The sequence below is a fragment of the Vigna unguiculata genome, chromosome 9 (assembly GCF_037176805.1).
Source record: "Vigna unguiculata cultivar grain cowpea cultivar isolate G323 ecotype 2 chromosome 9, ASM3717680v1, whole genome shotgun sequence".
Lineage (NCBI taxonomy): Eukaryota > Viridiplantae > Streptophyta > Magnoliopsida > Fabales > Fabaceae > Vigna > Vigna unguiculata.
Window position 1 is genome coordinate 8,036,937 of NC_140800.1, and position 71,339 is coordinate 8,108,275.

A 71,339-nucleotide genomic window follows, 5' to 3' on the forward strand; every position below is an offset into this window, starting at 1 on the left:
AAGTTTTTTTTTTCAAGTTTTAGCATTATCATCAACTTCATAATCTTGCTACAAGTGATCGTAGATCACAATCACTACCAGAAAAATGTAATTTAGCGACCACCAAATTCGGTCACTAAATAACATAAGTCAATCGCTAATACCATTTGCGATTGAATAAGCGATCGAATTTATGTGGTAATAAAAATCTTAGTGGCAAAAACAATAGCGATCGATTTTTATTTAGTAGCTAAATAGCTACCGAAATATCAGTCGCTATTTGGTCCCTAAAAGTTTGGTCACTTTCCCAGCATAAGAGATCAATTTAACAACCATAAGTGATACTAAATTCGGTTGCTAGTTTGGTCGCAGAAGGTGGGTAGTTAGCGACCAACTATTTCAGTCGTTGAAGTATGATTATTATATTTATGTACAATTTTTTTGTCGCTAAATTGGTGGCAAAATTATGAGACAAACAACGACCAATTAAATCGGTCCCTAAAGTATGATTATTCTCCTGATATACGATTTTTTTTGGTCGCTGAAATGGTGGCAAATTCTTTTATCAATAGGGACTAATATTGGTTGGTCGCTAAATTGGTGATAAAGTTTAGAGACTAACATCGACCCATAAAATTGGTTGCTGATTAGCAAAAGACAAAAAATATTTTTGGTATTATTTACAATTTTTACTTGCTTAAAAATAATATTTTTACTTGTTTATGAATGATAAAATTTAATCTAGCTAAGTAATAACAAACTACATTACATAATATAGTAAAGTGTAGTACATACATTACAAGTGGTAAATATATCACATGATCCAAAAGAACAAAACAAAAATAGTTTGAAAGTGTGCAACATTGAAACACACCAAATAACTAAACATGAAACTAATGATCTCCTGGTCTACTATCACTGGTATGGTTTACTTTATCATCTCCAATAGTAGTAGGATCACTAGGACCTGGCACAACATTCTTCAAATGAATATATTGCAAAATAAGTTTCATTTTTTCATCTTGTTGGCACATACGTTCATTTTGTTCATGCATACATTCACTTTGTTCGGCCTGATTTTTCATCAAGTGTTCAACCTTTTCTTCAAGTGTCTTCTCCTTGACATTCTTTGTCATAAGTTCAACATTCAACTTCTGAATATGTATCTGGATGTTTCTTGCTCTTGTATTGTGTTTGTAATTTTTTATGCATCTTATTTATAGGAGAAGGGTCTTAGGAATAAGTTGCAGACCGCTAACGGTATTATGCCAAAGGTGACTCCACTTGGAATGGAGAAGCATAATTCTCTACTTGCAAAGCTAAAAAGTGAAGTGGTTCAAGCTCATGAGGTGCTTAAGTGCACTTCCAAAAGGTATGATATGATGTTTGTGAATTAATATATTATGTTATGATGTCCAATGTTTTCACATAATACCAATAACATTCAGTTATGCGACATGCTATAAGGTTTTTAATTCCATTTGGTTTAAATTCACCGTTTTCTTATGGAAAATTGATTGTTTGCGGCAAAGCATTTATTTTTCAAAAAATCTAGATTGGGAATTGGATTCACAAATAAATTAATGCTCTTAATATGGAAAGTTTAGGTACATGTTGTTTTATATCTCGTAAGAATTTAATATTTTTGGTTATTGTAATGATTATCATTTGTTTTTCTAATGTTACAAAGAAACGTGGTTCTGATGCGACGAGAATAAAGCCCAAGTTTTTGGACAATGATGGAAAGGTGTTTTGGAAGCTGAAAAGTTATAATGATGAAAGTATTGTTCTTTTGCAAGGTACTTTCAAAATCCATTTGAAATGATGATACCATTGTGATTTGGGCTTTAGGAAGTTTTCTAAAATAAAGCAACATGCAGATGTCAAAATGCAAGATGAAACTGCTTATTCACTTGAAGAAAAATGGTTTGTTTATGGTTCTGAGAAGAAGGACAAGGTTGATAAGTATATTCACTTAAGGTGAATTATTTTCCTAAAGTTAAGTGGATTGTTTGAGTCTGTTGAATATGTTAGAGAAAAGTTATCACCCTAACAAGCATTTTATCTATCAATTAAGAAGTATTATGAATTTGAAACTGGATCCTAAGATATCATTTTAAGATACTTGCAGATTTATAAAATGATATTTTCTAATAACGTTGGTATACAATTACCTCACATCTATTTTTCGTAGTGGTATTGTAGTTTTCTGTTTTATAATTGATGGTCCATAAGTGCAAGCAATAACAATGTTTATTTTGCACTATTGTTTCAGAGATAAAAGACTCAAAAGACACAAGGTTTCTCCCATGATTTTAACTGAAGCAATGTAGGATGATGTTTGTGTTCTTTGTACAAAATGGAACTTCATTATTCACTACTAGAAATTAATGTTTTAGCAACCAAAATTAGCGACCGAAAAATATAGGTTGCTATATGCGACCAAATTAGCCGATTTGTGTTGCAATCTGTGACTAATATAGTGACAAAATACTATTGTACTTACATAAATTTAATCAGCGACTGAAATAGCGACCTAAACATATAGTTACTAAAATTTAGTCGCTAAATTGGTGGCTAAATTTGTACAAATAAACATAGACCTTTTAACAACCACATTAGTGATGAATAAAATTTTCCATTAGCAACCGAAATCATGGTGGTCGCTAAATATGTTTTTTTATGACGAGTAGCGACTGAAAAATATTTGGTCGCTAACTAAAATGTTTTTAGTGAATGAATCAATGACCGAAAGTATGGTGGTCGCTAAATATTTATATTTATTACATGGTAATTAGCGACGAAAAATTATTTGGTCGCTAAATTATTTATTCCTCCAAGTGTTTGAGCGGCCTTGGATCTTCATTGGAGTTCTACAAAATTCCAAGACAAGAGTGTCATAGCCAAGGTAAATCAGGTTGTTCAGAAAGGAGTCACAACCTACTGTGGTGATTCCATATCTACTGCAGCTCATTTTGAAAAACAGAAGGGATAGGGCTGGTATCGACGCAAAAGGCCATGATGGAAGCGAGTGAGGGAGCTACTTGCTTCATGATAGTATCTCATACTGAGAAGAAAGGCACAAAAGAGCAAATCAGAAGCATACCATTGGTGGATGAGTTTGCTGACATGTTTCCAGATGAAATACCCTAGTTACCACCAAGCAGGGATATAGATTTTGCAATTGATCTAATCCCTAGAGCGGGTCCAGTGTCGGCAGCTTCATATAGAATAGCACTAGCAAAGTTGGCAGAGTTGAAAAAGTAGATCGAGGATTTGCTAGAGAAGAAGTTTATCAAACCGAGTGCCTCACCATGGGGAGCTCATGTGTTACTGGTGAAAAAGAAGGATAGGAGTTCTCGGTTATGTGTAGACTACCGGCAGTTGAATAAACTAACGATAAAGAACAAGTACTCACTGTCGATGATCGATGATTTGCTTGATCAGCTAAGAGAGGCAGGTGTATTTTCCAAAATTGACTTGAGGTTTGGATATCATGAGATCTTAGTCAAACCAGAAGACGTCCAGAAGATAGCATTCAGATCGAGATATGAACATTACGAGTATGTAGTAATGCCATTTGGAGTGACTAATGCTCAAACGGTCTTTATGGATTACATGAATCAGATTTTTCGCCCCTATTTGGACAAGTTTGTGATGGTGTTCATAGATGACATCCTCATCTACTCCAAGAATAGGGAGGAACATGTGGATCATTTCAGAGTTGTATTAACAGTACTCAGAGAACATCAGCTTTATGGCAAGTTGTATAAGTGCGAGTTCTGGTTGGAAGAGGTACAATTTATGGGGCACGTTATTTCTGCACATGGTATTGCAGTGGATCCAAGTAAGATTGATACAGTGCTGAAATGGGAAAGACCATAAACTGTGACTGAGGTACAAAGCTTCTTGGAATTGGCCGGATATTACAGAAGATTTGTGGAAGGGTTCTCTAAAATGGTTAGTCCTTTGACCCAACTTAGTTGAAAAGACCAACCATTCTCCTGGACAGAGAAGTGTGATGAGTGCTTTGAGGAGATGAAGCAAAGTACCACAACTTCAGTACTTGCTATACCAGACACAAGTAAGAGGTTTAAGGTGTATTGCGACGCGTCTTATCAGGGCTTAGGGTGTGTACTGATGTAGGAGAAGAGGCCAGTAGCCTATGCCTCACGACAATTGAAAGTGCACGAGAAGAACTACCTTACCCATGATCTATAGTTGGTTGCAGTAGTGTTCGCTCTTAAGACTTGGAGGCATTACTTGATTGGCTCCCAGTTTCAGGTTTTCAACGATCACACAAGCCTGAAATACTTGTTTGATCATAAGGAGATGAATATGAGCCAGAGATGGTGGATGGAGTCTCTCAAGGATTATGACTTCGAGTTACTTTACCATCCAGATAAGGCAAATGTGGTGGCGGACGCTTTGAGTCGAAAAAGGATGCATATGTCAACAATGATTGTGAAAGAGCTAGAGTTGATTGAGAAGCTCATGGATATGAATCTGGGTATACAGTTGGGTTTGGATTCTATCCGGTGCAATGCACTGACTTTATCTAACGACATCTTAGGGATGATCTGAGATGGACAAAAGAGTGACGCTGAATTACAACAATTTGTGAGTTGGCTGGGTACTGAGAAGGGGAAAGATTATCGGATGGGGTCAGATGGCATTCTGCGATTCAGAGATAGAGTATGTGTACCTGAGAATTGGAGGTTGAGAAAACAGATTCTAGAAGAGGAGCATAAAAGTCGTCTTAGCATACATCCGAGTATGACTAAGATGTATAAGGATCTAAAACAATTCTTCTGGTGGAACGGAATGAAAATTGATGTTACTGACTTTGTGGCATCATGCTTGGTGTGTTAGAAGGCTAAGATTGAACACCAGAGGCCAGGTGGCACATTACAACCGCTGGATATTCCGTAGTGGAAATGGGACAATATCGTCATGAATTTCGTGACTCATTTGCCAAGAACAACTAAGGGGAATGATTCAATCTGGGTGATCGTAGATAGATTGACAAAGTGTGCTCATTTTTTGGCAATTAATCAAAAGATGTCAATGGACAAACTGGTTGAGTTATATGTTAGAGAAGTAGTCAGATTGCATGGGGTGCCGACTAGCATTGTATCTGACAGAGATTCGAGATTTACTTCTCATTTTTGGCAGTCGCTACAGGTAGGTTTGGGAACCCAACTGTGGATGAGTTCTGCGTATTACCCTTAGACGGATGGGCAGTTTGAGAGGACGATCCAGTCACTAGAGGATCTATTGTGAGCATGTGTATTGGATCACATGGGTAGTTGGAGTGACATGCTTCCTTAGGTGGAATTTACAAACAACAACTATCACTTTAGTATTGGTATGGCGCCATATGAGGCCTTGTATGAACGATGATGCAAAACACCACTTTGTTGGAATCAAGATGGCGAATCACTTGTATTGGGTCCAAAGTTCTTACAACAAACTTCTGAGAAAGTCAAAGTCATTCAAGAAAGAATGAAGGCAACTCAAAGCAGACAAAAGTCTTATGCAGATAATATGAGGAGGCCTTTGGAGTTTGAGGCAGAGGATCATGTGTTCCTTAGAGTAACACCGACGGCTAGCATTGGAAGGGCTATCAAATTAAGGAAGTTAACTCCGAGGATCCTAAGGAGAATAGGCATGATAGCGTATGAGCTTGCCTTCTCGCCGTATCTAGCAAACCTGCACAACGTATTTCATGTTTCACAATTAAAGAAATACGTAGTGGATCCCTCACATGTGCTGAAATCAGATGACATTTAGATTAGGGAGGATCTGACATGAACACCGGACCAGTGAGGATTTTGGACTCTCAGGTGAAGAAGCTGCGAGGAAAGGAGATTCGGACGGTGAAAGTTGTAACGTCCTGGTCTTACAAAAGTTCTCTGGGATGAGACTACTTAAGAGATGACTTGGGAGATGGAGGATCGCATGAGGTAATCCTACCCACACTTGTTTCCTAGTAAGTCCAATTTTTGAGGACGAAAATCTTTTGAGGTGGGGGGAATGTAAGACCTGAGAAAATTAAATAATTATTTAATGAATGCGGGTAATATGAGCCTTTATGGCATTTAATACAAATGTTTATGATGTGGAAAAGTACTAGCTTAAATGGTTGAAAGTACTTATTTATGGAAAAGGACTTGAGTTCGAGTTCTATGTATGCCAATTGTATGTTATGTAAATGGTGCATTTTTTATGTTATATATTGAATGAGAGTAGTGATAATGTAATCCTAAAATTATAGGGGTTATCATGAAACATGTATTGGTTGAATTGGTTGAGCACTTGTGCTGTGATTGAGGGGTTGTGTGTTCAAATCTTGTTGAGAACAAAATTGACTTCTTTATTTTTGCTAATATAATTGTAGTCTGAATGTGAAAGGGTGGGTAGACCCTAGAGACATGGTGCACTTTTGAATTTTCAAGAAATTTAAGTTCAGATCAATAACAAATTTAAGTTAAAGTAGTTGTTAAATATAAAATTAAAAAAATAAGATATGTAGAAAGAAAATTTAAATAATGGTTTAAGACAAAAAATATTTATAGAAATATGATTAAAAGTAAATTATTTATAAAATAATTAATTTTTTAAAATAACTGAGGGTTTAAGTTAAGATCAATAACAAATTTAAGTTAAAATAGTTGTTAAATATAAAATTAAAAAAAAAGATATGTAAACAGAAAATTTAAATAATGGTTTAAGACAAAAAAAGATTTCTAGAAAAATGATTAAAAGTAAATTATTTATAAAATAATTAATTTTTAAAATAACTAAGGGTAAAACGGGTATTATGAAATGTGGACACAAAAAAGAGAATCCTCTTTATATATTGTTATAGATTTATAAAATAATTAATTTTTAAAATAACTAAGGGTAAAACGGGTATAATGAAATGTGGACACAAAAAGAGGAATCCCCTTTATATATTTTAAAATAACTAAGGGTAAAACGGGTGTTATGAAATGTGAACACAAAAAGAGGAATCCCCTTTATATATTACTAGCTTAAACACAGGCATTATCGTGCCTGTATGTATATATTTTTTAAATATGCGTGATATTATAATATTGTAATGTTATTAAGTTAATATATAAACTAAAGTTATATTTATTAAAAATAAAGTGAAATATATCAAAACAAATAAAAGAATGATAAATAAATAAAAAGAGAAGAAGCAAAGATAATCGATTTTATAAAAAGCTTGTAAAAGTAACGGTCAATTTTTTAAAATTTAATAAATTATTATATTTAAAGGATAAAATTGGTATTTTGAAATGTGGACACAACAAGGAGAATTCCCTTTTATGTATTGTTATAGATTATAGATAGATTATTATAGATATAGATAGATAGATTATTATTATTATTATTATTATTATTATTATTATATAATATAAAATTATTAAAGTTTTCCAACATTTTATTGATAAGATATCTAAAAAATAATAATTTTCTTAACATCACGGTATACTTTGAACTAACAAATTTGACATATTCTAGAAAATAGGATCATGTTTAAGGTGTCACAATTGAAAATATTAGTTTCTATCTAATTATAAATTAATACGTATTAAAGAGTTGTTAAAATATTTCTTTTCATAAAAATACATCATATAATAATAATTTCCAAAGTGTTATTAAACGGAATTTTAATTATTTACAATACATACATTACTAAAATTATCTAAAGGTGTTTTTCATTTTTATTAGATGTTTTTACACTTAAAATGAAACCTTTTCTATTTAAAATACTTCGTTTATAAACTATTTGAGAATCGTTAAATAAAAAAATAACATATTCCTAAACTTAAAAATAAACTTTTAAAGTTATTTGTAATAATTTAAAGGCTTGATGATAAAATTAAATTTTTAATTGAGTTTCAATTAATTAAATTTCATTTTATTGAATATTTAATTTCTTTTTTTAATTTTTTCTAGGTGCATTTTGTTTCCAACAAGATAACATTGTCATTACTTTTCTTAAATTTAATAGTTATTTCGTTTTTTCCTTCCTTACAAGTGAGTTAGTTGATGAAAAACAAATTGGAAAATATTGAAGAGGGAAGGGACAAATTAAACATAGGGTTACAAATATAAACCCTTAAACTATATTTTGTCTTCACTCCAAACTAATATTTCGTCTTCCACCTCTTCTCTGAAAAACCCTTAAACCCCGACCTCAACTTTCATTTTCTTTTTCTATGAATTCATCTTAAGAGTTTCATCTTCACTTCAATTTGCAGCGCAGTGTGGTTACTTCTTCAGGTTTATTTTGTGCAGATTCTCTTTTTCTTTTGTTTTTCTCTTTTCTAATTTTCAATTTGTGGATCTGACTTCCCCAAGACCTAAGTATTATTACTTACCTGGTTCCCCTTTTTGTGAAGTTTTTTTTTTTTTTCTTTTCTGTCTCTCTATTTTCCTTCTGCACGCTTTTGTTTATTTGTTGTCTACAATGTTTCACTTTTTTTTCATTTTGCAATATATTTTATGTTGCTCACAAACTGTTCGATATTTGGTCTGAATCATAGAAAAGCATTTTGCCCTCAAAATGCTATTTAGTAGTCCAGTAATCCCAGCATTTTTCGGTTTCTTTGTCAGATTCGCTTGCCTATAAATATTTTTCGTCCAGTGTAACCTCAAATTGACCCGTACGCGTACATTGATATTGGTGCTGATATAGGTAAAGACAATGTTCGTGTGAAATATGAATCCAATTTAATGTTCAATATTTCTAAGTAGACTTTTTTTTCCTCCACCATCATGAATTTTGTCTATTACGAAGGTTCCATTTCACTGTCAACTAGCCAATTGAACATTTTGGCAGGGTGCCTCGCGATGAATATTTTCGACTCTCTGAATATTTATCGTGTTTCCGCCTTTTCTTTTGCCTCTTATCTGTGTGTTTTCTACTAGAATTGCTGCAATATATGAATATCGCCATTTTCTGGGAGGGTGCATTGTATCAGTTGATTCTCGAATCTTGGGATTATGTACTAATACAATATTGAACTTGTATGAAGTGGAAAACTTAGTTGATCAATATTTTCACTTTGTTTTAGGGTTGCCTGTGTACTCCGTTTATTAATTTTCAATTTTTCAGTGAGTTGACCTTAATCTGTTCTGTATGGTCACTTTGGGCGTTGGCCTTGGCCTAAGTGGGGATAGAGCTGAAGGGGGTGGCTGGCATAAATTGATAGCTCTGTATGACTGTAAACCAAACCCAACCCAACCCAATCCCTACATATGTGGGTATAAGGGAAGCTAAGATTGATTTTTTAATTTCGGAGTTGCACTTTCTTCGCACTGTTTACCTAAATGATGGAATTTTTCAACTGCTACTTGATCATACTCAATGATACATTGTGGGGAAACCATGTCAATGTGATTTAAGGCAATATTTTATTTGATTTTGATAGCATTGTATGGGCATTTTCTTGTCCTCTGGTTTCTTACATTATAAAATAAATATGGATTGGCAATGCAGCCATGTTTTTGTCTAGAACGCTTGGACGAACCCTCTTTGCTGCTGCTGCTAGATCGAAACATTATGCCACTACAGCTCCTGCTGGTGGCAGAGAAGTACGCAATCCCCTTCAGGAGTTCTTTGAGGCAGACAGGAGCCCAGACGATGACAAACCTGTTGTTTATGGTATGCATCATGCACCTCTTGTTTTAAAACGGATTTGGTGTAAAAATTTTACTGATTTTCATGCAAGAGCCACAATTGTTCATTACAACCAAAATTCTTGATTTTCTCTGTTGAGCTTTGAAGGTTGTGCTATTTTTGTTCTGATATAATAGCTGTCTCTTTTTATTGTCTTTTTTATTGTTTGTTGCTAGGTCGGGGTTGGAAGGCTTCTGAACTGCGCCTGAAATCTTGGGACGACCTTCATAAGTTGTGGTATGTGCTGTTAAAGGAGAAGAACATGTTGATGACTCAGCGTCAAATGCTTAATGCACAGAACCTGCGTTTTCCAAACCCAGAGCGCATACCTAAGGTATCACCTCACTTTTCACTTGTTCTGCCTTACACATGTGTTGCTCTTGTTGACCGAAGTTACATGGATTAATGGTATAGAACAATCACAGTGGTCTTGATCTTACCTTCTTTTCCTCAACAGTGAAATACAAATGTAACTGTGTATGGGGAACCAAGAAACACGTATACAATTTATTGATTTATTATGTGAAATCAGGTGAGGAAGTCAATGTGTCGTATCAAGCAAGTACTTACCGAGAGAGCGATTGAAGAACCAGATCCCAGGAGGTCTGCTGAGATGAAGAAAATGATAAATGCTCTTTAATAACTTGAAATGGACCTATTCCTGTGATGGCATTACTCCGTATGCTGTTACTATAGGACATCTACATTTGCAGATATAAGTTTGCTAACTTGAAGCATCGTCCAAAAGTATTATTTTGAAGGAGTTTACCTTTTAATGATGTTTGCTTTTGTTCTGTATTTTAGTCAGTCTGGAGGGAATCTAATCAAGCATTCATTGTTCCTACTGGTCTATAACATGATAAAGTGTTAAGTGAGTTACATCATAATATTTTGCTGCCAAATTTCTATTTTCCTACTTTTAGATGTCTCAAAAAAACAGGTGTTAGCATATTGTCATGTTCGAGGTTGTGCTGAAAGCTATTGAGGAAGGCTTCTTCCTGCTCTCAATAGAAGTGTTTTTTGTTGTTTTCCTTAGTTACTTTGAAGGGAACCTTTAAAGTAAATAATTGTCGATTAGAACATGGAGCAAATTACACAGGCCCCTCTTATGTTTTTCCGTTGAAGAGGATATTTTGGATGAAAAAACATTAAATTTCGTGTGCCAGGAACTAACTGTTGGAGTGAAGGGGGCTTAAGTTAAAATATGAATTTTACCGTCTAAATAAAGATACTAAAGTTTTGGACAAAACAAAAGTGAATCATCACATTGATTGTGAAAATATGTTAAATCTTCCAAATTTTGGATGAGACAATTGTTGCTTAAATTAGTAGCGGATTTAACATGTTTGAAAAAAATGGAAGCAAGGATAGTTTTTGTATGTCGAAATTTGGCATAACGTGGTAGGGATAACCCATTTCTACATGTTAAGCACGACCTGAGGAAATATGAGACTATACGTTAAGATTTCTTCAATTATAGCCTCGAACAAATCAAGTTTAATTTTTACAATCTGAATCTTGGAAATAGTCTTGGATTAGATAGACTGAATTAATAAAGAGATACATGTGATTAACTATCCAAAGTGAATTTCTAAAGTCAATTTGGATTCCATGCTAATTTTTGTGTTCCTTCTTTGAAACGTTTTAAAATTCTCTCCAATATTGATTGATATTTGTAATTATTTTATATATCATCCTATTTATTTATTTATCTTTAATTAGGACTGTAATTTATCGAATGCTAAGTTATGAAATCAATGCCACGACATGCACTGTCCCGAGCCATGTGGTTGATTTAACAACAATGGTGAATGTGCTGCCTCCTGCCGCTGTCTCTTCTTCTTCTTCTTCTTCATAGTTGTTGTTCTACCCTTGATCTTGGAAGTGAGATGCTCATTGATAGACATTTGATCTGAAGTTGATGTCTTTGAAGATAGGCATTACTTAGATCCATAGGGGGTGTGATTTTGAGGGTCAAGGCATGGCCACAATCACCTCCGTCTCTCCAAATGAAGTCTTCTCTTGACCAGGAGTGTCTTAGAACACTTCTGGAACATTAACGAAAGAGTTATCTCTTCTTTTAATACATTTCTTTATAAAAGTATAAATTGATACCAATGTCCTTCATGCTTCAAGCTTTTGGAAATTAAGCAAAGATTTGAGATTGCTGAAATGAGAAGCAAGAAAAAGGGTTAAGATGAAAGAGTTTGGATCTTTATGTCCATTGGTGTTAGTTGGAAATTTGTTTTTGGAGATTTCATATTGTAAGTAAATAAATAAGATTCATTGAGTTTCAGTTCTGAAAATTTTGCCTCACAGTTTTCTAAAAAATTCTAATTGATTAGTTGGTATTAGAATTTTAATTCGAAAACATTTTTTTGATAAAACAACCTCTTAATAATTTCTTTTAAATAATATAATGATATATATACATATTAATATTTTAAGTTAAAAATTAGAAAATATAATAAAAATGTTAATATAATCAATTATTTAATAGCTTTTTTTCATGAATGGGTGTCAAGAAATTTAAAAAAATAAAAAAGTCGACTTAAATTTTCTGCTGTGTGGATTTTTTATTTTCTCACATGCTTTGTAGATTTTGATTTTACACTTCATATTGTTTGATGGAATTGGCAAAAGATGTGAGTGGCTTTCCATCACCCATTAGAATCACCTGCTTAATCTGATTCAAAGGTGTTAATAGAAGATATGAATTTAATGTAAAAAATAATTTTACTTGATAATGAGGTAAGAAACAAATGAGCAAAAACATATAAGCTTTGAAATATAAAGTTAGTTAATAGCTACCACAAAAGTAGCAAGTAACAAATCAAATCGCAAGAGTTCAATTTTATAATTTAAAGAGTTCAAAATGTAATATATAGGATTGTTTAACTCTGAATTTGTTTATAAAGTTCTGATCTATAAGATCACTAATAATTACTTATTCTTATTTATAAGTAGATGATTTATCATGAAAGAAAGAAGAATAAATTGTGATTATGACGAAGGGAAAGAACTTAATTAAAATTTGAAACTCCATAATACAACATCACACTATTAATTAAAGATCACATATTTACACTCACAAATTCCAAACCCTGATTCAAGTAGAAAAAAATGCAACGATTTGAAAGGTTCAATGGAGTTTCATGTTGAAATGGCGTAACAAATCACGAAAATTAGCAACAATAGCTAAACTGTTACTCGTATACTCCTCGGATCTCTTCATCATTTTCTTCATCTTCTCAAGGCCCGCCGCGTCACCGGCCTCTTCCAGTCCGTCCAGGCATGTCTGCTGGTCCGTCACCGCCGCGCTCACCCACGTGTGCACGTCTCCCACCGCCTTGTCGGTCAGCGCCGCCGCGGCCGACAGCGAGTCGTTGAGTCGACTCAGCGCGTCGTCGAACTGGTCCTTGCAGTCGGCGAGCGCGCCTCCCTTCGTCGCGTGGAGCGAGGACGCCAGGCTCTGGAGCGCGTGGAGCGAGGCGCGGAGCGAGAGGAGGAGGATGGTTTGGGGATCGGTGGTGTTGACGGAGGGCGGGATGGCAGCGAGGCACGCGGCGGGGAAGCGCGTGACGTTGCAGACGACTCGAATGGACTCGGCCGAGTTGGAAAGCTGTTGGGACTCAGTGGCTTGGTGGTGTGCAATGGATGCGATGGCGAAGGAGAGTATTAGAGTGAGGGAAAGGATTGCGAAGACGGAAATTGTTGTGGTGATTACGGGTTTTGAGATTTGGGATTTAGGGCTTCGTTGCTGATCTTCGATTCCGTGCTGCTGATCGCGTTCTATTTTGCCGTAACCTTTCAACATTTTCAGAGAATCCATCTTTCTTACTCTGCTGGAACTTCTAAATTGTTTATTTTGGGAAGGAAAGTAATGACAAGAATTGCCGGAGGAATACGAAGTCAACACGGTGTGTTGATGTTAAATATATTTTTCAATTATGATTTCAATTTCTGAAATTGTTAGATAAGTTTTATTTTAGAATTTTAATGTTAAAAAAAAAGTTAAATATGTGATCTGTTTTCGTATTATGAATTAAAATTGTATTATGTCTTTTTTTTCTTTTCAAGTATCAATTTTATTTTTATATTGTATAAAGAAATGTAACCAATAACTAACGGTCTTAAGGTTTCTTCGACTCTTGCAACTCTTAATCTTTCCCATTTCAACTTTTATTTTTAGGTTTAAATATTATTTTGGTCCTGTTTTGATAATGTTTGTTTAATTTGGTATTTTTTTTACACATTTAATTTGATCTTTATTTGTTAAATGATGTTCAATTTCATCTCTTTCTTGTTGACGTAGTTTGAATCAATAATGACAGAGTGCATCGTCTGGTCAAATTAAGTCTCAGCTTCCACTTCATCATCCTCACTCTCCACGTGGACTCCTTCACCACCTTTACTCTCTATTTCATAACCTTTCACCACTGTCACCGTTACCACCACCAAACTAAACCCACAGCCACTGCCACCACTAAACTAAACCCACAACCACCATCACCACCACAACCACCGCTTACCACCACCACACTAAAATCAACACCAACATTACCACATTAAAACCATATTCACCACCATTACACTAAAACCCCTACCATTGTGAGTGTTGGTGGGTTTAGTGTAATGGTGGTAAATGTGATTTTAGTGTGCTGTAGGGCGGGATGACAATAATTGTTTACATTGTTTGACACATTTCAAATGCGTTTTTCAACTAACATTGAAGCGGAACAATGTCAAATGATAAAAACAACTCAAATACTATCATGAAACGTTTTTGAAATGTCAAATAAATTTAACAAAATTTGGTTAAAAAGATTAAATCCACGTACTTCTAAACATGAACGACTAAATTGATCTAAAGTTTCCAAGATAGATTAATTCTAATTTTCACTTAAAGTTAAGAGACCAAAAACATATTTAACCTTTCTTTTTTTACTTTCTTTTTTAGAATCTCAAATTAAATATTTAATGACTAAAATGTTATTTTTTAATTATGAAAAAATAAAACTAACTTTTTTTACAACTAAATTAATTAGGCTTATTTGAGCTTTAAATCTCTATTAAATTTTAGTGTTTTTAATTAAGGTTTTATTAAAAATATTTGTTTTATTGAATACAATATTTGTTATTTTGTCCTCAACTAAGATCAAAGATGTTTCTTTACATTTTTATCACTTGTATGGATCCATGTGAAAAATATTAAAACAACAAATTTTAAGTCTTTTATTTGAATATTTTTAATTAAATTTTTATTTAAAAATATTTGTTTTATTGAATACAATATTTGTTATTTTGTCCTTAACTAAGATCAAAGATGTTTCTTTACATTTTTATCAGTTACATGAATCGATGCGAAAGATGTTAAAACAACAAATTTTAAGTTTTTTATACATTTGAATATTTTTACTTAAATTTTTATTTAATATTTCATTATATTAGGTGTTAAAACTTTTTATACTTTTAAATTAAGTTTATATCCTCCATTAAAGGTTATATAATAATTTGATTTTGTAATCTTAAGTAGAATATCAAGAACTTAGACTACTTGAAACTCTTGAATACTAATTATCTTTATAAAAAAATGGCATCATATCATTTTATAAACTAAATAGTAAAATAAAAATCAAATCAGTTATGTAGGCATAGGTAACAATGATATTTGGTAAAAATACTTAGGGTTCCAAAACTTTTTTTATATGGGGTTGATTCTAAAGCATTTTGCACAATTTTCGAACTACATATCAAGTAGCATCGGTACAAACACTTTATCACTTTATTAGTTCTAGTTGTACACTCCCAACTCCAACCTTTACTTTCATCAACAATAATATCTTTGCTTATCACTAACTTTTTGCTAACAAGGTTGTATAGTTGTATGTGTATATTGAATTATACTCTAGAAACACCATTGGCTCTCTCTTGTTATTCAAAGTCTTTCTTCTTTCACTGAGTACATGTCTAAAGAAAAGTGGACCAAAGACTCGTAGGATATTTATTATAGGTTTTCTTCCTAACCATTCTTCTTCTGGAGTCACATCATATAAACGACTTTTGTTCACAATATAGTCAGTCACAAATATGAATTCTCCCCAAAATTATTTTGTCATATTCCTTTCTTCAAACATATGCCTTGTCATGTTCAACATTTTCTTTCAACTTTTCTATCATGTTAAGGAATATTTAGAGCAATAACTTCATGAATTACAACTTTTCAACACTTCAAATGCCTTTCTTTTTCTTCTAATTAGATAAATCCATAAAGTTTTTGTAAAGCATCACAAAGAAAAGGAAATAGTGATTACCTCCATAGGAAAATACCTCCATAGAACCACACACATCTAAATAGATGACTTCCAATGTTAATTTTGTTGTTGGAATGTTGAATTTTATACTTTCTTGGCCTAGGACACAACCTTCATGTAAGGCCTTTGGTTTCTCTAGGAAAACCCTACACCATCCATTTCATATTTAGTAGACTCGAGCCTCTAAAATTTACACTCAAATCTTTAATGCCAAAGTCAATTTTGATCTTCCAAAATAATTACAAAATAAATTTTACCAATCAAAATTTCAATTTTAAAGGTTGTTATTTGATAAAATAGCCTTCAAAATAGTTTTCTCTTATTGTCATGACTTTTCATCACATTCTATTCCATATTTATGTTAGAACCTTTCTCTACTAATTGTCCAAGGCTTAACAAGTTGATCTCCATTTGTGGTATATGAAGAAAATTTGTTACGAATATTGTTTTCCATTTTTTCTTCAAATCAAAACTTTGTATGTTCCTTCAGTTATAATCATATTACCTTTATTTTTACTTATTCATCAAGATTGACAAATCACTCTCTATTTCATGTCATATGATTTGAACATCCATTGTTCAAATATTAGTAATCAAATTTGGTACAATTTGATTTACCACCATGAGAAAAACATTATCTGAATCATGGTTATCAAACTCGCGAGTTAACCATTAACTTGCCCAAGTTTACGTTCCCACTTATCATGGGTGAGTTGACTCAGAAGCAAACTTGCTTTTAGAGCAAACTTGGTAGACTTGCTCTAAACTCGGTAAACTCGATTGAACATGCAGTTTACAATCAAGTTAGCGAGTCCAAATGTTTTTTTTTCCTCTAAACCCAAATGACCCGGTTTCTAATAGTAAGTCTCGTGTTCGTGTTCTTCGTTTTGTGGTTGCATGTTGCTTGTTATCACCATTGTCTTTGGTGGTTGCATTCGTAGTCTCGTTCGTGGTTGGTCGTACAACTTCTTCTTGCCATTGTCATTAGCTTCTCTCATTTTGAAGTTTTAAATTTAGGGTCGTTGGTAGTTGAGGCAGTGTGTAACTCTTCTATTTTCTATCTAGTGTGCAATCTCGTTGTTTAATGGGTTTTCTTATCCCATTCCTACCATTTGGATCTTCCCTCAAATCTAATAAACCTTTATTTTCTATAAAACGCAATATATCATATTAGTTGTAATTAATTAAAGTTATTATAATAGAATAATAATAATATCATAAAAGTATAAAAAATGAATAAAGTATACAATATGATTAAATAATAATAATAATAATATTTTAGTAAAAATATATAAAAAGTTATTTATAACATCATATAATATTAAATTTATATTATTTATGAATATTTTAATTTTTTTTCAAAATAAATTCTTATGAGTTTATGATTCGAGATTGTGATTTAAATTTACGAAGCTTCCATGAATTTTAGTAAACTCTCAAGTTTTTGACAAGTTTAATTTGAATTAGAATCATCATTATCACCTTATTTTATTTGAGTTGCATCTTTGTTCACTTGTTTGTCTTTATTGTTGTAGCATTCATATACAAAATGATCCCAATTTTTACGAGCATAACACTACATTTTTTTACCAATTTTTTTTCTATTCTCATTTGTTTTCACACCTCCCTTTCCACTTTTTTTATGATTGTCACCACTAAAATTCTGAGTTGATAGCTAACTAAAACTTTCACCAAAATATTTCACTTTGTTCTTTCATTTTTCCTTGTTTTTGCCACCCCAACTATTTCTTCTAAATATTTGTGCTTAAAAAGCTTGATTTGTGATTTGTAGTTTTCTCAACAACGGTGTGTTTGGATAAGATATTTGAAATGAAACAATTCATTTTTTTTTTTAAGAATTTATATTTCTTTATAAAGGAATGTTTTGTTTGGATAGAGATATTAGAAAGCATTTAAAATAAAACCATTTTTTTAAGAATTTAAATTAGTTAAATTAGTATAAATTCAAATACCTTCAAAATAGGTGAAATTTGTAATTCTTCTCACTCAACCTTACCCTCAAAATGGCCTAAACGGATTGGGTGGGTTCAATGACCAAAATGAGTTTGACAATCAAGATGGATCAGGTAGGTCCGATGACCCAAATTGGTTGGACAGGCTTGGCGACCCACACGGGTCAGACAGGCCAAATGACCTAGAGGTGTCGGCTGCTCGACGACCCAAACATGTCAGGTAGGCCCAACGAGCCGAACCGGCCTAACGACCCAAATGGGTTGTACAGGACTGACCGACACGAAAACCCAAATGGGCCCAACGACCCGCATGTGTCCAACTAGCCCGACAACCCAAACAGACTTGACTAGCCCGCCGACCTGACAAGTTTAACCAGGTCAATATCCTAGACAAACCCGACGACATAAACGGGCTTGACGACCTAGACGGGCCCAACCGACATGACGACCCAAGTTTTATTGATTGGCCCAACGATCTAGCCGGGGTCAAGCCGACCCAACATTGAAGACTAGTCGGGCGAGTCTAGTCCGTTTGGGTTTCCCGACAGGTCAGCCTGTCTGGGTCGTTGGGTCGAATTAGCCCAACTGGGTCGTCGGGTTCGCCCGATCCATCTGGGTTGTCGAGCCCGTTTCTAAATTTATCATGAACTCAAAACATAATTAAGCTTAAAATAAATATTTTTAAAATGAAATTTTATCTCACAAGAAATTCAATTGTTTTATCCAAACAATAAATTGAAATGTAAGATACTCTAATTTCTTTATCCAAACAAGTTATTTAGAAAATAAAGGGAATTAAATTGCAAGCAATTCAAATATAATGCATTTCAATTTTTCAGCATTGTTGAAATGCTCCATCCAGACACAAGATAAAGGAATTTTACAGCTCCTTCACTTTCATGTTTTCAAGATCTTTGGATTCCTTATTTCCACCACAGTGTGTTCAAATCGAGGAGTTAATGTCCTTAAAACTTTCTCAATTATTTGTTTATCTACAAACATCTCACCACAAGCTTAAGCTTTCATTGAGTTGACTAGCACTTGAGTTGTATTAGAGTAATCCCCTACTAATTCGTGGTCAAGCGTGGATAGCAACTCATATTGTCTTCTACTGATTAGAGCTTCAATATGACTTGCTCAAAATATTCCAAGCATCATTCGCTAAATATGCCAGAGATATCTTCTCAAAATTGGTAGAATCCACACATTGATGGATAAGAAAAAAAACTTACAATCTTTCTTCTTAGATTCTGTGATAGTTGCCCTTGGTACCTTTGTAGCACCTGTTCACACTCTAAACTTTGTTTAATTCCACACCAATAAGATTTGAAAAACAGATATAAAACCCACACAGGAAGGGTTTCTCACACATCAAAATACCTCACAAGGTAGTGGGCATCACATATAGATCCTCAACAAAATAGCTTTAAAAACTACTTATTAAAATACTCACAAAAGGAAAAGAGAACAAGAAGATGTATGGATACCGATAATAAAATGTGCATTTCACACATATATATCACAATACATCATTACTATTTATAAAACTATTATAAGAAATTAATCAACAGGCCACTAACTAGCTTACTATACAACACTAACCAACAAAGTGAAAAAGAAAAACAATAAAGGTATAGATTAATGAATGAACAACAAAATTGTAGAAAAGAAAAATTAAACCCTAGATCACAAAACTTAAAAACATATCTTGTAGCGGTTTTTCATACAAATTTTCTAAACTTTTAATTTTTAGTTTTAAATTGTGCACAATTTTAATTTTTTTTTCTCCTCTAAAAATGTTTATATGTAAGTTTATCCAAGAGAAGAGCATAACCTCAAGCTGACAAGTGGAGATGAACGAAAGTTAGTTAACCGGTGAGCCAAATAAAATTACCATCCAAGCTCCACTAGTTCAAGTGGATAAAGTTAATAGGTTAATTCATAAAAAATTTAAAAAATCAGAAATAATTTAAAACGAGTTTGCCAAATGCGAAAAATAAAAAACAAAAATAGCAGAAAAAGGGTCCTGCATTGGCGCTGATTCTATACAGCTCTCAATAGTTTTTCCATTTCCTTACATTATTTGTATGCTTCAATATACTCTTCCGGTTGAGAGTATGATGTGATTAGACAGCATCATTGTTAAGGGTCTGATGTGAGGTTTGATGTTTTTGTTAATAAATATATCAGTTTTCGTACAAATACCAAGCCAAACTTCTTAAGAACGGGTTGAGAAAAATTTAAAGCAAGTTAAATTCTATGGGTAGGTTGGTTTAGGGTTCTACATGTTATATGATTCAAAATAGTGGGCATTGACCAACTAAATTATAACCTTTTAGTGGATGAGCAACCAAAAATACAGTGAGCATCTGATTTTGGTATAAGCAAAAACACTAGCTGTAGATTAGAGGTAAATGACTCACATCTCTATAACCCAATTTCTATAATTGACGACCTATTTTTTCCTGCTTAATATCTTCAAAAATAATCCCTATGAAACTTGAACAACACAGACCAGGTGATGTTCTAAATACTCCTATAACTGAATATTCCTATACTAGATATGATTGCGATGTTCTAAATACCAGGTGAAAATGAAGGTCAGAAAAATTATTTAAAGAAAATCTTGATACTTTAAAATATATAACTTCAAAAAACATAATATGTCAAACAAAATGTTTTCTCAAACAAGGAACCGAGGATGAAAATGTATAACAATCAAAAACCATAATCTAGGCTCGTAAGGTAAAAGGTGACACAAGGTGTAAATGCAGTAGAGAAAGACATAATTAATAGTTTAATCCTCATCTTCCTCATCTCCATCTCCACCTGCGGCCTTCTTAGCAGCAGCCCTTTGGTTTCTTCTCTTCACTCTTCCAGGGCGTCCTCCACCAAGGGGACTTGTAAGTGAAAAGTCAATGTGCTTCTGTGAGTCAACCCTGACCAAGAACGATGGGATGTTCACCACTTGCCTACCAACCCTGCATCATCCCAAATAACACCATAAGAAGGTCATTCACCAACAGCGCATGTAATACATACACAACAAAAAAAATTGGACTGATACATCATCATTCAGTTATTGCAAAACATGAAGTTTTGAGTTAGAAGAATTCAAAAATTCAAAAAAATAGAAAGCTGATAGATACATCAACTCTCAATTCTGGCTAAACGGTGGATTTTGTAAAACTTGATACAGTGCAACTCTCTATTCTGGCTAAACAGAGGATTTTGTAAAACTATGCAAGTTCAAATCTCAATTCAGGATAAACAGAGGATTTTGTAAAACTTGATGCAAGTGCAACTCTCAATTCTGTCTAACCAGACGGTTTTGTAAAACTTTATACAAGTGCTTGTGAGAACTTCCGAATACACCTCACAATATAGTCATAGGTTGCTTTTTGAGCTTATTTGGAAAAGCTCTCTTAAAAAAACTGTACATCAAAAAGAAGGTACAATGAACGAACTTTGGCAGCAAATTAAGCTCATTTTAATTCACAAAAGAAAATGAATTCACTTTTCTCATCATTTCCTTGTCATATAATTACTTAATCATTCAAATATAACCTAATTCACAAGATACGCACTTATTCATTAAGCCACATAATTGACTACATAAAACTATAAAAAAAATGCTATCAGGATCATTGCATTTTTTCTCTATATATGCATTTTCGAATTAATTAGAAGAATCCTACAACTTAACAAATGCAAACTCTGGAAAAACAAGTCTCAATCGAATACTGAAAACATACAATTAGTAGTGACGAGCAAAACAGGTATCGAGAAACAAAATCGATACGAAAACAAGAGAGAATTTGGAAATGGAGAAGGACCTGATGTGTCTCTGCTTGATGAGAACCCTAGCATGGTGGATGGACTTGGCCATGCCGGACTTGAAGACGAGGGTCTGGAGGCGGCGCTCGAGGAAGTTCTCGACAGTGAGTGCGAGGACATAATCGAGTTTGTTCTGGGTCTCGTCGAGGAGACCGTAGCGGAACATGCGGCGGAGGAGAGCCTCGCCCTCGAAGATCCGGCGAGGGTTCTTCTCATCGAGAGTGAGGAGGTTACGCGCGTTGTTGCGGATGCGGCTGAGGGCGTACTGCACTCTCCACAGCTCCCTCTTGCAGCGCAGTCCGTACTCTCCGACCAGCTTCAGCTCCGCGTCCAGACGCTCCTTCTCGTACGGACGACGCGGCTTCTTGAACGTCTTTCCATCTGCCACACAAAACAAAAGAGATCAATGGTGTTGTTACGCTTCTCGGACATCACAAAACGGCGTTCTGAGAGAGAGTTCATTCATCTACTCACAGTTCCTGTAAAAGGAAACGTGGACCATGGTTTTTCTCTTCTACGGCGCTGCCGTTTTTTCCTACCGCTCCTGTGCTCTGCTCGCTCTTCCGACCTCACACTAGATCTTCTGTCTCCTTTCTTTCGCCTTTTACATCACAAAAACCCTAATTCCCCTATTATTTGACCTTCGCGGAAATTAACAAGTCTGGGCCCAACTTCTTTAGGCACCACAAGCACTTAAATATTAGGCCCAAACGAAGTGTTATTAGGCAACTTCTTTATACATTACTTTCTGTACCTATCAAATTGTGAAATGTCTCATTTACCTTTTTATCTTCTTTCTCCATATTTTTCTTTCACCACAGGTTCATCCTCTCTTTCTTCTTCTTCTTCTACCTTCTACCTTCTACCCCCACGCCCACGTTACCTTCTTCCTCCACTTCCACTAAAACGCGGGTCCTTTTTTATTTTTTTTAAGTTAAATTAAAAAAAGTTAATATTATTATTATGATTATTATATTTAAATAAATATTTTTTATGCAATTATATTGGAGTGCTATAATTATATATATATATATATATAATATTTAAATAATAAATTAGATAATATGACAAATATAAAATAATAATTTGTTTTTGTTTTTTTAATAACATATTAATTAAAAACAATTATCAATAATAGTGTTATCACTCATTATCAATATAATTATTTTAATATTAATTTTTTTATAATGTAATGAAATATATATATATATATATATATATATATATATATATATATATAATACTGTTAATAATATCAAACTATAATTATCAATAATATTATTAATATTCCTAATAATAATAATACTACTAATATTACTAATAATAATAATGTTATTATTAAATTTAATAATAATAATTATTATTATATTATTATTATTATTATTAAAATTTTATATTTTAAATTTGTTTTCTATATTCATAAAAATTTGAAATATAATATTTTTCATTGATTTTACCACTTGATTTTCGATTTCTATGCTATACTTATTTTATTGTTATATATATATATATATATATATATATATATATATATATATATAAATAATAAATGTTGTTTAAGACTTAACTTTATAAAGTAAAATTTTAAATATTTTATAATAAAAAATAAGATGTATATAATTGTTTTCTTACAATACTTTTAGAAATTAATCATAAAATAATTAAATTTTATTTGAATACTTTATAACTAAGTTGGATATTTTAATTATATAAAAAAGATATTTTTGACTTTTTTACTGAAAAATTATCCGGTAAAAATATTGATTGTAAAATAAATTTAAATTTTCTTATTTTATTATATGTAAAAAAAATTAATATTTGTATTTTGTATAATATATATATATATATATATATATATATATATATATATATAATTTGGTAAATTAAAACAATTTCATAAAATTTATGTATTCATTCTAAAATATCATTGAAAAAATTAGATAAATTAATTCATAAGAATTAAAAATAATATAATAAAAATATAAAATATATGTCAATATCATTTTAAATCATTTCTTCATTGCCTTAATTAAATATAAAATACTTTATATATAAAATTTATGTATATTTCATTCTTATATTATTTTATTAAAACCTAATAATTTTAATTATATTATAAAATTCATATTTGTACATTATATTACAATAAACCTATAATTTTTTAATTTTTAGTTTTTAATTTCTATTAAAAGGATTTTAGTTTTTATATATTCAAAGTATTAATAAACATTGTCAATGGATTTGATGTTAAAGTTTATAATTAGTATTTAACTTGAATGATGAGTAAAATATATTTATTTTTGTTTATATTAAATTTAAAAGTATTATTTTATAATTAATGTTTTCAAAAAATTTCTTCTAAATATTATTTCACAAACTATTTCTTAAAATTTATTATTAAACTTATACAATAGGAGATGAACCCTACTTTTTGTTTACCGAATATCAAATCAACTTTTCAATATAATTATTAAAAGTAACATTAGTCAAAATTTAGTAGTGAAAGAGGTTGAAAATACATAAATCCTCAAACTCATATTGCACTCGAAACTAATAAGAACTAATAAATATAACTGAATATATATTTTTTAAATAATTTAATAATATTATTTTTATTTTTCTTAATTAATTATCTTTTAGTTTCAGTTCATATATATTTTTCATTAAAACTAAATTAAAAATAATCTTATAATTCATTATCTTAAGTAATTAATATGAAATTTGTTTTTCTATAACAATAATAACTTTATAAAAAAAATCAATTAAATCCTTCTATTTTCTATTCTTATTCCTTAAAATAAAAACTCATAATGTCTATGAGAGATGAAAAATAATAATTTTTTTTTTAAAAGATGAATTAAGTTTAGCTCATTTAAAGCTAAAAATAAAACCTATACTTTTATGTGAAGTGAATTTTGAAATGAATATATTCCATGTAAACTACTTTATATAAACTACTTTTGAGTATTAAACTAAAATCTAAACACACTTCTATTATGCAAAGAATTGTTCTAAAACGTTAAAATATTCATCTCCACCGAAATTTTACAAAATATCAACAAAACACACTTCTATTATGCAAAGAATTGTTCTGAAACTTTAAAATATTCATCCCCACCAAAATTTTATAAAATATCAACAAATTTTCAAAGCAGTTAGAAGAAGGTTGAATTTTCTCCTTAAAAATTATTAGTTGCTTTATCCCAACACTGTGTAGTAAAAATTATAGAAAGAGTCAATTAGACGTTGGTAAATAATCAAATCAATTTTACTATAATGGAATAAAGTTAAAGTAGACACATATCCTAGCAACATTCATTTCTTGGTCAAATTCAATTAAAGAGAGACTACTTTAAGTATGCTTTCCCCTTTGTATCAATGATTTGAATCAATAAATGTTTTTCTCATACTAAGATGATATTGTTCATCTATAGCATGGGCCCTGTAACTTAGGAATAACACTGATCTACTCAACATAGCAAGCTTTGATTGCAGTACTCAAAATGATAGTAGCCACAACATCATTGTCCATTAATAGAGATCAGGGAGTGGTTTTGCACTTGTGATGTCATAGGTAGATAAATGTATATTGTTCCAGAGCCTGCAAAACCATTTGTCTACTTGATTAGTGTGTGAGTAAACACAAACACTGCCACTAAAACAGGTAGAGTTAGGCATAAATTTGAAGAAAACAAAGAACCAAAACTCTCGATCATAAAGTTGCAAAATAGCAATTCCATAATTAAAAAATTGCACCTTTAAGAGAACCTCAAAATCAAAAATTGCATTTTCATTATCTGCAACAATCAAACATATGAATAAAGAGCAGGCCAAAAAGTATATTAGATTTATCTGCTAAATTATCGATTACTTAATCAAAAGATAGCAAATACAGTTCATCTAATAGAGCAAACATTTTGAGGACTGTCAAACTTTCAATTCAAACATTTCATATATGAAGAGTAATAAGTTAATGTCATGGATTTTCTTCTTTTGTTCAAAAAGAAAAAAAAAAAGATACCAGCTTATAAACTTGATCCATGACACATGCCTTCACTTTGAGGTTTATGAATAGGTTCCTATTTCCCCAATTGAAGTTCAACAACACAGATCCTATTCTCTCAATTAGAGCTCAATAATGATAGCCTTGCATTCAGATACAACATTGACCTATAATTAAAATCCACATGTGCATTACATTTATCTTACCCAAAAAGAATAAGCAGGCACAGCGGAACATAATAGAAAGTAGAACAAAAATATCCCTTCGAGAAAGCATACCAAGCAAAAGTAGGATGTTCCAAGATCAATTGTTGTGGCACCCAACCTTCATATGCAATCCTTCTTTCGACCCTTTCTATCAACCCTTATGGTAAAGCTCTTCCATAGACTCAAATCCATTAAGAGGCTTATCATTAAAAGAAATGGAAAACTTGTTAGTTCAAGACCAAGCATCAATTCTTTCAACTGATTATGCAGTAACGGGCTTTCATTTTCGTATGCACAGAAAGCAACAAAACCATGGTTGAAACCCCCAAGCCATGCAACCCATTTTCCCTACAATGTAGAGTTTGGTGACTTAGTCAAAAGAGACCCCGAAAGAAAAATAGATTATTCATACATAGTTTCAAGATATTTTGAGTATGTCCCTTAAATTTCTCTCCACCATTAATCTGAACTCAATCAGTCAAAAACTTGCACAACAAATAAATGAATTAATACATGAAGTAGTCCAAATAGAACATGAACCATTAAATGTGAGAGGGAACATAAAGAGAGAAATTTTGCAGTTTGTTTTGTTGTCGTAGTGATGCATTAATTAGTTTCTGCAATATGGCCAAAATAACAAATTCAAGGGTCATCAATCGAAAATTAACATTTTAATCACCCAATCAATATTGTGTAAACAATCTATAACATGGAAAACAGCATAAGGTTGAACATGGTAGATTATCAACATCTACCATTGTGTGTACCGTAACGAAATGGTAAGCATATGGTAACGAAATTGCCTTTGGTTTCTTTGACAATTTGGATTCTCCATTGATTAAGCTAGGAGACGGAGACAGCTAATGTGTGAATGGCCTTGTCAATACCACGAGTAGAGTCATCGCCAAAGAAGAAGTAGGCATCCTATGAGTATTGACCACCTTCGATTCCATCATTGCATCAGATAAATCCCAAAAGCCTGAACAAATCAAAGGTAATTAGGTTTCCTACGAAATTAAATAAAATGTGAGAATAAATTTGCCATCGGTTCCTGCAAAACGTGACATACCGATTTAAGTGAATACAACAATTTTAGATTAGTGAAAAGATGTATAAATAGGAAACAGTAATCCCACGTGTGAAACATTCATTTCAAATTTCAAATTCAAATTTTGAATTCAAAATATTTGAAAAAGGTCATTGATGTGTGAGAGACGAAAGCACAATGCTCAATAACTGAGTTGAAAAACTTCTCAAATACAAAACTGTAAAACACGGCAAAGGATCACAAATTTGGACCATATATGAAATTGAAAACTATAAAATAAAGAAATCAATCACCGATATAGAAAATAATTCAAATGGAAAGCTGAAAATAAGAAAACAAATGAAGAAACCTGTAAGACCGAAATCAGTGAAAAAAAGAGAAATGCATTAGAAGTGAAAGTAGAAAATGGATGGAAAAAATGAAGAGAAGAGAGTTCATTCTACAAATTTGAGATACAAATATTGAAAGATTAAAAACTAAAATAGAATCTCTTTTAAGCAGTAAAACTGGAACAAAGAGGAGATGAAATGGGCATTGCAAAAAGTGAGCTCAGTTTCGCATGATTTAGGGTTTTTATTTTTTAGATTACAATGCAGTGTTTTTGGTGTGTTTTACAGGTGAGATATCCACATTTACCTCTTTATTTGCTGCCACATTTGCCACATCATATATTTTCCTGTTGTAGTAAATTTTATTTTTAGATTTTTAAATTATATTTTTTGGAAGTTTCCTTTTGTGCTCCCTTCAATTGTATTATGTATAGATATCTTACCTTTCATAGTACAAAATAAAAAGTGTACAATTTAAAATAAAGAATTTGTATTTTAAAATAATTTTTTTTTTATATTTTAAGATATATAATCTAGAATGCATTTTTTATTTTATATTTTAATGTGTGAAATTTGAAATATAAAATTTATATTTTGAAACATTTTCAAATTGTATATTAAATTCAAAATAAAAAAGGGAGTTTATTCTTGCATCTCCACGTTTTTTTATTGCACCTCCAAAATTTTCTAAATCCCATGTATTTTCTTGACAACATATTATTATTTTTACTAAAAAAATAGAAAATATTTTGGTGCTTATAAAAAATGAATTTTCATTTAACTTGGTTTGGTTGATTTACTCATTTAGCTTTTATTTTTCTTATTTTCTTGTTTAGTTTTTATGAGATTTTGAAGATGAATTCATATGATGTCATGGTTCACATAGGAGGATTACGAAGTTTTGGACAAGACTTGAACAAATGGTATTCATGCTTTTCACATTTAAGTTATGTTATATATATAATGTGATAGTTTCACCTTTAATATTTGGTCAAAACTATGGTTGCCTTTTCATAACCAATTTTCTAAAGTAGACAAATAAAATTCAACATAAAAAGATTATCAAATTTACGTAGTCTTAGGATATATAAGAGAAAACTTACCGTGTTCAAGGATGTCACAACCATTAGTGACTCCAAGGTGAATCAAAATTGAAACATAAACTAAATTGGAATAAGAATGTAAATGTGACATTTGGCATCATTTTGGTATTTATTTCAAATAAGCCAACAACTTACCTCATGTAGTAGTTTTGAAATCCTTTCCTTACCAGCTTTAATACCTCTCACCTCTCACAATGCTTTCCAAATGAAGCACTTGAATATCCCAATAGGCGGCTTACTGATGGTCAATATTAAAAAGAAAAAGATTAAGCATTCGGTGCATCTTTTAGTTTATGTAGGAAGATTCAATATTGATCACACATCACAGTCTTTAACTTTTTTTTGCCATATACCAAGCTAACTTATTGTTGCTTGAACATTCTATGTTTGTAAGAGCCAAAGACTTTAGCTAAGCTTTTATATGTTCTAATACAACGTAAAATGTAAGAACCAAACTAACAACTTGTTCCGCTTTATGAGATCGGTAAATTAGAAATATCACACAACAAAAAAAGACATATATGTTCATCACGAATATAATTTGTATTTCTTGAATTACATGTAGGTATACGAGTCTTGAGTTGTAATTTTTTTTCAGAGGAATAAGAATATAAGCGTCCAATGTCTTATGGTGAATTATATAACAAAGTTCATGAAAGAAAACATGGTTAATATGTGTGTAACAAAGCAAAAAAGCTTTATTGTAAGTATTTATTTATTCTATAAATTTTAAATTATTTATTTATAATATTGCTAACATATTGATTTTGATGTAAGAATTATATGAAAATGCTATGATTGAAAAATATGGGAAAGACACATTAAAACATCCTACAGTTGACTCTGATGTTTGGACAAAAACAGGGGGTGAGAATAAGAAAGGTAGAGTTTATGACATTGATCACAACATTAATCCACATGTTTCATCTTTAACGGTTGAATGCTCCTTTTCTAAAAACAACCCATATCCGATAACTGAAGAAATCACTATATTAACTACAAAAATATCTAATTTGCAAGAGCAAGTGAAAACACTATAAGCATTAATGCAAACACAAATGAAGGCACCTGCAAAAATGCAAGCAGTTATGCAACAACAAATTTAAGAGTAAACACAAGAGCAAATGCAATCTTTTAGAGAGAATTATTGTTTGCTTTAAAGAAAAAAGAATTAAGATGTGTCTTAAGGAATACAAATTTTTGTTTTTATTATAATTGTCCCGATACATTCTAACATTTTTGTTGGAAATACTTTAATCATTGCATGATTAATTTCCTTTTTGAATATGTATGGCAAATACCAAAGTTGTTTAGACACTCTTGTGAATCATTCATTTTCTCTCTCTTTTCATTATGAGCACATGTTGAACATGACTTATCATGAATTAAAGAATGAATAATTACGAAGCAATTGTAATTAACAAAATAATATTTATAAGCAATTAGCTACATGTTAACACCGAATTTCGTCCGGATAAAAAATAAAAAATTTTCTTTAAAAATAAATAAGAGAAGGAAATAATAGAAAAAAAGTGAACATTAATTTGAGTATAGACATATTCCTACTTTTACTTTCATCTCATTTAAACTTTAATTTAATTTCATCTTGTCTTATTTTATTTAATCTTGTTTCCCTTATTTTGTTTATTTTATTTTATTTTATCTTAATTTAATTTTGATTTTGGTTTTAATTTTAATAATATTTTGTTTACTTTTTTATTCCGTTCTCAAAAGATATGTGAAAATAAAAAATAACGAAAATGAAAAAGTGAAAAATAGAGAGAATAAGAGTCAACTGTCCTCTGCTGACCATTCCCTCCCCATGCAAAGAAAAACGTTCATTTTCATATTTTAATCAATGTCAGTGTCTTAGCACACAAACAGAAATGTTGGGTATCTGTGTGTACCGCTGTGATACCCACGGCAGTCATGGCAGCGGACAGCAGACGTAGCCACACTGATAGGGTGGCTGGGAGGCATCCTGGCTTGTGCTTTTGGTCATGTCAGAATGTTTGTGCAGAGTATGATGAAAGGGGAAACTGGCATGGTAATAACAACAGAGGAGAGCCATTTGAAAAGGGGAGAACTCCTTGGAGAAGAGGGGACATGGTTTCACATTTTCACAGAGCGAACTGGTAAGAGAGAAGGGAATTTCAAAATTCTATCACAGGGAGCAACAAAGCAACAAAAAGGGAGAAAGGAGATTGCAAAGAAGGGAGCTAGAGAAACTAGTGACAACAAAAGTAACATCATTGGAAAGCTAGAGGTATTGAAGAGGATCTACAAGAGGTACACTTCACAACACACTTGAGCATGAACATAACTGATATACATCACTGATGTTGTTGTGAACTGATCTGGCGTTTGTATAGGATCGTTTATCTGTTGGATTGTTCATTATGAAGATGTGTTTTTATGAATTAAATGTGTTACTTGAATGTTGTTTTCATCCTTCCTGCAACTGCAACAAAAAAAAGAAAGAAACAGAAAATACATTCATAAACTCCATTCATACATTCATAAGCTAGATTTTGTTCTAGCTCACCATCATCTGCATCTCGCACCTACATAAAACACCATAAAAAACAGAGATTGACACGCTTATTGCTTACATTCATCTTCTCTTTCTCAATGTTTCGATTTTCACCTTTTCATCTTCACCTTTTCATCGTACAGAGCCTTCACACACCATCCATTACACCTTCACTCGACTTAAGTCATTTTCCAAACCCCAACACCTTCATTCGAATCCCGACCCTCAGTCTCCATCATCGTCAACCTTCACCTTCAACCCTTGCATTCACAACACGAAAGTCATCACCTGAGTATCACGTTTCTCTTCCGTCATCAATCAACTTCTCTTTACATCTTCATCTTTTTCGTTCATCTTCATCACTCACCTGCATAAAACCAAAATAAAAAACAGAAAACAGAAAGACGATAGGAAAAACAATCGCCGGCGGCATAGCCGCCGGCGAGTCGGAGTCTTGGGCAGAAGCAGTCGTTGTCGCGGCGGCCGGAGGGCTGGTTTCCTTGGTGCTCGCGGACCCAGTCTTGGTGGCTGGCACGGTGGCAGCGAATCGTAGGGCATAGGGCGCTTTTCTCTCTTGCGGAAGGAGAGAATCAGGGTTTAGAGATGGATGGGCGCCGGTGTAGACGCCGACGGCCGCCGGAATCGTTGATCCCAGTCTCCGGCGAGCAGAGCCGCGCAGCCGTGAGGAGGATTGGCATCGTCTTGTGGTCGCGCGGGGGAAGAAGTGGTCTGTCTCGCGCAAGAAAAATGAATGAAGAGAAGAAATCGCGAGTTTCTCGTCTGCGCCGGTGGCGGTCTCGGTCAAGAGCATGGCAGCGGCGATAAAACCGGCCGTCTGGAGGTGGGCGGCGGCGAGCTCTGGAGGTGTGGCTAGCTGGAGGTTCGACGGCAGTGACCCGTGCGGACGTCGAGAGGGAGAGGGCTTGGCTCCTGATTATTGAGCAGTTAGGGTTTAGGTTCCACATGCTACGTCTGAGCCCACCTCTCGTGCACCCCTTTCTTTCTATTCTGCACCACCCCCATATATGGACTGTGTCAATTGCTTGTTGTACTCCTTGGATTACTACATACACTACAGGTTTGGCTTGTGGGCTGGACCGTCATTTACTTCATACACCTTCGTGTTAACCACGCACCTCCTATATCCTTGTTTCCTATTTTGGGTTTGTTTTATACTTAACTTGCTGCACCCTACCTTTAATAAACACACCTCATTTATTACTTCATGTACATTCCACTAATCACTCATTTTTTTTCCACTTTTATTTTTCTTAAACAATTTCATCCCTTTATTTATTTATTTATTTTTATTTAAAAATAAAAAAAAAACAAATATATTTGAAAATTACCAAAAAATGCAAAAATATAGAAAAAATAAAAAATATTCTCTTTATTGTGTTTGTCCGGTCGCTCGCACCGTGTGACACTTATTTTTTAAAAATACAAAAAATAGTTTTCTTTCCCTTTTAGTGTTTGTCCGACCGCTCGCGTCGTGTAACACATATTTTCAACTAATTCAAAGATACCAAAAAATACAAAAATTTCAAAACAAAAATATCAACATTTCCAAGCAACATGTCTTTTAAGAACTATGTGATCCTTCTCCTCTAAGATACGTAGGAAACTACGTGATCCTTGATTCTCCTCTGAGATACATAGGAGCAAGGCTAGTCCTTGTCAGGTTCACCTCTCAAAAATTAAATCATTTTTCAAATAGTTTTTCAAATATCTTCTTTAAAGAACTACGTAATCCTGATTTCTCATTTTTAATGAGAATACGTAAAACCATTAAGGTCAATTCTTGTCGGGCCCAAAAACTTAAAAAATATTTTTGTTTCTTTTTAATAATATTGTTTCATTGTTTTTGGGGAAAATTAACATTTTGAAAATCACATCAATTTTGCATTTTTAATTAAAGGTATCGCCCTCGGACGGGCGATGTAGGGTGCTTACACCTTCCCTATGCGTAATCGACTCCTGGATTGAAATCTTGTTTTTTGTAGACTTGTCTTATTTTCATGGTTTTCCATAGTTTTCCAGAAATAACTATGGTGGTGACTCCACATCTCTTTTTAAACCCGTTTTCTTTTTTGGTTCGCCGTTCCGTCGCAATTCCGGTTGCGACACTACAGATAGAGAAAAAAAATTGCGACAAATTAGCTACGGATTAGAGAAAAAAATTGCTACAAATTAGTTATTGATTAACAAAAACATAATCGCAACAAATTAACTACGTATTAACGATAATAAAATTTCAACAAATTAACAATGAATTAGTAAGAATAAAATTATGACAAATTAGCTACATATTAACGTGAACAAAATTGTGACAAATTAGTTATGGATTAACAAGAAAAAAAAATTACAAAATATTAGCTAGAGCAAATTTGCAAGAAAGTAACAACAAATTATTTAGAAATTATATAACTTTCTAATTTGAGGTGATGAGAGATTAACGATAGATTAGTCACACAATAACAAGAGATTGTATCTCTCTCTAAAGAACTACTTGAATTTAGCTATGAAATATTCCATAACAATTTGATAGTTAATTTGTCAACAAAATTGTTAACGAAGAATTAACTACGGAATAGGTAAAAAATATTTCGTAACTAAATATATATCATCAAGGTGATATATAATAGATGATGATTTAATACTATTTTAATTTATTTTGTAACTCTAACTTGGAGTTCTAATAATATCTCCATTTTTAGAAAACACCATTTTGTAAAAATTATCTAAAGAATGAATTAAAATTATGTAACACTTTGGGAGTCCCTAAGAAGATGGTTCCTACTAGGTATAGAGTGGAAATATATATTAACTCACCCACTATGGTTACAAAATATTAAAATAAGAGGGACATAACTATACCAATGGACCCAAGATTTCAATGCCATACCATTTAACAATAAAATAAACTATAATACTTCAATGTTTCAAACAACACAAAAGAAAAATTATAATATTTTTATTCTTATTGCGTAACAAACCAATTCTAATATTTAACGCATATACTATAGAAGGAATGAAATTGGTAGATCTGTGAACTAAATAAAATAATCCAAACCAAAGTGATTCTTTAAACCTTAAAACAAACACGGTAAAACGATAAACATTGTCGAATGATGAAACTAATTTTCTTAAAAAATGCTTTCAAGATGTCGAAAACCTTAAGTCATTGATCCATTGTGCCTTTTAATTCATGATTGTTTTTCCTTCAACCCACAAACACGTATAAAATCAGAAACAAAACAAAATAAAGCTTTACGGCTAAATATCTTTTATTTTACTTCAGATTTTACTTTGGTTCCTTGATTCACTTTTATAACGTTTTATTATTATTCATAAAAAAATAATATAAATATGTATTAGTTACTTGCGTGTATTATTATTAAATATTTTACATTAGTTTTCATAAACTTTTTATTTAAAAACTAATTTGCTTTAAGAAGGATTTAATTGGGTTATAGAAGATACTGGCCTGCTATTGAACCAAGATGAAGGCGAAGTTTATAGTTAAACATTATTGTTATATATATATATATATATATATATATATATATATATATATATATATATATATATTTTCTTTCAATATGAAATTCAATGGCCTGGTTGGTTTAACGTTATACAGATCATATTCAGAGTAATTTCAATATAATTATGAGTAATGAATTTTATTTAACTTGATCTTATGTTAATCTAAAACTTGTACTCAAGTTTGTATTTAAATACACTATTTTAAATCCATAAAGTGACATTTAGCATATTTTCAATCACAAATACTTGAAATATAAGTCAGTTATTTTCCAAAAAATTTAATAAGTTACACAGAATTTTGGATATGATAAAAGTAAAATAAATATTAATCCTATTCAATGTTTGGTATAAAAACATGAGAGATAACAAGTATGACTAAACATTGAACTAATATAACAAATATCGTGACATTAATGTTTTAAACTTAAGAAAATAGGTAATGAAATTTTAAAGATACAAAGATAAATAAGTTTTGAATTGTATACCAATACCATTTACCGTTTTTGAAAAGTTAAATGATAGTTTTCGCTTAAACAAAATTTAATATTAAAAACATTCCAATTTTATACCGTTTCCTTTTTAAAAGTTTGTACCAAACCCATATCTTAAAAATTACAACGAATTTGGCCAATGTTTGGTGTTTTTGATTTATCTGTTTTAACAAATTTGTTATTATCCATCATTGTAGAACTATTCTCTTTACCTAAGTTGAACAACAATTCAAAAAACAAGAAAATAATTTTGGTTTGTATTCACATTTACATTATTAGAAGACTTAAGATTTAGAGTGCTTGATTCCTTGGTAGGTTTCAAACGTTTAGAAAAGTACCTTTACCATATACGTAGAAAAGAGTATTCATAAGTTAGAATTGTTGCTTTTGTACAACTAATAATCTTATAATTAAGATTTCTCATTGTCCTTTGTGTTAAACTTTTTTCCAATAAAAGACTTTTTCGGTGAGGGCCCGCAATTTCTTTATTACCTCTTGAGGAATAAGACAACACATCTCAAGAATCTCACACCATTGCCGCTTTTTCCTAAAATAGTCTCATATATAATATTCCACTAATATATATAATTTTTTTTTACTTTGTAAAAATCAAAGATTTTAATAAATTTTCAAATAATTTAACATGAGATACAGATTCTAACCGTAGGTGGTAGTAATCAACAATAATTAATATAATCAAATACATTAAACATACGCACAAATTAGTAGTGTTCTCTAACATAATAATAATAATGATAATAATTAATGTTATTTCAAATATTACATATACATAAATTAGATCATTTTTCATGAGTTAATTTAATTTAAAGAAAAAAAAAAACGAAACTGTGATAACACATGTTGATAGAAGTGATTTTCACTCTCACAACTTGTGTACGGATATAATGATTAAGAATCACATAACGTCATCATATCATTCCATCTGGCACTAAACTGGAACGGCGTTATGAAATATATGTATTTATTAAAGAAAATATAAAAATATAAAATATGTGGAGTAAGATTGTAAATGAAATATTAAAATAATAGTAAACCTACCCATTAGTAAATTAATTATTTAGTTAATATTTTAAAAAACGGGTTTCCCACTTCAAGAGTGGCCATCGCATTAACAATTTAGCAAACGTTATATGTGTCGAAAAGAAGAGAATGTGATAAAGAACCTCTTTTTCTCTCTCTTTGTTTGGGTACGGTTTGGTTGTGACCACTGTCCTGTTCCGGTTTCTGTTTCCTTTGAGAGCAGAAGAATCAAATCAATTCTTCACCGTTCGTTCATTCAATTCATTTTCTTCCGTTTTTCCTGTTTCTTTTTTTCTTCTGAAAATAAAGATTGAAATTTGGATTTAAACGTGTAACCCCACCCTCAGATTTCACCCCCAGAATCTTGATCCCTTTATCCAGAAGCGTGATTGTTGGTTTCTTTCCCATTGGGTTGTTGCTGCTGTAGGTGCTCATTTTTCGTTCAAAACAAATGGCGTCGAGTATAGGGATGATGGATAGCGCATACTTTGTCGGCAGAAATGAGATTCTCACTTGGATCAACAATCGCCTTCAACTTAACCTCACTCGCATTGAGGAGGTAATCCTCTTGGTTCTTGTTTGTGTCAACATTGGAAGAAAATAAAAAAAGAATGATTTTGGGGTTGATACAGAAATGTGGTTTCTCTATTTCTTTTGTTTTCGTTATTGGGGTGTATTTGATGTCATTATCTTAATACCGGTTGTTTATTTTTTATTTTTTTAATTTCAATCTTGTGGGATTGTTAATACTTTCTTTGCATTTCATATTTCTCTAAAAAAGAAAAAACTTTGTAATAAGCTTTGTTTTATTACTCTCTTTTTCATACATATTGGCATTTTTTATTCCTCGTGAATGCTATCTCTATATGTTTTTTTATGATGGTGAAGGATTAGGGTTCTTGAAAGAATTGGAATCTGGTTTTGCTGTGGATTTTCTAGGAAATGCTATGGGTGGAGTTTTCTTTGATGGTTTTGCCAAATGTGGTTGAATAACAAATTCTGAGATTTATGCTGGAATCCGAGAATGCTGTTTTGAATGTGAACCAGATGATTTGTGTGTACAGTCAGCTGTTGTTTGATCTGTTCGTTGGATGTTGTGGGTTTTGGAATAAAATATTCAAAGTTATTGGTCTTCTGTTAATGGTGTGGTAAAGTGTGAGCATCCCATGGAATGGAGCTAACATTGCTTTTGCACCAAGCTTGTCTGATTTATTTTCCCTGTCCTCTCTCTCTCCTGAAGAACAAATTTGGGAAATGATTCTATTTCATTACTCAATGAAGTTCATAATAAATAATGACAGAAAAGATTATTAGCTAATGCAAAAGCTTATTATCTACAATGAAAGTCTTTTAGTTTTTTGTTCATTCCTGCTTCTTTCTTATCCTTATTGCCAGGCTGCATCTGGCGCTGTACAATGCCAGATGATGGACATGACATATCCAGGGGTTGTTCCAATGCACAAGGTACATGACTTTGCTCATACTTCTTTTATGCTCTTCTGGTGTCTTGAAGATTAATTTTGAAAACTTGAGAGTTTGTTGTTCTAGGTGAATTTTGATGCAAAAACAGAGTATGATATGATTCAGAATTACAAAGTTCTACAGGATGTGTTCAACAAGCTGAAAATTGAGAAGGTATGTGCTCTTCTCATCACAAGACTAAGCAGAACATTTGTAAATAAGAAAGCAAGATATAATAACAGTGGGATGAGTTCTTAAACTTCTATTGTAGTATTAAAATAACTTATCTTTAAGATTTTTAACTTTGAATGGAATGATTCACCATTGGTAAACAATTTATCAAGACTTACATGTTCTAACGAGGAGTAAATATAATGGTTTGATTCCACATTTGTGAGATTATTATTATTTTTTCCTCTTCCCTCGACTGCAGTTATTGTGGTATTACTTCTATGGTTTGTTATGCATTCAGAGTTTATTGCTCACTTTACTTACTTTTTGGGCTATGCAATCCCAGTTTCACTGGTTGCATAAGTTCTATGCCAGGGTGTGAATTCTCCATCTTGATTTTATAATTGGAATGATATGGTGGGTTAGTGATTAAATGGAAGGAAAGGGAGGGAAAGATCGTAGGTTTGATCCTCGGTTAACAATTTGGAGAGGTAAGATTGGTTTGGCAGGTTTAGAAGGAAGGGTAGGGAGAGGTTGTGGGTTCAACTTTCCCACTAACAGAAAAAAAAGAAGAGAAAACTGGGACTGAAAACTTGTATATACTTTGACTCAATTAATAGTAGATGCCTTCATATATTGGGCTAACTTGACTCTTGACTACCTTGTTGCAGCATATTGAAGTTGGAAGGCTTGTTAAAGGCCGACCTTTGGACAACTTGGAGTTCCTTCAATGGCTAAAACGCTATTGTGATTCTGTCAATGGAGGCATTATGAATGAGTATGCTTTCTGAGTTCTTTTACAATCTTTTAATGCTTTTGATCTCTGTTACTATTTTTCTTCAAGAAATACATAATTCTATCATTTCTTGTGATAATATGCATATGGAGTTTAAGTAGGATACTGTTGTCAAATAAATAAAGTGTCATGTTTACTAAGTTAACAAATATTAAATTAATAAAAATGAAAACCCCGATCTTTTATTAGTTTCTCAAAAGAATGCTATTTCAGTTGCTATGCACAGTGAACACTCTTGAAGGCTTATACACATGGTAAGTTCATTTATGCTATCAAAATAGAATAAAAAAAATTGAGGAACACGAGGAAGGTATTCCTTTAACTCACAAAATGACTCTGCAATCTTGTTACTTATTTGTTTGTTTGTGTGTGATTGTAGTTGTGTTATGGATGTTACTGAAAGAGGGCCATTTAATTTTTTGGGTGACTATGCTCATCTGTAACATTAAGAGCTATGATAAACCTGATCTCATTGTACTACATATGAAGTCTGGCATACAGTAAACCAGCCACTTGCTGACGCTAGTTCATAGCCACAATGTCCAAAATAGAATGAGATGTTCGGACTTGGTATTGAAAATAAGTGGAAAGATTTTCTGGGACCATATATCTTTCTTATTTATAAGGATGGTTGGCCATGGTTGTTGCTGTTCGTGTACTTTTAAAGGGGAATTCCATATGGAGTGTAATTATTATACATTTCGAAATGCAAAGTTCAATGGATAGAGAGAAACTGAAAAGGGTTTGAAATTTTGTTTTGACTTTGGTTTTAATTTAATTATTTCAAATTAGTATTTTATTCTTTAGTCCTTATTATTTATTTACTTATTTTAATAATGATGCTGTATTTTTGTGATTCACTGCTGGTCTATTCTAGAATAGGTTTCATTATTTTAAAACTCATTATTACTGATATTTGGGTTTGAAATACTAAGCTAGACTGGCTATGCATATATGTTCTGGTCAGTATAATTTATCAACTACTTTCCATTTTTTTTCTAGGAACTATAATCCTGTCGAGCGTAGGAATAGTAAGGGTGGAAACCGAAATGTCAAGGGTCTAAAGGGATCAAAATCACTGCAAACAAATACTATGAATCATCCTGGTTCAGGCGACTCACTCAGTATGAACAGAACATTTGGTTTGTTTATGGGTGTCTTTGAGTTTGAATTTCAATTGTTTTGCAGCTTTTTCATACAGGTTTTTCTGCATTACAATTTTAACCTTTCATCCTTTTCTGTTTCCCCTTGAGTGTAGGGTCCAAGCAATTGAGGTCGAGTGGAGGAGCAGACGGTGCTAATGCTTCAGCTGATATTCAGGCTTTGTCCAAGCAGGTATATATATATATATATATATATATATATATATATATATATATATATATATATATATATATATATATATATATGACTGTGAACATTAGGTTTAGACATTGTTGATTTTCTTAATTGTTGCACCTGATACAATGCAATATATGCATGCTGAGACCTGGCATGACAATCTATTAGGTCTTGTGGTGGTATTGCTGTTGAAAGTTTATTACATAATAATTTAATGCAAAATTATTTACCTTTACAGTTTTTCTCCTTCATTTGTTTTCTATTTTCTGTTTCTCAGGTTTGTGATCTCAAACAGTCAGTGGATCACTTGGAAAAAGAAAGAGACTTTTACTTCGCAAAATTAAGGGATATAGAAATTCTTTGTCAGGCTTCAGCACTGGAGGATGATCCTGTAAGAATTCTAATGAAAGGCTTTCATTGTAGTTTAGTTATTTTTATTCACAATGGATTTGAAAGGTCTATTACTTTCCTGTGTGGTTATGCCCATCTCTACCTATGTTGAATTTGAACATAAAATAGCATAATATATTTACAATGGAAACCAATCACTGCTCTATATATATATATTTACAAACAATCTATTCCTAAAGCGGTAGTAAATTGTGCATTCATGCACAGTGAAGTTGCAAAAGTAATTAATTCCCTTGTTACCATTTTTTTACGCAGATGTCTCTGGCAATTAAGAAGATTTTGTATGCGGCTGATGCAAAAGGATCAGCATTAGATGAAGCTCAAGAGTACCTTAATGATGTCATCAATGGTGTTGAAGATGAAGGTGAAGGTGAAGGTGAAGGTGAAGGTGAAGATGAAGGTGAAGGTGAAGTTGAAGATGAAATTAAAACCTGATTACTCTTACAAAATGATCCTGGCTGGTATGAACTGGAGTTACTGCTATCTGTGATGACTGAGACTAGTTATCCTTCTCCATGCCATGGCCATGAAGTGCCATAATGACATAGCTGTAGTTTTATGGATCTTTTGTTTCTTGTTGTAAACCTGGATGGATAATCAAATATTCTGGTTGATGTTTCCAATAGAGTTAATCTCACTTGTCCTTGATATCTGTTAAAAAATAACTTCAATGAACTTTTTTTGAAATGGATATGTTTCAACCCTTTCCTATTTGTTGGAGCCTCTCCAAATTTTCTTTAAGTTTGATGTATTTCACTATCTATAGTTATGAATGAAATGGATTCCTTTTACTTTTAAAAGGATGCAAGAAATCTTATACTGGTTTTGCCACTTGAGATATTACTGTGGCTGATTTTTTAATTTTTGAAGAAATTGATCAAGATGATGATAATAATACTAATCAAATACCAATAACATTTGAAATCCCAAGTAGAGAAATCTACTGTATATGAGAACTTCTAGGTTATTGTAACTCTTCTTTTGTTATGCCTTGAGATGGTTAATGTGACTGGTTTCAAGAATTTGACCATGAAGATGTTAATACTAGTAACATTTCAAATTCCAAGTAGAAATGTCTGTACTGTATTTGAAATTTATAGGTTATTATAATTCATTGATGCCATTATCCAATGTCACCAGAATTTTGATGCAGAAATGAATTAATGGTTAAGGTATTGAAGTTTGATGTGATCTTAATGTAAACATTTTCCAATAATTTAATTGTGATAATGTTAGTTAGTTATTTGGTTTGTTTTTCTATTATTTTGGACAAGAATTAATAAGTTTTTTCTTTTCAAAAGTTGACAATATTTAGTCAAAAGATTAACCAAAACAGAACAATTCTTATGTTATAAAGACAACAGATAAGCTTACATGATTCAAATAGAATTTTGTGGAAGCTTTGCTTTTCTTTTTTTTAAATTATTTTTAATTGGGAGAGATTCAAGCTCCTTTTCAAGCCCACAATAAAGAACACTATTCTGATTTTAAAATACATATATCTCCTTTTTATATTTTAATAAAAGGATACTGGTTTTAAATGTTTTTTCTTTTTTCTCTATCATTTTATATGTTTTTAATGAATTCACAGTCATCTTTCTTATGTTATTTAAAAATAACTTTGATCAAAATTTAATAAAAAATTATGAAAACTAAAGGTTTAAAATAGTTTTTTTTTTATAAATAAAGAATAACTTGATTTAATTATACAAAAAATATATTCTTATAACTTTCTAAGGATTCATAAATAATGTTTACTTTCATGTTTGACTCCTATCGTATGTGAAAAATTGTTGGATGATTCCTATCACAAATGAAAACTTGTTGGATTTGAAAACTTGCTGGATTAGTTACCATCATAATATTACAAGTAAAATAAGTTTCTAACATACCATACTCTTGTCGATTACGCCTTTTATGCTATCAATAAAGTAATAATTGTATGTCTTTTGTTTATATTTATATTTAAAATTGTATTAAAGACAAAAAAGTCGATAGATTTAATATTATACTTTATATTTATTTTTTATATTAAAATAATGTTTTTTTCAAAAATATGTAATAATTAAATAATTAATTTTGTTACAAAAAAATTTCTATATTTTAAACATTTAATTTTTAATTTTCGTAACTTTTTCATTTAAATTTTAGCCACTATGATATTTTAAAATAAAATAACACGTTATTAAAAGATAAAGAAGGTGAATGCTGTTTATAAATAACACCAGGAAAGTAAAAATTTATAAATATCTATCTTATAACTAGAGAGGTGTATGAGCGTTATTCAACATCTAGGAGAACATAATTTTTCCTACAAATTAAAAGAACCTGATAATAACAATAAGCTTTTATGAAAGTATAATTTCAAGAGTACTTTTATTACATTTGTATTTGATCCTTAAATTATCTTCTTCTTTTTTCATTTCTATTTGTAAATCAGATTTTAACATTTTTAAACAGGAATCATCAATAGTCAAAACAACATCACTTTACCATTTAAATTGATTTGAAGGAAAATTTTTGCCATCTATCTCCACTTGAAAATAATGCTTGCAACTATAAGAAAAAGTAATAGTGACACTTCACCGTTCATCTTCTTTTAAGTGTTGTAATATTTTAGTACCACACATCATCTCATAAACAACAAAGTATTCATTATGTTACATAGTTTGGACCAAAACCTATTTGACTATTTTCCTCTTAAGAAGGGTTTGGGTAGTGAGTAGCAGTGTGACAAATGAAACAAAGTAACAAACTGATTTGTATTACACATCCATTATATATATATATATATATATATATATATATATATATATATATATACACACACACACACACACATATATATTCTACAATTCTATATACCACAGTTTGACACACACCATGGCTGATATAGTGAAGAGACAAAACATAGATGACTAAAACTGATATATGTAGTTACACACTTGAAAAAAAAAGTTAAGGCAACATGTACAAGCAACTCTCCCTCATCATTCAATAGCTTCCATTTGCATGCTTGCTACTTTTCCTAGTTTTACCAGCCTGCAGAGAGATGATGGCACTGTTAGTCAGATACAGAAGATAGCATAAATATGTAGAATTAACCCTTAAACCAAAAACCAAGTTTTACACATGGAAATACCTTGTTAAGAAGATTCTCAAATGCTTCAGTTCCATGCTCTTCAATGTACTTCTCTGCCGCAGTTAGCATGTCCTCTGGCTTCCCCAAAGAATCCTTTTTGCTTGGAACATACCAGATGTTAACGTTCTCAGTAGAATTGACAAAGAAAGGTCTAACATAGTGCTCATAAACATAGGCTGCACCACTGAAGTAGGGAATGACCAACCAGCTTGTAAGGATCAGTTTTGCATATGACCAAATGGGAATCCTGCAGTAGATTCACACAATTAAATCACAGGTAGTTAGTATTTTCCCTGAGTATAATACAACCATCACACTGTAAATTCATCACAAATGCAGATCTCACTAAATATAGAAGCTACACCAAGTACTTCTGAGGTTTTCTGAAATTATACAAACGCTTTCTGCTTTTTCTATTCTCACATTTGCATTTCTTAGTAGTTGAAAAAAAATACACTGACAGAACGCTCAAAGCAAAACCAAACTTAACATGCAGTTTCATTTGTGTCTTGATCTCCATATTCCATGTCACAGAGCACAAATTGTAGACATTTAGATAATAAGATTGGAGACTGCAACTAACACTTTCACTTATTACAACACAAAGGGTAACAGTGTAGTATGAATTATATTGCTGGTAAACTTAGCTACGATGACAACTAGTAAGCAGTGATGAACACATCTCTTAAATAGTTATTGTCATATAACTTTGCTCAAAATCAATAAAATCCAAAATAAGTAACAGCCCATGTGATAATAAGGAGTCAAAATCTGAGATTTCTCATAAAGTTTATTGAGTACTCATGTCAGGTTAAGTAAAGAAGAAAACCCCCAAAACAAGGATTGAAAGGCAAAGGCAAAGGCAAAATTACCATTCAAGAGCTTTGGCAAAAGTAAGTTCAAAGAGGGTGATCAAGGAATACAGAACCCAATAAGTGAGCCATTGCTGGTCATCAACAGGAGACTTGCTCTCAATTGCCCTAACCGACGCATATCTGAGACATTATTCACAGAAATCAGAGACTATGAATGGATCAATCACAAGAGCGAGCAAAATATACAACATCAGAAAAAGAGTTATCAGTTTTAGTTCCTAAAATACTAGAATATTCAAAGAAAACATTGACCATGGATCAATCGTTGGTTTTAGTTCCCATGTTTTTTTAAAATACTCAAACTTTGTATGCAGATCAAATGTTTGTTTTATAGACCGAAGCTCGAATATTTAAAAAGAAAACAAAAACAAAATACAAGGGTGGAAATAAAACCACTAGCTTTAAAAAAATAACAAAACCAAACTACAGAAAACTTTTAGAACCAAACATAGAGTGAATCCTAAGCTTTTAACATGTCTTATGTATACTTACAAAGGATACGCAAGACTCAGCACAGGCCTGCAAGAGAAACCCAACAGCGAAAGATATCACCATCAGTCATGAGAAAAATAAAAACAGATTGAACATAATAATTTCCAAGTAGTGTGTTTTACAGAGGTTCGGTAAAAGCAAGAAAAGTAGAAAAAAAAAGAGAACTTACCCAGCAAGAACATCAAAATTTTTCAGAACAACCTTCAGGAAACTTCCTGCTCCCATGTTGGATTCCTCTGTTTTAAAAGGGGCGTGTCTGCGTATGAAACTAAACTAGTTTGATTGGAGATTGCACTTACGATTGGACACAAGGAGAGAGAACAAAGCAGCGAAGTTAAGAAAATTTTCTGTGTTTCAGGTGAATTCAATCACACCGTTGGATTAGAAATCAATAATTTTTATTCTTTCAAGAGAAAAAAGGTTATACTTTTTACAACTTTTGAATATTTATGACAAAAATATTATATAAAAGTAACTGTGTTTTATATCTTAAAAATGTGTAGCTTTCAAGAAAAAATGTTGAAAATCTGTATTTTGTTTATCCAGTAAATAAGAAAACTAGGATAATTTTGTTTAAGAATATTTACAATTTGGTTTTATATGTTGAAGTCCCAAAGTTTGGTATACGATGTTCGTCATGTGGTGACGTGAGACGCACCTAGCTGTTAGGTTTTAAAGGTATTAGACATTAAATAATTGAAAGAGGAAATTACAAGTGAAACTTCGAGAGACACTTCGATATTCTTTCAATCCTATGTTTTTGGTAACATTTGTAGAATAACTTTTATAGGAATAAGTGATGTAATAATTTTAAAATAGATGAAAGAGTTAGTATAATTATAACACTCCATTCTCTCTATGGTATAATATTAATCGAACACAAATATATCGAAAACGGGATTTAAACAAATAAATTCATGTTAATATAAATTTGTCTAATCCATTCTAAGGCTTTAAATAGATAAAAATATTGAATAAATACATTTTGAAAGTCATATTTTACAAAATAAAATATAACTTTCTATAAATATTTTTGATTTACATGTGATTCTTAAAGGTATAATAAAGAATAAAATTATTAAATAAATAAATATACAATCTAGAATATTAAATAATTGTGTAAGACTTTTCTTCCGACTTCTCAGAAAGCATGATAACTTAATTTATGTGATTTAAATCATTAACAAAATACTGATATCTTTTTTTAATAATTTATTCGTATACTTAATATTATAAATCACAAACTAACTCAACATATCTATATAGGTATATGATTCCAAATTATTCAATCAAAGATAACATGATTATTTCGATACATTTTCATGTAATTACTCAAATTCAAACTCTCAAATTTTTCAAATTGCACATCATCAAATAATTATACATATTTGCATTTATTAATTGCATATACACATGCATTGATTTTATTTTCAGGTCACTTTAATGAATAACTACTACCACTTGAATAATTTTCACCTTTTAAAACATGGAAGAGTTACTACACGTCCATCACTCATGCTATAATTGTTTGAGCGAAAAGTCTTACAACTTGAGCTTCACATCAACATTTGGACAAAATGCTTTGAAAAAGAGAAAATTGACATTAGACTTTTCTTGTCTGAACTACCAACATATTCTTTGAGCAACATCCAATATCGCTTGAGTTGGAAAACGTTTGAGCGATAAGTCTCACCGATAATATTAATATACTTACCAGAATCTCATCACCTTACTAATACTTCATCACTTGAGTGATCACTTGTCACTTAAAAAATGAAGTTCTAGAGTAGAGAAAATTAATTTGACATCTCTTGTTCAAAGTTTAATACTGTGGCTTGAATATCTACTTGGTCACTCAAGCAATATTGATTTGCACTTAAACTAATGACTATCACTTAAACATTGTTTAGGTGACAACTTGACACTTAACTGTGATAGACATGAATATCAATATGCAAAATTTTCACAAGAAAACTTTCGACCCAAATTCATTGATCTATTTATTCAAGCAAATTTAAAATACATATTTACATTTTTTTATTGTTGCAATATTTAACATATTTTAACCAATAAGTCATTATCTAGTTCAAATGTCAACGGAGAATAAAATGCACTTTATGATTGTAACTTACTTTTTTTTTTAATTTAGACATTAATTAGGAATCAATTAAATATTAATTTGATAATTGTATTTTAATTAGATTGAGATATTTTGATTTGATTTGTATTTCTAATTCAATTTTGTTGATTGAATTAATTAATTGAACCGGATAATTCTTCAAACTTAGATTTGTATTTTTAGAAAACTATGGTAAGAGAAATTGTATGGATCTTGAATTTGTGATATTTCACTTTTGTTAAAAATGAATCCAAAACACAAAAAGGAGATGGTTAAATTGTGGTTTAAGACTTTTTAAAATTTTTGCAACGTATTATATAATAGTAAGTAGTCAAACAATAGTTTTAGCTTGCCAAATGATATAAAAAGAACTTTTCTAAAGTTTAATTTGTAAATGTCTCCTTATTTTTAATTAGTATGTAGTATGCAATGAACAAAGATAAGATACAAAACTTTACTCTATGGTTTTTATATTGATTCATCTTATAGTATAAAACTACATTCAATTATTAATCAATTGACCGAGTTTCAATGTGCATTGCAAGTTACAAATTGAGTATTATTTGAAATGTAGTCACTTCTCACTCAAGTATTATTCGAACACCCAACCATTTTTAGATAAAAATTTGAGTATGTTCTAGAATGCAATCACTCTTAGTTAAACAATTTGTGTATTTTTTTTTTTAACTCAACCACTCTTAAGTAACCCACTTAGTACTGTTTGGACAACAACCACTTCTAGTTAAAACAATATTATATTTTACAACAACCACTCCTAGCTAACACATTGAATATTAGCTGGAACATAGTCAGTCCTTGCTAAATAAACTAGATTCGTATAAAGATGTGATCACACAAATAATAAAGGTTTGCTCACATGAGAGTGTTAGTGTCTTACAAGTATACAAGTATGCGAACTCTTCTAGTTTTATGAACACAACAATATTCTCTTCAAATTTTTTAAGGCCACAAGAAGATTTTGGCAATGTTTTGACACTTAACAATTGTTTACTTCTTTTTCTTATTCTTTAAAGGATGGTCTTATATAAAGCTTTGAAGAAAATGTTGTTACAAATCTCTTTTTGGTTGTTGAGAACTTTCAAACTCAAATAGATTCATCTTCTTTCATCTAATGAGCATGGATGTATATGTGAATTAAATGCACTTCATACAACATTAAACGTTAATGTTCTATTCAAGTAGCATCCCAATAACTGTGATACTTAAATAATAGAGAAAAAGATTATTACTAAAAATTAGGTAAAAAGAACAAGAAAAAAGACCATACAAGACAAATAGTTGGATCAAAGTTAACATAAGTTTGTGTTAAGACGATTGTCGAAATGAACTAGCTTTGACTTGTATCCTAAGTGACTTGATGTAGGCTTTTGCTTTGTTAATAATTTTGACACACAAATGATGATGACATTTTTTAAAACACAATAATAAACTTTAAGAATATTTTTGTTATGTTCGATTTATATTTTATAACATTAATTTACTAAGTGAAACTTGATCGTATTAGTTAATAACTGAACATAATTTTGTTAATAGATAAACTAATATAAAAAGATAAAAATAGAACTTTTTCAAAATTGATAATTGATTTTTTGGTTTAAAAGAAAGAACAAAATAATTAATTATATAACAACTTAATTAATTATACTATAATTAAAACCGTTTTTAAAGAATTTGTGATTAAAATTGTGTATTAAACTAGCACCCTTTTTATTTATTTACCTTGTGTATAGGACTCACCGATACATAATGAAAGTTATAACAATCAATATATCTTTAGTAACACATTTTTCAAATATCATTATTAAAACGAATTTCTCTTAGCCTTGTGAGAAAACATGCTTAACTTAATTCTTCAAATCCAACAACTCTTTCCATCATTGTAAAAGATATTAAAATTTGAGTATAAGAATTCAAATTATATAATAAATGTAATTTATTTTATTTATCATGATTTATTTTGAATATATAAAAACTATTAATAATATATATATATATATATATATATATATATATATATATATATATATATATATATATATATATGTAAGCCTTGTTTTTCTTTCTCTGTCCTAAAAAGGGTTGGGCCTGGCCTTTCGTAGGCCCAGGGTCAGCCCCTCTGAAGGACCCCAATATCCTACTAGCCTCCTCTCACAATCTCACTTGACTCTTTTTCAGAAAAAGAAACCAGCTTCTGTTCCCTCCGTTCGTCTCAAGCAAGGTGCTCTGCTAGGGCACACCATCCTTACGTCTCCGAGCTAGCAAAAACCCATTCTATTTCTAGGTAAGCTGAGCTTTAGAGCTTCTGGTCTGTTCCTTCTCCTTTTCGCACTGTTTATGCACGTTGGTCAAGTTAGGGTTAAGTCTCTTAACTTCGTTTTGTACGAATCTTCCTGTTTCAGCTCTCTAAAATAGTTCTTGGAGCTGTGGTTGTAAGATCCGGGAAAATTAAATAGTTATTTAATTAACTATTTAATTAGGACGGATAATGAGAATATTTAAAGCAATAAATGCGGGGAGTTATGACATGGGAAGGTACTAGCTCAAGTGGTTGAGAGTACTTTATTGTGTGTGAGGACTTGAGTTCGAGTCCTATGTGTGCCACTTGAATGTTATTTAAATTATGTGTTTTTGTGTGATTATATATTGAACTCGTATGGATCATGATAAACTCTTAAAATTGTAGGATTTAGCATGAAACATGTGTTGGTTGAGTGGTTTGGCCTTGGTTTGGTATGTGCATGAGTGTGGGTTCAAACCTTGTTGAGAACTAACTTACTTTTCTTTTTGCCAAATTTTCTTGTGCATGAATGTGGAAGGGTTAGAAACCTAGCAGCCAAGAGGGAGGCAACTTAAGGGCTGGAAAACAGAGGGTTAATTAAGTAAACTGGTTAATCTTTGTATCATTTTTAATTAAAAATTCGTATAAACCACTAAATGAGCAATTAAGGGAGAGAGATAGTGGGAGCAAGGGTTAAAAGAGAGGAAATAGCATTTAGGGTTCGTGGTACACATAAGCAGAGCTTTTTCTGAGAATTGGGACTGATAAAGTAAGGTATTGGGGCTGAAAAACGCAAAGGTTGAAGTGGAAAGCAAGGGCTAGGGAGGTTTGGTGAGAGGATAAGCACATCTACTCGAATTTAGCAAGGAATTCAGGTAAGGGGAGTTGCTCTGTGTGTTTTCTTTTAATTATATCAATTACATTGTGCCTCATGATCGAAATTGCATGTAATTTGTCAGTCGCGCACTGTTTTATCGAAGTTTCTGGGTTTTTCCCAGAAACCGCCTGGCGGGTCAATCCCTACCGCCAGGCGGCACATCAGTGATGAGTTTTGTTCTTGTTTTGGTTTGAATCGCCTGGCGGCGATGAATTCCTGCCAGGCGGCGCGACTCCGTTTGCGGTCCTTGTTGATGTTTGTTGCTATTAGTGTAAGTACGTATGTGTTTTCTGTGATTGGTGTGAATGGGTCCTATTGGACATCTTTTTGGATCAAATTGGATTATCAAATTGCGGGATGGTAAGGGTCGAGGGATGATCATGTGTGAAATGATTTAGGGTTGCATAGGAGGGTGAAAATAGGGTCGCTTTTATGAAACAAATTGAGAGTAGAAAGTTAGTACGTAATGCAGGTATGGTTGTCTCATGGTGACTGAAATTGGTCGGGATGGAAATGGGAAAAACGGACTGAGTACGTGATATGAATGGAGGATTTTGGTGATTCTGCAGAACACTGGTGTACCGCCTGGCGGCGCGCTGCATGCCGCCAGGCGACGATGGGTGCAGGTACGTCTGTTGCGTGCTTAAAAGAGAGAAGAGGGGGGGAAGTGAGTAGAACTGGGATGAGTCATGTTTTAAACAATTATTGATGAAGTTGTAAGAGATAAATAGCCAGTAGTATAGGATTAAGGAAATGGGATTAAGCGTGAAGGCATGAGCATGATCTGTAAGATTGGAAGGAGTGTAGTGGGAATAGTAAGCATAAGAATTTTAGTGACCAGACTCAGAGTCGAATAAACACACTTGTTGGGGTCGCAACTGGAATAAGAGATAAATGAATCAAGATTTGAGGTAATACCTATGAATTGTGTAGAATGAATTATGAATTAACTGAGCAGGGAGTGTGGTACTGTGATAAATCAATTTGACTAGAGAATGTGGTATGGGAAATATTCTAAGGGATTTCTATCAGGAGACAAAGAGAGCTTATATTGTAATGTTGGAAGAGAGTGGTGCATTGTAGGTATGATAGGGAGTTTGGAATGGGAGTTATAGGTACATGTATTTGTTTACATATGATATTTGTAGGCTTGCTTATGTGAGGGTTGAGATTGGGGTTCTTATGCGATCTATGGAAGGGATTTAAAATAGTAAACTGGATTAACTGGAGTGTCATAAACCAGAAAAATGTTGTTCTGGTATGGCGCCTGATGGTCTACTGATAGCCGCCAGGCGATAGCCCTAGCGTGGGAGGGTCTGCACTGAGAGGCGCCTGGCGGCACGGTGTGCTCCGCCAGGCGGTGACGAGAAAACAGTGGGGTCTGGAAGAGCGCTGGCGCCTGGCGGTGGGCAGGTACCGCCAGGCGGTCTGGGCCTGTTTCGCCAGGCAGTGTTGGCTGGTGCGCCAGGCGACCGTGCACCAGGACACGAGTTGTGTGTGTTGTTTTAATTGATAATGATGCTTTGCTTGGATCGGGAGATGCTGTGCCATGAGCGGGTAGGTTCATGGATGGTGTAACATGTGATGATATGAGCGGGGAGGTTCATATCAAGTTACTCTCACGTGGGGATACGAGCGGGGAGGTTCGTATGTTCCGAGCTCACGTTGAGAGATGCCACGTGCGGGGAGGTACGGGGGCTGGTGGATCACATGTGTTGGACTACGGGCGGGTAGGTCCGTAGAGCAGGACTACGAGCGGGGAGGTTCGTAGAAGCAGGACCACGAGCGGGCAGGTTCGTGTGAGCATCAGATTCCCGAGTCCAAGGCTAACAAAATGTATGATTTGAAGACTGTTAAGTCTTGGGGTTAGGGTCTTGGCCAAGATTTATAGATAATGATTAAGATGGGTATATGATTTATCCTGTGATTACATGCTTATTATTTTATTTTCTCAGCTCACCCTTTCTGTTTGTGTGTGGCGATGATCGTGTAATTCGTTACACGGGAGCAGATGTTGATACAGGTGGTGCTGAGGATGCTCAGATGGGGGAGTGAGGGCTAGCATGGGAGTAGTGCTAGGATTTTTACTAGATTGTAATTTATGTTTTAAATGCAATTTTTGGGAACTTGTAACATTTTATGAATTGGTTATGAGTTTTGGCGCGCTAACTTAATGAAATAAAATTTTTCCGCGTTGGGATTTTTATCGAGTTGGCTATTAATGCAAATGTTTATTTTAATATTTATTTTTAAGTAATATTCCCTAGGGATGTTACATTTGGTATCAGAGCAAACGTTTTGATGCTTTTGGGGCAAACTGGGGAGTGAGCTGACGTTTGTGTGTGAAATTGATTGATGTGTGTTAGTTGCTAGAATTAATAGAGCATGATTTAATCTTTAGCTGTTTGATTTTAACAGCTGAAATATGTGGCGTGCACAGGCAATGGCAAACAGGAGGCGTAGAAACACTGCCGTAGCTGATGAGATTGCTAACGCAATCCACAGGATGGTGGATGCTATGCAGCCCGTGGCAGCGCCCCCGCGGGCTATGATCCCACCTGTCAGACCAGTGACCATGGAGGACTTCATGCGTCACAAACCGGCTAAGTTCACTGGGAAAGCCACCCCAGATGAGGCTGACGCATGGCTTCGTGAATGTGAGAAGATATTTCGGGTGATCGAGTGCACAGAGGCACAAAAGTTAAATTTTGCCACCTTCCTACTAGTGACTGAAGCTGAATATTGGTGGATGAGTATGCAGCAGCAGATGATAAATAGAGCCGAAGATGTGACTTGGACCAACTTCAGGACGAGGTTCCTGGAGAAATATTTTCCAGACAGCGCTAAACATGAGCGCGAGGCAGAGTTTCTCACCCTGCAGCAGGGAAGCTTGTCCGTGCAGGACTATGTGGAGAGGTTTGAGTATCTCTCGAGATTCTACTCCCAGACGGTGATGGAGGAGTGGCGCTGTAGAAAGTTTGAGGGCGGCCTCAAGCATGAACTGAGGCGTTTCATAGTGCCACTGAGGGTGCGAGAGTTTCCTGTCTTGGTGGAGCAGGCCAAGAGTGTGGAGCAGCTGGAGAAGGGGCCCAGCCTGGTTAACCGTACCCAGAGGAACAATACTGAAGGAAGAGCCCAGAAGAAGCCCTACAGTAGACCAGTTGCGTCTTCATGGAAACCGAGGTGCTATAACTGTGGGGGTGAACATCTGCAGCGAAATTGTACTAGACCCGCCCGCAGCGGAGGCAATGGCATGAGCACTCGTAAGTGCTATGCCTGTGATCAGCCGGGACACTTTGCTGATAAGTGTCCTAATAGGAAGACTGCACCAGCATCACAACCTCAGCCATCTTCTTCCGACAGGCCGAGAGCCGCAGGCCGGGTTTTCGCTATGACCAGCACAGAGGCCACCCGGTCAGGTAATCTGATTCTGGACCATTGCTTGCTTTATGGTAACAGTGTGCTAGTGTTATTTGATTCAGGAGCTTCGCACTCCTTCATATCCCATGATTGTGTGAAGAAATTGGGGTTGTCCACTCGTGACCTCGGATGCGAGTTGATAGTCTCGACACCCGCATCTGGACAGGTTTCAACAAACATAGCCTGTGTTGGATGCTTGATGGAGGTGGATGGCAGACGCTTCAAGGTGAATCTAGTTTGCTTGCCCTTGGAGGGATTGGAGGTTATACTGGGAATGGACTGGCTGTCTATCAACCACGTGGTGCTTGATTGTGGACGGCGCAGAATTGTGTTCCCAGAAACAGAGGGGATAGAGTTGGTGACATCTGGAGAGGCAGTGAAAGAGATGGAGAATGGGTCGACTTGTTTCGTGATAGTGGCCCAAGAGAAGAAGACGAGTACAGAAGAGCAGATCAGTAAGATACCGGTGGTGGATGAATATGCCGACGTATTTCCAGACGAGATACCCGAGTTACCACCCAGCCGGGATATAGATTTCTCAATTGATCTAATCCCTGGAGCGGGTCCAGTGTCGGCAGCGCCATATAGAATGACACCGGCTGAATTAGCAGAGTTGAAGAATCAGATAGAAGACCTACTAGAGAAGAAATTCATCCGACCCAGCGCTTCACCGTGGGGAGCCCCGGTGTTATTAGTGAAGAAGAAAGACGGTAGTTCTCGGCTGTGCGTCGATTATCGTCAGTTGAACAAGTTGACGATAAAGAATAAGTACCCACTGCCTAGAATCGACGATTTGCTTGATCAGCTCAGAGGGGCAGGAGTATTCTCCAAGATTGACTTGAGGTCTGACTATCATCAGATCTTAGTCAAGCCAGAGGATGTCCAGAAGACAGCCTTTAGATCGAGATATGGACATTACGAGTATGTCATGATGCCCTTTGGAGTGACAAACGCCCCAGCTGTCTTCATGGATTATATGAACCGCATCTTTAGACCGTATCTGGACAAATTCATGGTGGTGTTTATAGATGACATACTCATCTACTCTCGGACTAGGGAGGAACATGCGGGCCATCTGAGAGTTGTGTTGGAGGTACTGAGGGAACATCAGTTGTACGGTAAACTGTCCAAGTGTGAATTCTGGCTGGACAAAGTACAGTTTCTGGGGCACGTAATTTCTTCACGGGGTATATCAGTGGACCCAAGTAAGATTGAGACAGTGTTGAAGTGGGAGAGACCTCAGACTGTAACAGAGGTCAGAAGCTTCTTGGGGTTGGCTGGGTACTACAGGAGGTTCGTGGAAGGGTTTTCTAAAATGGTGAGCCCATTAACTCAACTCACTAGGAAGGATTAACCCTTCTCATGGACTGATAAATGTGACGAATGCTTTGAAGAGATGAAAAGGAGGTTGACTACCGCTCCGATTCTGATTATTCCAGATACCAGCAAGATGTTTGAGGTATACTGTGATGCATCATACCAGGGTCTGGGTTGTGTATTAATGCAGGAGAAGAGGCCGGTAGCTTATGCCTCTAGGCAGTTGAAGGTGCACGAGAAAAACTACCCTACCCACGATCTGGAGTTGGCTGCGGTAGTGTTCGCTCTTAAGACATGGAGACACTATTTGTATGGCTCCCAATTTCAGGTATTTAGTGATCATAAAAGCCTAAAATACCTATTCGATCAGAAGGAGCTAAATATGAGACAGCGACACTGGATGGAATATCTCAAGGATTACGATTTCGAGTTGCTTTACCACCCTGGTAAAGCTAATGTGGTTGCGGATGCCTTGAGTCGGAAACGGATGCACATCTCAGCTATGATGGTGAAGGAGTTGGAGTTAATTGAGAAGCTCAGGGATATGAATCTGGGTATGCAGCTGAGTGGTGATTGCATCAAATGTGGGGTGCTTACATTGACTAGTGATGTACTGGGAGTTATCCGAGATCGACAGAAGGATGATACTGAGTTACAGCAATTTGTGAGCTGGATAGGGACTGAGAAGGGGAAAGACTACCGGATTGGGACAGATGGTATTCTGAGGTTCAGAGATCGAGTCTGTGTGCCTGGAGATTGGAGGTTGAGGAAACAGATTCTAGAGGAGGGCCATAAAAGCCATCTTAGCATACATCCCGGTATGACTAAGATGTATCACGACTTGAAACAGTCTTTCTGGTGGAACGGGATGAAGACCGACATTGCTGACTTCGTGGCATCATGTTTGGTATGCCAGAAGGCCAAGATTGAACACCAGCGACCAGGGGGTACACTGGAGTCATTGGATATTCCTCAATGGAAATGGGACAGTGTAGCTATGGATTTCGTCACTCACTTGCCGAAGTCCGTGAATGGGCACGACTCAATCTGGGTAATAGTGGACAGGTTGACAAAGTGTGCTCATTTCCTTGCTATTAATCAGAAGTGGTCAATGGACAGATTGGCGGAGTTGTATGTGAGAGAAGTGGTCAGATTGCATGGTGTGCCGGCCAGCATAGTGTCAGATAGAGACCCGAGATTCACATCTCGTTTCTGGCAGTCATTACAGGCAGCGTTGGGGACTCAGTTGAGGATGAGTTCTGCCTACCATCCTCAAACTGATGGTCAGTCGGAGCGTACCATTCAGTCTTTGGAGGATCTGTTGAGGGCTTGCGTATTAGACCATACGGGTAGTTGGGGTGAGATGCTTCCCTTAGTGGAGTTCACATACAACAACAGCTATCACACCAGCATCGGTATGGCTCCATATGAGGCGTTGTATGGGCGGCGGTGTAGGACGCCACTGTGTTGGAACCAGGATGGGGAATCATTGGTGTTGGGTCCTGAGTTTTTACAGCAAACCTCTGAGAAGGTTAGGGCGATCCAGGAGAGGATGAAGGCTACACAGAGCAGACAAAAGTCCTATGCAGACAAGAGGAGACGACCTCTAGAGTTTGAGGCTGGAGATCATGTGTTCCTCCGGGTGACGCCAACGGCTGGTATTGGGAGGGCCATCAAATCGAGGAAGTTAACCCCGAGGTTTGTTGGGCCTTATCCGATTCTGAGGAGAATTGGGGTTGCAGCTTATGAGATAGCCCTACCACCACACTTGACGAATCTGCATAACATGTTCCATGTCTCCCAGCTGAGGAAATATGTTGCAGATCCGTCGCACGTACTGGAGTCAGATGATATTCAGATCCGGGAGGATTTGACGGTGAGCACTAGACCAGTGCAAATTCTGGATTCACAGGTGAAGCAGCTGCGGGGGAAGGAGATTAAGACTGTGAAAGTGCTGTGGGATGAGACTACCCAGGAGATGACCTAGGAGATGGAGGATCGCATGAAGCAATCCTACCCGTACTTAATCCCTGGTAAGTTTTATATTCGAGGACGAAAATCTTAAAAAGGGGGGTGTAATGTAAGATCCGGGAAAATTAAATAGTTATTTAATTAACTATTTAATTAGGACGGATAATGAGAATATTTAAAGCAATAAATGCGGGGAGTTATGACATGGGAAGGTACTAGCTCAAGTGGTTGAGAGTACTTTATTGTGTGTGAGGACTTGAGTTCGAGTCCTATGTGTGCCACTTGAATGTTATTTAAATTATGTGTTTTTGTGTGATTATATATTGAACTCGTATGGATCATGATAAACTCTTAAAATTGTAGGATTTAGCATGAAACATGTGTTGGTTGAGTGGTTTGGCCTTGGTTTGGTATGTGCATGAGTGTGGGTTCAAACCTTGTTGAGAACTAACTTACTTTTCTTTTTGCCAAATTTTCTTGTGCATGAATGTGGAAGGGTTAGAAACCTAGCAGCCAAGAGGGAGGCAACTTAAGGGCTGGAAAACAGAGGGTTAATTAAGCAAACTGGTTAATCTTTGTATCATTTTTAATTAAAAATTCGTATAAACCACTAAATGAGCAATTAAGGGAGAGAGATAGTGGGAGCAAGGGTTAAAAGAGAGGAAATAGCATTTAGGGTTCGTGGTACACATAAGCAGAGCTTTTTCTGAGAATTGGGACTGATAAAGTAAGGTATTGGGGCTGAAAAACGCAAAAGGTTGAAGTGGAAAGCAAGGGCTAAGGAGGTTTGGTGAGAGGATAAGCACATCTACTCGAATTTAGCAAGGAATTCAGGTAAGGGGAGTTGCTCTGTGTGTTTTCTTTTAATTATATCAATTACATTGTGCCTCATGATCGAAATTGCATGTAATCTGTCAGTCGCGCACTGTTTTATCGAAGTTTCTGGGTTTTTCCCAGAAACCGCCTGGCGGGTCAATCCCTACCGCCAGGCGGCACATCAGTGATGAGTTTTGTTCTTGTTTTGGTTTGAATCGCCTGGCGGCGATGAATTCCTGCCAGGCGGCGCGACTCCGTTCGCGGTCCTTGTTGATGTTTGTTGCTATTAGTGTAAGTACGTATGTGTTTTCTGTGATTGGTGTGAATGGGTCCTATTGGACATCTTTTTGGATCAAATTGGATTATCAAATTGCGGGATGGTAAGGGTCGAGGGATGATCATGTGTGAAATGATTTAGGGTTGCATAGGAGGGTGAAAATAGGGTCGCTTTTATGAAACAAATTGAGAGTAGAAAGTTAGTACGAATGCAGGTATGGTTGTCTCATGGTGACTGAAATTGGTCGGGATGGAAATGGGAAAAACGGACTGAGTACGTGATATGAATGGAGGATTTTGGTGATTCTGCAGAACACTGGTGTACCGCCTGGCGGCGCGCTGCATGCCGCCAGGCGACGATGGGTGCAGGTACGTCTGTTGCGTGCTTAAAAGAGAGAAGAGGGGGGAAGTGAGTAGAACTGGGATGAGTCATGTTTTAAACAATTATTGATGAAGTTGTAAGAGATAAATAGCCAGTAGTATAGGATTAAGGAAATGGGATTAAGCGTGAAGGCATGAGCATGATCTGTAAGATTGGAAGGAGTGTAGTGGGAATAGTAAGCATAAGAATTTTAGTGACCAGACTCAGAGTCGAATAAACACACTTGTTGGGGTCGCAACTGGAATAAGAGATAAATGAATCAAGATTTGAGGTAATACCTATGAATTGTGTAGAATGAATTATGAATTAACTGAGCAGGGAGTGTGGTACTGTGATAAATCAATTTGACTAGAGAATGTGGTATGGGAAATATTCTAAGGGATTTCTATCAGGAGACAAAGAGAGCTTATATTGTAATGTTGGAAGAGAGTGGTGCATTGTAGGTATGATAGGGAGTTTGGAATGGGAGTTATAGGTACATGTATTTGTTTACATATGATATTTGTAGGCTTGCTTATGTGAGGGTTGAGATTGGGGTTCTTATGCGATCTATGGAAGGGATTTAAAATAGTAAACTGGATTAACTGGAGTGTCATAAACCAGAAAAATGTTGTTCTGGTATGGCGCCTGACGGTCTACTGATAGCCGCCAGGCGATAGCCCTAGCGTGGGAGGGTCTGCACTGAGAGGCGCCTGGCGGCACGGTGTGCTCCGCCAGGCGGTGACGAGAAAACAGTGGGGTCTGGAAGAGCGCTGGCGCCTGGCGGTGGGCAGGTACCGCCAGGCGGTCTGGGCCTGTTTCGCCAGGCGGTGTTGGCTGGTGCGCCAGGCGGCCGTGCACCAGGACACGAGTTGTGTGTGTTGTTTTAATTGATAATGATGCTTTGCTTGGATCGGGAGATGCTGTGCCATGAGCGGGTAGGTTCATGGATGGTGTAACATGTGATGATATGAGCGGGGAGGTTCATATCAAGTTACTCTCACATGGGGATACGAGCGGGGAGGTTCGTATGTTCCGAGCTCACGTTGAGAGATGCCACGTACGGGGAGGTACGGGGGCTGGTGGATCACATGTGTTGGACTACGGGCGGGTAGGTCCGTAGAGCAGGACTACGAGCGGGGAGGTTCGTAGAAGCAGGACCACGAGCGGGCAGGTTCGTGTGAGCATCAGATTCCCGAGTCCAAGGCTAACAAAATGTATGATTTGAAGACTGTTAAGTCTTGGGGTTAGGGTCTTGGCCAAGATTTATAGATAATGATTAAGATGGGTATATGATCTATCCTGTGATTACATGCTTATTATTTTATTTTCTCAGCTCACCCTTTCTGTTTGTGTGTGGCGATGATCGTGTAATTCGTTACACGGGAGCAGATGTTGATACAGGTGGTGCTGAGGATGCTCAGATGGGGGAGTGAGGGCTAGCATGGGAGTAGTGCTAGGATTTTTACTAGATTGTAATTTATGTTTTAAATGCAATTTTTGGGAACTTGTAACATTTTATGAATTGGTTATGAGTTTTGGCGCGCTAACTTAATGAAATAAAATTTTTCCGCGTTGGGATTTTTATCGAGTTGGCTATTAATGCAAATGTTTATTTTAATATTTATTTTTAAGTAATATTCCCTAGGGATGTTACAGTGGTACTTTCTGTTGCGGGTCTGTGTCGTGTTGTTAGCATCTAAGCAAGGTAAAGAAAGCTAGTTTTCTTCGTCTTTCGTTGTAGGTGCTTGTTTTCCCTTCTATTGTTGCATAAAATGAGTTGGAAAATGTTTGTGCTTATGTGAGATCAAAAGAAAGATGTTTGGTTTGTTTGTTTTGGGTTGCATGCGCGGAACAGTGGGGGAGAACTGATATTCTCGCCCAAGCGAGCTCGCTTCGCCTAGGCGAGAATAGCAGAAGCTCGCCCAAGATTCTGCCTCAAGCGCTCGCCCAGGCGGCCAGTCACGTTTTGAGCGACGCCTTGTCTCGCTCAGGCGAGAAGGCCTCGCTTGAGCGAGAGCTCGTGAATTCTCCCAGGGGCCACTGTTGCATGTCTCACCTAGGCGAGAGCCCACGTTTTGAGCGAGGCAATCTCCTCACCTGAGAGAGGTTCCTAGCTTGGGCGAGGTTAGTGCAGTGAGTGCGGGCACTGTCTTCTTGACTATTTTAATGATTTGATGCATGTATTGTCTAGATTATTCTTCCTAAATATGATGTACGTGAATATGCTTGGGTGTTTGGATTTATGAATGAAATTGGCATGCTTGGTATGAGGTTGATAATGGATTTGTGGCTTGTGATGTCTTAACATGAGAATTGGATGAAGGAAATGAGAAAAGTGGAACTGTATGAGAAAAATGATTCTGATTGTGTGATAGGCGTAATTCCATGAGTCTCGTGGGGAGATCTCATGGTGGTGAGTAGTGTATATGTTAGGATAAAGATTCAAGTAAGGATCGCATCTCGAAACTCTAAAGGGTCAGTGAGTCTCAAGTAGAGCAAACTGACCCAAGTGGTGAGAGTAGCGGGAGGCCCTAGTCTTTGGCAGGATAATGGCCTTAGACGCTTAAAGGCTAACCTTGTGTGTGGTAGGGTGAAACCCATTGGCAATGGCTCTACAGAGCAGTAGAGGCCACCACAAGTGCAAGCATCCAATGAATCCGATCCTAGTATATGTATCCGGATAATTGAGTCATAGTGTCTTGCTTATTTGCTATAATGTGATTCTTGTGCCTACTGTGTTGTATGTTTGGACTGTTTCTAAATATTTCTCTGCGATAACATGCACAATTTAATTCACTCTAGCTTACCCTGTCATTTCTTTTGTGTGTGTGTCCTTGTTTTGATTTCCCTTTTGCGATGATCATCATGTGGTGGGAGCAGATGGAAATACTTCTGGAGGTAGGCCTGATGGTGGTAGCGGTGCAGCTTAGTGGGCTTGTTGATGTGGCCCTCGAAGGATAATTCTATGGCCCTAGTGCCTTTGTAATCCCTTGCTCTAGGAGCTTTTCTTCTGCATAATTGTGAACTTTGTTGTTTCTGTTTTGGCTATGGCATGGTTATATGCCTAGAACCCCTTTCAAGTACTCCCATGGATGACTGTAAAAGTGTATTCCCTAACTATGGTTTTTCATCAGTTTGCTTTGCTCTTTATTATTATGAATATGGAATGTTTTATTTAATAAATTAATCTATTTAAATAGGATGTCACAATAAATAAATAAATAAATATATATATATATATATATATATATATATAACAATTGAATGTTAATAAAATGTTTGTAATAGTAAAATATCTATCCATTATGTTTTATAAGAAATATATATTCTAAATGTGTAAAATACTAAGTTAGGAAACACTCTTTTTTTTTTCTATATTTTGCTATAAATAATTTATTGTAAACATTTTAGACTAACATGTACTATTTTTTCTTAGACGTAAATGTAAAGGTTCACGTAAATTTGGTTTCAATAGACTTAATTATGTTCTTCATTTTTAAAAATTGAAGTAAGTTTTATTTTTCTTTTTCTGAAAACAAAATCATTTTAATATTTCAAATTTAAAGAAAAAAAAACATTTGTAGCCCCTCTAGCCTTAAAAAAGTCATGAAATCGTTGTAATATAATCAAATCCAAAAACACTTGTTAATGAAACGCAAAGTAACTATTTAATGTTGTTTAGTTAATGGTCTTGAATGTAAAAGTTAAATATTAAGCCAAAAAGTTACGAACAAATAGTAATACCTTACGTCAAGATTAAATTAAATATAAAATAAAGTCAAAATACATTTGTAATTGTGCTAACGTTACCGCGTGGAGATTCTCGAGTGTGCCATTTATTTTTTTGGATTTCTTGTTACAAATGTTTTCCCTGAAATTTGAACCAGTTCACTATACTCTAGATTTTAGGTGAAATTCTTCCTCACATATTTTTGGCAAGGATGAATTCTTTTATAAATATATTTTAAAAAATAAAAAATAATTTTAAAAAATTAAAAATTACTCATATTGTAATATTCTAATTTAGTAATATAAAACTAGTAAAATAAAACATTTCATAATAATATTCAAACAAATTAACATAATAAAAAATATATTAATACAATCATGTTCAAAGTGTAAAATACACCATTTATACAATAACACTAAACCTACAAAAATATTCCTACACCGAAGATACTGACATCACTCATACATCTACTACAATCTCACAACTTTAATTATAGACTTCTCATCTTCAGAGGTATCTCTAAACTTGCATCGTCATATGCAACTTGCATCGTCATATGTTTACACCAGAATGGTGATTACCACAAAAAAAAAAAACACAAGACTACAAAGTGCAAGGGTAAGCTACTATACAAAAGAGTTATTTTAAGACCATTTAAATCATATCAATTATAAGTCATACATGGGCAAACTACAATAATTCATATATTTGCTCAGAGACAGCTCACATTAAACTCAATTATCCGGATACATACATTTGGAATCAGATTCACTAGAGACTTGGACTTATGGTGGTCTCTATGCTCTGCAAAGCCATTGCCAATGGGTCACCCTACCACACACAAGGTTAATACATCATCATCTAAGACCATTTTCTTGTCATAGACTATGATCTCTTCCTACTCTCACCACATGATCCGTTCAACTCTATTTGAGTGTGAATGATCATTAGAATTTCAGGATGTCACCTTACATGAATCCATAGTCCAATGCATACACTATAATATCACCACCACAAAATCTACCCATGAGACCCATGAAATTATGTCAAACACATATGCTTATATACATTAACAAACCCATTATCATCACAGTTTTACATAAATACTTTCACCACAATTAATTACCTTCATAATCACATTTTCATATTCATATATCAATAATTCCATCTCAATCAATTATAATCTCAAATATATATACATACACAAAGTATATCAAAACAATGAAAATCATTTCTCTAACCGCAAACTTCTAAAAAAAAATCCCACCAGTCAGAGTGAAGAATCACGTGTCTAGGATCAGCTGTTAAAATTTAAGCTCCATCTGACGGTTAACGAAGTGGAAATCTTCATTTTACCAAAAGGACGTAGTGTTGAAAGACCAGGTAGCGCCTAAAGCCAGAAAGTGGCCACCAACGCCAATGAGACAATGAACCGCTGTCAAACTGGTGTCCGGTGGTAAGGAGTGGCGCTTGGCGCCACACGTGCAATGGCTTTTGTTATGGGTTTCCAAAACTGGTGCCCAATGTCCCATTAGTGCAGTCTAGAGCCGTGATAGTAACAGACCACTAAAGGAGAATTGATCTAAGTTGATTAGTCTAATTAAATACATTCTACCATTTCTTTTCATTCAATTGAGTTCGAAAACAGTGGTCAAATGTACCAATTTGGGCCAATTACTTTTGCACCGTTCAGGGAACGACCGACCTCAACAAACTCATTTTTTATTCCGATCCAATAAATATTTGTCATAAAACGACGAGTTTCATCAAAGATCTGTCATGGGTCAAGGCAACTTGCTAGGATTTGGACCGAGCAAGAAGTGAAGCCAACATTTACGCCAAGAGGGAGGGCCGACCTCAACATAGTTACTTTGGAGTGTGGTGAAGACTTATCATAATGTGTACCGTCTTGGCGAAATTCCCAACAAGTTTCAAGATCCCAGTCCTTCCCAAAAAGTGGGTAGGTCATAGGACGAGCTACCCCACAAGAATAAGTTAACCTTATAAATTTAGTCATTCTCAAAAAGCAGGTAGGTCATAGGACGAGCTACCCAAAAAGCAGCTAGGTCATAACAAGCTGCCAAAACATCAACTTTTGAATGATGTGGCAAACAATGTGCCACACAATGACAAACCTTCATTGTTGCTCTTCTCACTCTCAGGTACTCTCAAAATAAAATCTTCTTCCATTATTGTGCTGCTGACTTATGTTGATGACATGCTTCTCAATGGTAATGACATATCTGAAATCCAAGTGGTTAAAACTCACCTTTATACTCAGTTCCATATCAAACACTAAAGAAAATATTATATATATATCTCATAACTGAAGCAGGGCTCCTTGGTTGCAAAGTTGTGTCCATTCCCTCTTATCATTCAGTGAAGTTAAATGCTGATGAAGGATTACTTTTATTTGACCCCTCCTCCTATCACCATATCATTGGACGGTTAATTTACTTGACCCATACATGACCTGATATTTCTTTTGTCGTCCAACAATTTAGACAATTTGTATCTTCCCCCCGTGAGCCTCATATGCAGTAAGACATTTGTGTTCTTAGATATCTGAAGAATGCCTCTGGACTTGGTCTTCAATATAAATCCAACATTGATCTTAAACTCCAAGCATATTTAGATTCTGATTAGGCTTCTTGTGCTACCACACGACACTCCGTCTCTAGCTTTTGCATCTTCCTTGGTACTTTTGTGATCTCTTGGAAGTCCAAGAAAAAAACCACGATTTCAAGATCTTCTTTGGAAACTGAATACCGTGCCTTGGCCTCCCTGGCAAAAACCCCATTTTTCACGAGCGTACAAAACATGTTGAATTTGATTGCCACCTCATCTGACCAAAATTCTTGGATGGTCTCATACATCTTCGGCACATTCTTTCCGCTAGTCAACTTGCAGATGTCTTCACAATGGGCTTTTTTGTATTTCAGGGTCCCTTTGACCAAAATATTGTAAAACGGGGTTCGTTGAATTTTTTTTTTAAAAAATGGGTCATGTCGTTAGCTGGGAGGACGACTTCCAAAGTGAAGTCGTCATTCCCAAGACCGGTTTCGCTTCTTATTTTTTTAAATGAATATCGTTGGTTTTTTTGTATTTCAGGGTCACTTTAACTAGAATATTGTAAAATAGGGTTAGTTGATTTTTTTTTTTTAAAAATGGGTCATGTCGTTAGCTGGGAGGACGACTTCCAAGGTGAAGTCGTCATTCCAAGACCGGTTTCGTTTTTTTTTTTTTAAAATGAATGTCGTTACTTCACATAACGGTTTTTGTTTAATAGAAAAGTGGAGTCGTCCTGTCACATGACGACTTCACTTTTTATTTTTTTTAACTTTTTAATTTTTCAGTTTTAATTATTTCTTTTTCTTTTTCTTTATTTTATTTTTTAAATATTTCAGATTTTTTTTTTAAATTTAACGGTTTTGCTTATTTTTTTTTATTTTTCAGTTTTGATTAATTTTTTTATAATTTTTCAGTTTTCGTTATTTGTTTTTTTTAAACTGATTAGTTATTAATATTTTTTGAATTTTTAATTTTTTTTTAAATTTTGTTAGATAAAAAAATTATGTTGATTGTATTTGTAATAAAATAAACTAAAAATAATTACAGATACAATCAACATAATTTTTATATCTAACAAAATTTGAAAAAAAATTAAAAATTTAAAAAATATTGAAAAAAATTAACCAAAACTGAAAAATTATAAAAAAATAATCAAAACTGAAAAATAAAAAAATAAGCAAAACTGTTAAATTAAAAAAAAAAAGAAATCTGAAATATTTAAAAAATAAAATAAAGAAAAATAAAAAGAAATAACTAAAACTAAAAAACTAAAAAATTTAAAAAAAAAATGAAAAGTGAAGTCGTCATGTTATAGGACGATTTCACTTTTCTATTAAAAAAAATCGTACGTGAAGTAATGACATTCATTTAAAAAAAAAGAAGTGAAACCGGTCTTGGGAATGACGACTTCACTTTGGAAGTCGTCTTCCCAGCTAACGACATGACCCATTTTAAAAAAAAAAAAATTCAACAAACCCCATTTTACAATACTTTCGTCAAAGGGATCCTAAAATAAAAAAAACCTTTTACAGTGTCTTTTCATCCTACATCTTTTCAAAGTGGTACTTTTAAGTTTGGCCTTCACAGTTTACGACTAGCTTAAGGGAACTGATAGAGATAGTTATAGAATATCTCTTATGGTTTTCTATTTTTGATGTACAATCTGTTTCTGTTTATTTCCGTTTTTCTTGGCTTGGATATTCAAATCTTTTTTGTATCCTTTTGCGCGATTGGTATATACGAAACTATTTCTCTTTCTTCTCTTTTTTTCTATTCCAATTCACTAACAGGATGACCCACGTATGTGAATGGGGAAGGAAGAAAACCCTCCAACATGAAGAAAGAAAAAGGGATTACAAATGAGACGTGTAAAAAACAGATGTAAAAAAAATAATGTCATTGGACATCGAAGAATGAATTCACACAATTTTTTAAGTACGAAAAACTACCACCATCTAGTTTTAAAATAGAAAATAAAATTAAAATTATGTTATAATTTAGGAACCTATTTTATCATCTAATTCTAAAGGAAAGTAGCCGATCACATCTTTCTAAATTTTAAATTGAAAGAAAATGAAGCGGTAGAAAAACGTTTCCTTTTTTGTTTTTAAATTATTCGTTAAGAGATATAAAAAAAAAATCTTTTATCAACAAATTTTTGTTTTTATTTTTCGAAACTAAAATGACAGAATATTTTAAAATTGTTTTGATTTATGCAATATTTTACAGTTTCCTGTACTCTAAACCTGATATGTCTTCAAAAAGTATACTGACGTTCATATTTTAAAATACATTAAAACATTTTCAATGTATCAAAGAAAAAAACTACTTTAACACAAGTGTTCACAAATCACGGCCATTCAACACTTATCTTTTTTCCAATATATCATTATATTATAATAAAATATAAATTTATGGGATTTTAGAAATGAATATAAAAAGTGCTCCATATCAAAATCGGTGCATGTTAAATATATAAGAAATAAACAAATAAACAGTGCGAATGAAACAAGAGAGAATCTGGACTACTTCATCACAATTTTCTCTGACCCTAATCCAAATTTCTCCAGATAGAGAGAATATACAAAAAGCTCCTGAGAACATTTCAATTTCCACATGTGATGTCCAAGACAAAGATTTGAAAATGATGATATCAGAGGGTCCATTTCCACAACTCTACACAACTGCATATTCTAATTTGAAGTTGGTTGCTCTGAAAGCAACTGCAGTGGCCATGAATCCGTTGGAGTAGGATACCTAGGATGTGGTTTTGTGATCGTGGAGGTTGGTTTTGGTGTCTGGTCACCAACATTATGAGGACCATGATGAGCAGTTATGGGGACAACCAAAACTGCATGTCCTTGCTGCACTACTGCAGGTTCTGTGCTCGACAATTGCAGATTCTCCCCTGAAAACTCTGCAATCTTTTCTGGTTGTGGAAATGGATTCATCAGGTTAGCTCCACATTGGGCTACTCTTGCTTTTATTTCACCGGCAAGTTTCTCAATTTCAGTTTTCAGAACACAATTCTCCTCCTCCATCTCATTTTTCTCCATAGTCACCTACCATGAATTTCTCACTATAATCAGATTCAAAAGAAGACAAAATTGATTGAAATCATGAATAATGAACATGGTCTATTAGTGTCTTAAGGTTCTTTAGTCTCAGACTATGTCCATTCAAAAACACTCATGAAATAAGGTACTTCTGCAGAAAAGAACCTTTTACGAAACTTCAATTGCTGAGTCAAACATACCATTAAAAATGCAAACTTTATCCTAAAAACAGCCGAAATCTTTGAAATTGATCTTTTCTAAACACATGCAAGGAATCTCCATTGGATAAAAAGTGGTGAAGAACTTACGTAGTGAGTCTCTGACAACAGAGATGCACTGTCCTTTTTCAAGGACTCGATCTGACTGAACAACTCTTTCAGCAATCTGATGGATTCCCTCAAGATAGAAGCTTTTCCATTGTTCTGTTCTTTAAGATCTGTTACCTCGTCCCAGAGAAAAACACAGCCCCAAAACAAAAAGAAACAAAGCAGCACTAATATTAGACCATGTAAAAAGTCTCAAAAGGTGACATTATCTAAGAAATCAAACATAAAATAAAAATAGTGCATGCAATAACCAGATTGCTAGTAAAGTTCAAATTGACCGTAACAAAAATTTGAGACTCTGATATAAGATTAAAGTACTAAAATTTGATTCAGTGGTGACATAAGATTAAGTTACCGAGTGTATCAGCAAGACCAAGAAAGAGTTCATTCAACTGTCCACGCTTCTCTTTCTCTCTTTCAGCCTTGCGAATTCTCTTAGGGATTTTTTCTTGTTTCTGTTTATTGGAACAAGACCTGCACCACATTAAGCGTTCCCAATTATTCTATAAACTAAGCACTGAATCAATTATTCGATAAACTTTTGAAGAGCAATGGGTGAATAGAACCTCTAACCTTTTTCTTGATAAATCTTGTGAATTGTTGACCTTTTCAATAACAGTGGCTGAAGTCTCAGACACCATTGTAGAAATCTCAAAGAAGCTTTTAGGTTACTTGCAATTGTTTCTGAAGAGTGAATCTTTCACTAACACAAGTCTTCTGAAATTTGTGGAAAGAGTTAGACATTATTATTGTAAGAGTGTGAGCGTGGCGAGAGGTAACCGTTCGCACCAGGCACGTGGTTATCAAATGCTCGTGTGCTCCCACCACCATTCAAACTCATGCATTACATCTTTCTCTAATTTTTTTAATTATTACTGTTTTATAAGATAATGTGGGGTGCTTAAAGTGTTTATATTAAGTAGATTGTACTTATTTGGAACAATTTATGAGTTTTAAATTAGTAATTAATAGAATAATGAATATAAATATTTTTTTGAAATTTAACACAAAATCGTGTGGCCTCCACAGTGATACGTTCCGGCAGCGTGTGTCTACCACACACTCATAACACTTCTTCACGTTGAAGTTAGCCACGTCATCATCATATGTGTTTTTAACACACTCCTCTCTTTTATTTAAAATTTATTTAAATTCTCATATTTTTTAATTGAAATATTATTGATGAGAATTTGAGTTTAATGAAAAAAAAAATATTATTTCATAATGAGGTGAAAGATTCGAATATTTTTTCGAAAAAAAATTCTTAGGTATGAAACATTAAAGTATACTTTAATAAATAAAAAAATGTGTCTCTTTGTATTTAATCTTTGGAATGTTGTAATACTAGTTAGAAACCATTATAAAATTAAGATTCACTGAAAGTGTTAATGTTAAAAATCCAGTTTGCATGTAAAACAAAACAGTTTGAAATAAAAAAGAAAGTGGAGTGAGTTGGTAAGTGAAATATTTGTTTTATTTCTAAAAAAAATTGGCTTTTATTACTGTTTATTAAAGTTATAATATATTTTCTACCATTAATTATCGAAAAGTAAAAATTAAAAAGAAATACTATGATTTTGTTAAAAAAATGTTAAAAATAAATATAAATTATCAATTTCATGAAGATTTAAAACGGTTAATAATATTATTGATAAAAAAAGTCTCTTTGATATTCAGATGAAATGGATTACTTTTATAGATAGAAAGTTGAACTATTTATATATATTTCACTATATAATATATTTTAGTTAGTTTTAAATAAGATTTTTTTTTTTTTTACTTACTATCAGAAAAAAAACTTAAATATAAATATTAAAGCAATTATAACATAGTTTAACAATTAATAATACATGAATGATATGTTTTGTTATGTAAACTATTGTAACTTTTAAAGTTTAACGATTAATAAATGAATGATTAACATAAATAATAAAAAAAATAATAAAATAGAAATGAAAAAAAAATAATATTCACAATAAATTTTTCCCAAAAATATAAAAGAATTTATACAAAAAAGTTCATAATACATAATTATATTATAAATATTTTATTAATATTTACACATATCAACTTTACATAATTCATTGTGGATTAAATTTTATATTTTTATTTATAGTAAAATAATAACATTAAAGTGAAAATTTTATTATATAAAATGTATTTTATTTATTGTTGTTTTTAATTTTTTTTAGTCCAACAAAATTAATTTTCTATCTTTTTTTTTTCTTTCTCAACATTACTCTTCAATCAAATATTAAAAAAATTCTAAGGTAACTTTAAATATGTTATATCCATGACAATTTATGTGGGTTAATGTAATTTATTTGTACTATTGATTTCTTATTACAATCCTAAAACTTAATTAAATCAGATCAATATGCTTTGAAATTGGACGAAAAAATATAATGCAATTATAGTATTTAATTGACAGAAAATATAATTATGAGTGAGTTTGGCTAAACTTGAAATAAATAATTTTAAAAACAATCACTTGTATAGGAAATATATAGAAAAACCTTATTCAAAAAACAAAAAAAAAAGTTATTTTTTAAAATAAACATATTAGAAAAATATATAAAAATAGCTGAAATATGCTTATTTTTATTAAAAAAATGTTTTTTTCAAAAAGAAAAAGTTGAGTAAAAACAAACTTATTCTTTGTCTACAAAAACAAATATTTGAATTATAGTTCAAATAATTTTTATAATATCACTGTATTGCAATTAAGTTTCTTAAAGAATATGATTTTCTTATAATATTTATTTCAAATATTAAGGAACTAGAGTCATTCAATAGTATATTATTGAAGGATTTTTTTTTTTTTTTATAAACTGAGTATTCGTCAAACCATTACACCATTACAACAAAGTATGAATATTGATAAATAGTTAAGTCATCATCACTATCTGTGTTTTTAACACACTATTTACTATTATTTAAAATTTATGTAAATTTTTTTATTTTTGAAATATAGCTAATGAGAATCGGATTTAATGAAAAGAGATATAATTTGATACTGTGACGAAAGATTCCAATATTTGTGGAAAAAACATTACATATGAAACATTATAGTATAATTTAATAAACAATAAAATGTGTCTCTTTGTATTTAATCTTTGGAATGTTCTAATGCTAGAAACCACTTTAAAATTAAGATTCATCGAAAGTGTTAAGGTTAAAAATCCAGTTTGCATACTTTTTTTTTATAAAATAAATAATTTTAAAAATAATCACTTGTAAAATAGCTTATTGAAAAACAACAAAAGTTACTTATTCTGAGAATAAACATATTAGACAAATATATAAAAATAGTTGAAATATGCTTAACAACAATTTTTGTAAAAAATGATCTAAAAACAAACTCACTCTATGTCTACGTAAACAAATGTATGACTAGATTATAATGCA

General features: G+C 33.4%; 6 protein-coding genes and 1 long non-coding RNA gene across 10 annotated transcripts; 2 read left to right on the forward strand and 5 right to left on the reverse strand.

The window, feature by feature from the left end:
- The first annotated feature begins 8,098 nt into the window (after positions 1-8,098).
- Positions 8,099-10,578, forward strand: LOC114162248 (ribosomal protein L29 family protein). Of its 2 annotated transcripts, XM_028046075.2 has the most exons (5): positions 8,136-8,277; positions 8,611-8,692; positions 9,497-9,661; positions 9,853-10,010; positions 10,209-10,578. In XM_028046075.2, the coding sequence occupies exons 3-5, from the start codon at positions 9,499-9,501 to the stop codon at positions 10,314-10,316; spliced, it is 429 nt and encodes a 142-aa protein (XP_027901876.1). In that variant the 5' UTR covers positions 8,136-8,277; positions 8,611-8,692; positions 9,497-9,498; the 3' UTR covers positions 10,317-10,578. The 2 variants fall into 2 exon arrangements, with proteins under 2 accessions (XP_027901875.1, XP_027901876.1); XM_028046074.2 differs by lacking the exon at positions 8,611-8,692 and having other exon boundaries at positions 8,099-8,277.
- Positions 10,579-12,679: 2,101 nt separating this feature from the next.
- On the reverse strand, positions 12,680-13,588 carry LOC114163370 (pectinesterase 3-like). Its single transcript, XM_028047643.2, has one exon. The coding sequence runs from the start codon at positions 13,506-13,508 to the stop codon at positions 12,819-12,821; it is 690 nt and encodes a 229-aa protein (XP_027903444.1). The 5' UTR covers positions 13,509-13,588; the 3' UTR covers positions 12,680-12,818.
- Positions 13,589-20,573: 6,985 nt separating this feature from the next.
- Positions 20,574-22,449, reverse strand: LOC114163371 (small ribosomal subunit protein uS4y). Its single transcript, XM_028047645.2, has 3 exons — positions 22,275-22,449; positions 21,800-22,181; positions 20,574-20,944 (listed from the first exon to the last, which is right to left on the reverse strand). Exons 1-3 carry the CDS (start codon positions 22,300-22,302, stop codon positions 20,761-20,763), a joined length of 594 nt encoding a protein of 197 aa, XP_027903446.1. The 5' UTR covers positions 22,303-22,449; the 3' UTR covers positions 20,574-20,760.
- A 2,721-nt stretch (positions 22,450-25,170) lies between these two features.
- LOC146883491 (uncharacterized) lies at positions 25,171-27,237 on the reverse strand. The gene is made up of 3 exons (XR_014984376.1): positions 26,777-27,237; positions 26,082-26,208; positions 25,171-25,401 (listed from the first exon to the last, which is right to left on the reverse strand). It is a non-coding gene; the product is annotated as an uncharacterized LOC146883491 (long non-coding RNA).
- An 8,922-nt stretch (positions 27,238-36,159) lies between these two features.
- On the forward strand, positions 36,160-40,967 carry LOC114164071 (microtubule-associated protein RP/EB family member 1A-like). Of its 3 annotated transcripts, none has more exons than XM_028048554.2 (9): positions 36,160-36,267; positions 36,528-36,659; positions 37,496-37,564; positions 37,649-37,735; positions 38,404-38,510; positions 39,531-39,670; positions 39,787-39,863; positions 40,147-40,260; positions 40,536-40,967. In XM_028048554.2, the coding sequence occupies exons 1-9, from the start codon at positions 36,211-36,213 to the stop codon at positions 40,713-40,715; spliced, it is 963 nt and encodes a 320-aa protein (XP_027904355.1). In that variant the 5' UTR covers positions 36,160-36,210; the 3' UTR covers positions 40,716-40,967. The 3 variants fall into 3 exon arrangements, with proteins under 3 accessions (XP_027904355.1, XP_027904356.1, XP_027904357.1); XM_028048555.2 differs by having other exon boundaries at positions 36,162-36,267; positions 39,531-39,652; XM_028048556.2 differs by having other exon boundaries at positions 36,196-36,346.
- Positions 40,968-42,874: 1,907 nt separating this feature from the next.
- Positions 42,875-45,232, reverse strand: LOC114164072 (HVA22-like protein a). Its single transcript, XM_028048558.2, has 5 exons — positions 44,959-45,232; positions 44,790-44,816; positions 44,295-44,417; positions 43,423-43,669; positions 42,875-43,322 (listed from the first exon to the last, which is right to left on the reverse strand). Exons 1-5 carry the CDS (start codon positions 45,012-45,014, stop codon positions 43,275-43,277), a joined length of 501 nt encoding a protein of 166 aa, XP_027904359.1. The 5' UTR covers positions 45,015-45,232; the 3' UTR covers positions 42,875-43,274.
- Positions 45,233-66,998: 21,766 nt separating this feature from the next.
- LOC114164671 (transcription factor bHLH47-like) lies at positions 66,999-68,712 on the reverse strand. Its single transcript, XM_028049410.2, has 4 exons — positions 68,505-68,712; positions 68,287-68,405; positions 67,914-68,041; positions 66,999-67,611 (listed from the first exon to the last, which is right to left on the reverse strand). Exons 1-4 carry the CDS (start codon positions 68,570-68,572, stop codon positions 67,243-67,245), a joined length of 684 nt encoding a protein of 227 aa, XP_027905211.2. The 5' UTR covers positions 68,573-68,712; the 3' UTR covers positions 66,999-67,242.
- Positions 68,713-71,339: the final 2,627 nt, after the last annotated feature.

What these genes read in the sequence shown, in the direction of transcription:
- LOC114162248 (XM_028046074.2), top strand. Translation starts at nt 9,499, where the DNA reads ATGTTTTTGTCTAGAACGCTTGGACGAACCCTCTTTGCTGCTGCTGCT. An exon ending in TGACAAACCTGTTGTTTATG is followed by an intron (nt 9,662 to 9,852) that starts GTATGCATCATG and finishes GTTTGTTGCTAG; the next exon opens with GTCGGGGTTGGAAGGCTTCT. An exon ending in ACCCAGAGCGCATACCTAAG is followed by an intron (nt 10,011 to 10,208) that starts GTATCACCTCAC and finishes ATGTGAAATCAG; the next exon opens with GTGAGGAAGTCAATGTGTCG.
- LOC114163371 (XM_028047645.2), bottom strand. Translation starts at nt 22,302, where the DNA reads ATGGTCCACGTTTCCTTTTACAGGAACT. An exon ending in CGTTTCCTTTTACAGGAACT is followed by an intron (nt 22,182 to 22,274) that starts GTGAGTAGATGA and finishes TTTGTGTGGCAG; the next exon opens with ATGGAAAGACGTTCAAGAAG. An exon ending in ATCAAGCAGAGACACATCAG is followed by an intron (nt 20,945 to 21,799) that starts GTCCTTCTCCAT and finishes GGGATGATGCAG; the next exon opens with GGTTGGTAGGCAAGTGGTGA.
- LOC114164071 (XM_028048554.2), top strand. Translation starts at nt 36,211, where the DNA reads ATGTGTCGAAAAGAAGAGAATGTGATAAAGAACCTCTTTTTCTCTCTC. An exon ending in ACCTCACTCGCATTGAGGAG is followed by an intron (nt 36,660 to 37,495) that starts GTAATCCTCTTG and finishes CCTTATTGCCAG; the next exon opens with GCTGCATCTGGCGCTGTACA. An exon ending in ACAAGCTGAAAATTGAGAAG is followed by an intron (nt 37,736 to 38,403) that starts GTATGTGCTCTT and finishes ACCTTGTTGCAG; the next exon opens with CATATTGAAGTTGGAAGGCT.
- LOC114163370 (XM_028047643.2), bottom strand. Translation starts at nt 13,508, where the DNA reads ATGGATTCTCTGAAAATGTTGAAAGGTTACGGCAAAATAGAACGCGAT.
- LOC114164671 (XM_028049410.2), bottom strand. Translation starts at nt 68,572, where the DNA reads ATGGTGTCTGAGACTTCAGCCACTGTTATTGAAAAGGTCAACAATTCA. An exon ending in CAAGATTTATCAAGAAAAAG is followed by an intron (nt 68,406 to 68,504) that starts GTTAGAGGTTCT and finishes AATGTGGTGCAG; the next exon opens with GTCTTGTTCCAATAAACAGA. An exon ending in TGGTCTTGCTGATACACTCG is followed by an intron (nt 68,042 to 68,286) that starts GTAACTTAATCT and finishes ACGAGGTAACAG; the next exon opens with ATCTTAAAGAACAGAACAAT.
- LOC114164072 (XM_028048558.2), bottom strand. Translation starts at nt 45,014, where the DNA reads ATGGGAGCAGGAAGTTTCCTGAAGGTTGTTCTGAAAAATTTTGATGTT. An exon ending in AATTTTGATGTTCTTGCTGG is followed by an intron (nt 44,817 to 44,958) that starts GTAAGTTCTCTT and finishes TTTCTCTTGCAG; the next exon opens with GCCTGTGCTGAGTCTTGCGT. An exon ending in TTTGCCAAAGCTCTTGAATG is followed by an intron (nt 43,670 to 44,294) that starts GTAATTTTGCCT and finishes AATCTACTGCAG; the next exon opens with GATTCCCATTTGGTCATATG.